Source organism: Pleurodeles waltl, chromosome 6 (genome assembly GCF_031143425.1).
Source record: "Pleurodeles waltl isolate 20211129_DDA chromosome 6, aPleWal1.hap1.20221129, whole genome shotgun sequence".
NCBI lineage: Eukaryota > Metazoa > Chordata > Amphibia > Caudata > Salamandridae > Pleurodeles > Pleurodeles waltl.
This window is the reverse complement of record NC_090445.1, coordinates 61,978,220-62,050,308: the sequence shown is the minus strand read 5'-3', so window position 1 is coordinate 62,050,308 and position 72,089 is coordinate 61,978,220. Positions and strand designations below refer to the sequence as shown.

Genomic DNA, 72,089 nt, shown 5'->3' with positions numbered 1-72,089 from the left:
GTTTTTTGAGCTACCCGTTTTTCAAAGAGGTCAGTTCAGTGTACCAAAGCATTCAACTTATCTCCCAAGGCCTGGCAGACCCCCGAATTCATTTTTGATTCAACCCTGAGGTGTTGAATTTCTGATTCATGTTTGCTTTTAGGGACAACAGCAATTTCATTAACGGGGGACCGTTGGGCTGCTTGGGATATTCCTGTGGACCCCCACCAGCTTCCTAGTGACAGCTACCTGAATCACCTTCTTTCTCTGTTTCCCCTATAGTCAAACCCATTAGGGCCTGAAACCTTTTTGCCAGGGGAATAGATGCAGGTGGCCCAGTTTCAAACTGGACGTCTCTGTAGTCCGAGTGGGATATCACTACTCCTCCCGTTGGGGGAGAAAATCCCCCATCTTTTGCCTTTGCTGTTTCATAACCCAGTCCTGTGAGCACATGCTGTCCCTCCTGAAGTCTCATCTCAAGGGCTTTATCTGTTTTGCCCATGATCTCAAAGAAGAAGTCCGGAGAAAGGGAAATCCTGATCTGTCTGGTCAGAATGGACTCTTTCCTAATAATCCTTGATCCTGTACTACTCACCACATTATCTAAGGCTGAGCTTACTGCTCTGTTCTCGCTTGAAGACCTAAGGGAGTATTTATTCCTCTCTTTCTCATGTTCGGCACTTGGCCTGGTAATGGCTTTCTGGCCCGCAAACAATGGGACTAAACAGTGGACCTGGAGGCGTGCTTCCTGGAATCCTTGGGTAAGTGCTCCCCACCCTTTGAAACTCCTAAGAGCTTGCCCTACTTTTATTGCCCCCTTGTCATTTTGTGCCCCTACCTCAACAGGTGCACATGCAGCAAAATTTCCAGTTTCTCCAAACTATATGTCATCTGCCTTCTACCTCTGTGGCGGTGCTCTTCGCACTGAAGAGGTGCTCCAAAAAATGCCACTCTAGCTGATAAAGGCACTTCCTCTCTCGACCCGGAAGTCGACCCACGAATAGCAGGGCTGTGCTCCACCACCAGAGTGAGGCCTGGCCCAGCGCCCACGCTCACAGGCAACCAAAGTGTAGAGGTAATGGGGGGAGACAGGGAAGTGTAAACCGCAGAAGGGGGCTGGTGGAAAGCTAATCCTAAAACACAATCAGTAAATCTGCATGTTCACTGTGGAAGGACAGCAGGCCCTCTGGGAGACACCAAGAGTATCCCTGTGGCCATTGTCAGCTTGCTGAAATGTTCCTCCCCCACACAGTTCACAATTCCATTATAACAGTGGCAGAGGGGAGGCTTGGCAGATTTAATGATAAGATAAATCTTGAACAGTGTGCGAGACAGGATAGGAATTGAGGGGTAGAAACTAAGAAATTAAGAACAGTTTCAAATGTTGTTGCTGGTTTATACAGTTATAGATTTCACAAGGTGGGAGTGTTCCCTTTTACTTTTCTTTCTGAGTAAGGGGAGAACCAGTGGGCCCCTGGGGTTCTTTACACTGGGGTAGGCCCTATAGGTGTGATGACAGCGGCAGATGTAGTTGGGTGGGTTCCTCAGAGTGTGTGCACCTGGGTGGGGAGCATGGGGAAAGAAAGCAAGAACAAAATTGTCCTCAATAGATTAAAAGATAGGTTCCTTGAGATATTAGGGGTGAGGATGTGGAAGGAAACTGGCTGATTAGGGTAGATGCAGAGACCTAAGGTACGAATTATCAGTTGGAACGTAAATGACTTAAGAACTAAAAAAAAATTAAGACTGGTACAGGAGATATTGAAAGGTGCTATGGCCCAGGTCTTTATACTTTAGGAGACTCACGTAAGCAAATCAGAGTGCCAGCAAGTCTTCACAAGATGCTCATGGTTACAGGAGGTGTTACTATCGGTTCAGTCCTGCAACACAAAGGGGGTGGTCATCTTGGTTAAAAAGAACAGTGGAATCAAAGTTGGACAGTATAGGACAGATGCCTCCGGCAGATGGGTATTGGCCACTTTAGAAACAGAAGGGTATGTATGGTCAAGGGTGAGGTAATATGGACCTAACTGTGATGATTCTGGCTATCTGAATGTTTTATAATACAACCTGGTATAATCTCCTTCCCGTTGTGTTATACGGGGTGATTTTAAGATTGTTCTAGACAAGGAGCGGGATAGAACATCTAAGACCAAACATATGAGTATGCATAGGATAAAGGTCAGACTTAAGGACTTGATGCAGGGCCTGTGCCTGATGGATATATGGCAGGAGCGGGCCAGTCAAGATACTAGACATTCTATGGTAAAAATAAATATGGACACCACTCCCTGATAGTTTATTTTCTCCTGGATAGGGCCCTGGCCCTGGCATGTCACATCGGTAATGCATGCGCCTGCCATGAACTCTGACCATGCTGACGTGCACTTGGAAATTGAGTTTCCAGTGACGAAGCCCAGGGAGAGATGGACCTTGGCTAGAAGACTCTTGCAAGATGATGAAATAATCACAGGACTAGTGCAGGAATCCAGGATTTTCTTTCAGAACAATAGCGGGACGTCTAGTGACCTGGTATAGAACACTCATAAAGCATTCTTGAGGGTGTATATAATTAGGGCTGCCTACATAAAACAGTTAGGTCTGAAAAGGCAATTGGGGAGGTGTTGGACAAAATTGTCCAGAAGGAAAGAGAAAGTCAGCTTAGTCCCCTTTTGAGCACAGTACAATGCTCAGAGATGAGCTGGAGAAGCTACAAGATGAACTTAAAGCTATTCTTGAGCAAAGGGTGAGAGACTGGTGGAGTACAAGTTGGCTACAATAGTTTGAATATGAGGAAAATAGTGTAGCCCTTCTAGCATGGAAAACAAGTTGGTTAGGAATCGGATAGATGTGTTGATTAAGCCAGACACAGGAAGAAAATTGAGGGCTGAGCAACACCTTAGAGTTGAGCTGTTGTGAATCCAGTCAGCAGAGATATTGAGGACTGGTTGTTAAATTAAGAGCTGCCTACCGTTTCCCAGGAAAACAGAGATTATTTGAAGGCAGTGATAAGCGCGGCTGAAATCAGTCGTCAAGTGGCTGGGATGAAGAAGGGCAAAGTAGCAGGTCCTGATGGGATTCCTATAGAACTATATAAAAGCCTTAGTAAATGTTTGATTCCATTCTGAAAATCACTATTTAATCATATCTATTTATATAACAAGGAGGTCCCCCCTTCCTGGTATGAGGCAACAGAGGTTTTAATCAAAAAGCCTGGAAAAGACCCCAAAACATCTGAATCGTCTGGACCGATATCACGACTGAATTGTGACTATAAGATCTTTGCTGGAATTGTCGCCCATAGAGTGTCCAAGGTAATTCATACAGTGGTGAACACCAATCAAAAGTGTTTTGTCCCAGGGAGACACCTCCACAAGCTAATAAATTTACTAATTGGAGCTATTGATTTAGCAGAAACTTTTAATTCCTTGCTGCCTGTAGTCATAGTAGACTCGTGAAAGCGTTGGATCGTGTAAACTGGATGTATTGATGCGAGGTGTAGGACATTTTTGAGTTAACCTCAAATGTGGTTAAGACTATCCAGATGTTATATAAGGCCCCTGTAGCTAGAGTGTTGGTCATTGGGGAACCCACGTTTCATTTTCCACTAATGAGGGAAACCAGACAAAGGTGTTTGCTCTCATCACTACTTTTTAACCTATACATTGGACCATTAGCACAGGCAATCGGACAGGACAGGTCTATACTCCCGTTTTTGTTCCAGGAGTTTTCACTTAAGGTTGCCCTGTATGCTGATGATTTAATTCTGTATTCAGTTAATCCAGACAGCTCAGTACCAAGGTTGGTGCAGAATTTTGAAAGATTTGGGTAGCTATCTGGGTATTTGATTAATGAAGATAGGACAGAGGTGATGGCACGGTCAGGTGTGAGAAGGAATGTTCAATTGAAAAATCAGATTAGATATTTAGGGGTTCAAATCACACATAGCCTAGATGAGTTGCAGGAGCATAACTTAGCCATTGTGTGCAAGGAAATTGATAAATCACTGTGAAGGTGAGAAATACTGCCACTAGGTATATATGGCAGGGTAAACCTCAATAAAATGATGATTCTTCCAAACGTGTTCTTGTTTAACCCCAAACCATTGCAAATACCAGAAAAAACAGATAGGGAAGCTGCAAGGCAAGATATCTAGTTTCATATGGGCATGTAAGGGGGCAAGAATTGCCTGGAAGAAGGTAAGAAGGCAGCTAAAATGGGGGGGGAGGGTTGCTCTGCCTGACTTTCAAATATATTGTTATGTATTGCAGCTCAGAAATGTCTGCATCTTAATGAGAACCTCAGATGCTAGCTCTCTGGGCCAACTGTACACTGCAGTGCTCCCAACGTCTGGTCAGGAAAGTTTCTTTTATAAATTTGGTGACCCCAAATACTCGGGTTCTGCTGAAGGTTCTGCTGAAGGTTCTTCTGTCAGGATTTGGGTTACCGTAAGGAAAATGATGGGCGGGGAATACTATTCAGATTGGGCTCCCATTTGGAATTCTCCAGGAACTCCAGATTGGTTAAAATACAGTCTTTGCTGACCATTGCAGAAGGCAAACTTTAAGAACTGGGGAGACTTTAGAGTTGGAGAAGCCCTGATAACGTGGCAAGATCTACTGATGTGGACAGATGGGGAGGTGGCGAAGTTCAAATATTTAAAGATGAGCTCATGATGGTCCTCGCAGGGCCTAACATGGGAGAATAAATGGGAGCACTAATCCCTACTAGGCGACGACTAAGGGAACCCAAAACTATATACGAAGAAGTATCATTACGGTACTGGGATATGGTTGCTGCAGAAAATTTGAAAAGTACGGAACCTCATCAGATCTGGATGAAAGACCTACTGGGATTAGCATCCCAAGATGTGTGATAAGTATCCTTTGAGTTACTTTATAAAACAAAATCAAATGTTTACACTTTATAGGGTATAGTTGACTCCAGTAAAGATAGCCAAACTCCAACAAAGAACATCAGGGTGCAAGAAATGTGATGTGTAAGATGTGGACAATAAACATATGTTTGTGGAATGTCAAGGTTTGTTCGACTTCTGGAGTTAGGTCAGTCAGACACTAAGTGAAATCCTGGGTGCTGAAAATAAGGTAAGCCATTTCCTCAGAGCAAAGAAGTTTCAACAAGTGGCAAAAGGGCCTACTGTTGTTTTTAATGCTGTTAGCAAGAAGAGAAATTTGTAAGAATTGGGTATTGTGGCAACCCCTCTTCCTATCAAGACTGGGTGAGGGCAATCAGCCTCTACTGCTAATGGTATTTAGCCTGAGATGAGAGAAATGCTGAGAGCAGATGTCTTTCTTTTATAACTTGGTGCAATAGAGCCAGATCGGTCCAATGATTATCCTACCACTTTTCTGAGAGAAATATAGGTATTGAATACATAATAGTCAGCATTTTTTATAAGCCAGTTACGAACTTGGAACAATACTGAGCTTTTCCCCCTCCTAATAGAGGATAAAGCTACTGGCTTTGGAATGGGGACCAAAAAAAAAAAAAACACAGCTTTCAGCAAGTGGGAGCATTTTTAAGGCTTCTCGCTGAAACCGGAGTGTTTGCTTTTGCTTGCCAGGAGCTGTCAGCTAATGCCAAGCAAATGCAAACAGCTACCTCCCAAGGGTGGGTACCTCGGGAGGTAGCAGGAGCCAGTCCTAGGGGGTGGTGGTCTGCAGGGACATGTATGGCTCCATGAGGTGGGCCCGCGGCTCCCTCTTTCTTTTGCATTTGGCCAAAGGGAGGTGGTGGTTACTGGGACATGGCAAGGGTGAGAGTTATAGTTACCTTAGGGCACATGTTTTAGTTACTTGATATACCTCTAACAGCTGAATTTCTCTGTGGGTGTAATTTCTGATCCTATCTATAATGTCCCTGTAACATTTTTTGTTTTTTAGTCTCTGTAACCTTTGTTTTTTTCAGTGAATTTCTCTGATTTTTTACATCCATTGGAGGGTTGGCCAGCCTGTCACGTGCTTCCAGCCGCACACCATATGGGGGAAAACAAGAAGGCACTTAGAAAATAGGGGCAAAAGCAAGGAGAAAGCAGTGTGAATGAGGGAAAAGCAAAGAGAGGCCATAAAAAACAGGTGAAAAGGCAAGGTGGAAGTAGTGAGAACACGGGAAAAACAAGGAGAGGGCACTTAAAAAAATAGGTGAAGAAACAAGGAAAAAGCTTTGAGAATGAGGGAAATGCAAGGAAGGGGCACACAAAATACAGGGGAAAAAGCAAGGAGGAAGTAGTGAAAATGAAAGGAGAGCAAGAAGAAGGCACACAACATATGGGAAAAAGGCAAGGGGAAAGCAGTGAGAACCAGGGAAAAGCAAGGAGAAGGCACTCAAAAAAGGAGGAACGCAATGAAAAAGCAGTGAGAACAGGGGAAAAGCAAGAAGCAGGCACACAAAATACAAGTAAAAAAGCAAGGAGAAAGCAGTGAGAATGAGGTAAAAGCAAGCCGAGGACACTCAAAGTAAAAAAGCAAGGAGAAAGCAGTGAGAATGAGGGAAAAGCAAGGAGAGGACACTCAAGCAAAGTTAAAAAGCAAGAAGAAAGCAATGGAAACGAGGGAAAAGCAAGTTGGGGCACACAAAATATGGGGATAAAAAGCCAGGAGGAAGCAGCGAAAACGAGGTGAAAGCAAAGAGAAGGCGTACAAAAGACAGGGGGGAAAAGCACAGAGAAAAGATTGAAAACTTTGGGAAAGCAAGAAGAGGGCACAAAAAATACGGGGGAAATGCAAAGAAAAGGCATTGAAAACAAGGGTAAAACACAGGGAGGACACAAAAAATGGGTGAAAAAGCAATGTGATAGACGGACAGCAAGGAGCAGGCACTCAACAATGGGTGAAAAGCAAGGAAAAAGCATTGAGAATGAGGGGAAAAGTGAAGGGGTGCACACAAAATATGGGGGAAAATCAAGAGAAAGCAGTGGAAATGAGGGAAAAGCAAGGAGAAGGCACTCAAAAAAAGGGGGAAAAGCAAAGAGAAAAACATGCGAATAAGGTGAAAGTAAGGGTAAAGGCACACAAAATACAGATGAAAAAGCAAGAAGAAAATATTTTTAATAAAGCCCTGGGGAGGTGGTGGGCCCTGGGGCTCCTAAGAGCCTTAGGAGGCACAGGCCCCCTCCAATTAAAAATTGTACCATCCTGTTTTGGGGAGGTGGAGGTCCCTTGGGATCTGGCTGAGTTGTGACTATAACATATTTGTTGGAATTTGTTGGAATTGTCACCCATAGAGTGTCCAAGGCTGAGTTTTAAAGAAGTGTTTCTTTTTTTAAAAAAATGTCCCACTAATTTGCAGAGTTCCTTGAATTTGCTGCACAAATTAACAAAACAAATCCTTTTTTACCCTGATGCTCTAGGCCTGGTGCTGGGGTCCAGTGGGGACCCCAGCACCAGGGAAAGGGTGTCAGGATATTCCTACACTGTCCCCTTTTCTTTATTTGTATGTTTTTTTTGGGACTTGGCTGAGACTGAGTTCCAAAATGGCTGCCAACATTTCTTGTTGAAGTGTTGGCAGCCAGTCAGATTGCAGCATGGGCACTGACGCGTCCCTAGATATACAAATTTGTTTTTTGCTTAATAACTCAAAAACTACTGAACAAATTTACACCAAATCACAAAAAGCATATTCTGCATACCAAGATCTACCTTCTTGACAAATTTAGTGTCAATCTGTTCAGACGTTCAGGTTGTAGTCATGTCTTAAGGCCCTTTGGGAAAATGCATGGAGAAAAATTGTTTTGGTTCTCTCTTTTTCTTGGCCCCTCTTGATGAATCAACCCAAAACTTTCAAGGCAGCTGCTGATTTGAGTGGCAAACTAGTTTTGAAAATGCTGTGATGATTTGTCTAAAGGCACCAAAGTTATGGGCAAAAGAAAAAAAGCTTTTCGTTTGGAAACTAGGTCTTAACTATAACTACCTACCTATATTCATTAATAATATTCAGATTGTTGAATAAATGTCTGTAGTTTATGTAAATATTTATTTTAATTATTGGTGTTATGTATTTAGTTATATTTTTATTTTAGGTCATTTATAATTATTTTTGTGATTTTCTTTTGTATAAACATGTCTATTTGTTGTTTAATATACAATATTTTTAACAGTGATATTTGTATCTTTTATTTGTGGTTTTATTAGTTATGTACAGGAAGCCGTTATTTTTGCTAACAATATTTAATTTCTGATATTGTTGTATATCGATATTGTGCATTGCTATTGTGCCATTGAGCCAATACTTGATACTGGTATGCTATGGGTAATACTTGGTATTGGGATACTGGAGGTAATACCTGAGACTGGCATTCTGAAGGTAATACTCGGTACTGTTATGCTATGGCTGATACTCAGGACTGGAATGCTAGAGGTAATACATAGCATTGGCACACTGGAGGTAATATTTGTTACTGGTGTACTAGTGATAATATTTGGACTATGCGACACCCTTGGTAAAATGCTGGTGCTGGCATATTGGAGGTAATTTTTGGCGTAACATGTACCTGTGTCAAAATACTGACACAAGCTTACTAGAGAAAATTCCTGGCATATGGGGCAGCTATGGCAAAAAGCTAGTGCTGTCACATTGGAGATTTGTCTTGGAAAATGGACAGTCAACCATTGACAAAATGCTGGCACTGACATGCTAGCTTTACGTTTTGACCTAAGGCTCGCCCATGGTATATAGATGGCATAAATGGCAAAGTTCTGGCTCTTGCATATTGTATGTAATTGTTTGCATAAGAGACACCCATGGTGTATTATAGAATACATGACAAAAGCCTGTCCCTGGTACAGTGGTCATTTTGACATATTGGTCATATTGGTGTAACATAAGGTGTTTTTCCAACTTTATTTTAATATTTGGTACAAAAGTTGGTACATCGCAGTTCTGACTCACATATAGAAATTTGTGACATCAGTTAACATTTGTTCAACAAAACACATGCTACATACCTTTGAATGCACAGGTTACCCAGACATTAATATTACACTATTATATCAATGTGCCCACTTTGCGCACCCCCCAGACACTGGTATTACAGAAGATGCCACAGACTCTTCTGCAGCCCCTTTTGTCATATCAATAGTGCTGGCTCACATATAGCACCAGCACTATACTCTTTGCCTCTGCGTCTGCACTGTATTATAGACGCAGGGACAGAGGCAAAGATTTCTGTCAGGAGGTGCACTGACACTGACACCTAAAAGGTGGCAGCCCTCTGGAGGGGTAAAAATGGGGTCTTATGGATCCCCCAGACATCCACTTGCAGGGGTGTGCAGTCCAGTGGCAGTGCCACCATGAGGGCAAAAGAGAGTTGCCCTGCTGCTGAAAGTGAAGGGAATCATGAAAAATAATATGGAAATAAAACAAATGTATTACCATTTTATTTTTCATTCTGGCAAAGCAGCCAAGTCTGAGAGGGCAGGGCCGGCAGCAGGGAAGAACAGTGGGCACAGTGCACTTCAGTTTAAAGTGTGCATGTCTCTTTGGCCGGCTGTCTGTCGACAGCCAGCCTGATATGCGCACTCTAAACCTCTCCACCCAAGCTGTATTAGACAGCTGGGTGGACAGAATGCACAGGCCCCCAGGACCTGAAGGAGCGTCGGACAAGGGTGCTCCATCCAATCTGGGCGCTGCTTTAATACTGCCTGAGCAACATGAGAGCAGCACCAAGATTGATAAAGTGGACTTGGACAAGCCTTTTGGAGCTCGCTGCCTCTGCTGAGGGAGCCACTGAGCACCGAGAAAGGTAAGTAAATCTTGATTTTCATATTTTAATTTAAATGAACTCCATGACAGGCACTGTGAGAAACTCGCAGTGCCTTCAGCCTCAACTTCAGAGCTCTCAATGGTGGCCCGTTATAAACACTGTTTAAATTGGACCACGATTGAGCGTGTTGGCTCTGAGCCTAAAGGCACTGCTGTTTTTTTTTTGTTTTTTTTTTAACCAGTGCCTGTCAGTGGGTTACATATTCGCCCCACTTGTTTTGTTTGCAGCTTGCCGCCACTGTAAGAAAATACATGCATTCTGGATTTAAAATTAATCATATCAAGTTAGTGGTGTAACAAAACTTGAGGGGGGACCTCTTCAAGTAGCTTATTGGGGAGGGGGCACTCCTACCTGGACTCAGTCACGGGCCTGCTGCCCGTGCACAGTGTACTGTGCTGAGGGGGCCCCCTGGAACCCCCTGGAGCTCAGTGCCCAGCCCGTGCACCTCAGGGGTTGCGGGGTCTTTGTTATGTTACTGTATCAAGTCCCAAGATCTCCCAGTCGCTAAACCGCACAATACAATTAGAGGAATAACAGCATGGGAGGGTTTGAAAGAAGTAGGAGAGCCGCTTAAATATTTGGGAATAAACCTTTCCTCACCAATAAACAAATTATACAAATCTGAAATCCCACCCTTTCCTAGACATACTCCATAAAGACTAATAAAGGGGGTGAAAATGGCTAGCATTACGAAGAACTTCCTTCCTTGATTACCACACGTAACTCAAACATTACCTTTAGAATTTAAGAACACAGCAAATGGAAGATAAGCTTTTAAAATTCATATGGTGAGGCCCACTCCAGGGGTTTCTAAACATAGAGTATATAAAAGAAACCTGGTGCGGGCACTGGGCTCCTCTGTATAATATCATATATTATAGTGGCACAGATCTGATCTGCTATAAACAAACTACGACTGATTCTGAAACAATACAAGCATTGTAATGGATACTTAGCACACGCAGACCTGCTCATGGGAATACACCTCTGACAACTGGAAAACTATTAGAATGTTAGGGTAACCTAAAACAGAAGAAATACCACCACATACCCTTCTGCCCTGGCAATGTGTACTTTTCTATCCAGGCATTAAAAACTCATTATAGATAAATTTTGGCTTACATGATTAATATAGTGGTAGGACAAGGTGGTAGTAAATAAGAAAGTGGGTATGGATAAGACACCACTGGTAAACATCTTTGCTCAATCAAGGAGAAAGAAGGGAATCTCTGATTATACTCAACGACCGCACATATATCCCACATCAAAATACATACATATATGGGGAAAAGACTTGGGGTTTGACATATCCGAGGAATAGTGGCTACAATCTGGGCCAGAGCAACTAAATCCTCCATTTACAACATAAAGTAAATATATAAAGACACTACATGCTAGTAACTTACTGCAATTAGACTGGACATGTTTGGTGATTACAAAGACTGTTGAAAATATTGTGAGGAGGAAGGGTCCTATATGTGGTGGGCATGCACACACATTGTAAATTACTGGAAGGAAACAATGAAAGTAATTAAGTCAATAACTAACATTGAGCTACCATAAGATCCAGTAATAATCCTCTTAGGAGATGCAAGTGAGGAAAGCATACATATTCTATATACAGTGACACCCAAATTAATAACACAGCTATTATTAGCAGCCAGGTTGTTCAGAACCACACCACTGCCGGCTACAAGATCATCAGACAAGACCGCCAACTCAGACTAGAGGAGGAATCATCACCCGCTGTAGCACCAACTCAGAAACTGGAACCAACCTCAATTTCAAACTTAAAATCATAGCCAATGTCGCCCTTAGTGGAACCCTGATCTGCCAGTCCCTGGGACTCCTAGCCAACTTTACCAGCAACATATCTGATGTTCAGTCGCCCCACTAGACATCAACTCCAGTGCCTACATCCTCCTAGGAGACCTTAACTATCCTTACACCTAGAAGCCCTGACTGACCCAAACTCATTCGATCTCCTCATAAGCCTCAGAAACCTAAGATTCACCGAGCACACCAAGCTTGAACCTTACAAAAAGTCTTCCAATATCAGACAAAAGTGACAACCTGAGAACATAGAACCCCATCACCGACAGAGGAAACCACTGCTATCATGATGACCATCCACTCTGAGGCATTGTCTAACTCTCGTCCCCACCACGTCTTTGCCAAGGTTCAACCCAAAACATCAAAGCTCTCACCTTCATCCTCAACACCTCCATGAACACAGCCACCTTCCCAGAAGCCTGAAGGCACACAGCAGTCAGTGCCCTCCTGAAGATGCCATCAGCAGACCCAGCCAAACTTAAGAACGACTGAACGAGCTCCCTCCTGCCATACCCGGTCAAAGTCCTAGAGGAAGCCATCAGTAGATGGCTCTCGAACCACGTCCCGAACCACCAGCTCCTCTACTCCACACAATCAGGTTTCAGACCTAACCACACTACAGAGACAGCCATCATAGCAGCAACAGGTGACATCTGAATTATCCTTGACAAAGGAGAAACTGCAGACTTCATCCTACTCAACTTCTCTGCATCTTTCGACAGTCTCCAATGCCGTCATGATCAGACGACTTCACAACACTGGCATTCAACATGCCATGTTATTCCTCAGAAGTGAGGATACTAATTTGCAGAGTCTTTCAAGGTTCCTCGCTCTGCCCAAACCTTTTCAACCTCTGCATGAAGCCACACGAAACATCAGCATACTCACCCATGCTGACAACACAGAACCCACACTGTCTCTCTTACACAAAACACACAACAATTTTAACTATTGCATGAATGAAGTGGCCAACTGGATAAAGTCCAATTGCCTTGAACCTAGCACTGACAAGACAGGAGTGGTAATCTTCGGAACGGATGCCTCACCGTGGGACTCCTCCTGCGGCCGTATTAAGAAATAAGACGCATTCTTGCACTGGGTTCACCTTTCAAAAGGTGCACCGGCGCAAACAAGGAGGATGTGCAATATTATATTGAATGCGCTGCCCAAGGCAGCAGCAGCGAACTCCTGCTGCCCTAAGAGCGACACATTCAAGTGAAAAACAGAGCAGCTGTTTTAAAGCCGCTCAGTGTTTCACTTTGCAGGATGCAACCCGCCTGCGCTTTTAAAGCGGCTTAGAGATCCACTTGCAGGTGGGTTCAGTGAGTGACTGCACCAGGGGCGGCTAGTAACCTTTGAAAGTGATGGGACATAATACTTGACTCGAACTCCAGTGAGTGAAGTGAGCGATCCTGATTTATACTCCCATCTAGATTTTTTTTTAAAGTAATTAAATAATGCATCTTTAAACACAGTTTTAACAGAAATCTGCTCAAAAGCCCGTATGATTACGACCAGCCAGAAGAACTTGGATAGAAGCGAGCGCCTGCTACCCTCCAGCGAAGCTCAAAATCAATGGTGAACTATCAAGTCAATTAAGACGGATGGGTGCACCAGACAGGTTGCCACCTGTCTCCACTTGTTTTCTCTTTGGCTATGAAACCGAAGGGAGCAAATTTATGATTTAAGGTATTCAGAACCGGAACAAGCATTATAAAGTGATTTTATTTACGAATGGCATGTTATGCTTTGTGATAGTTCTGGAACAATCCGAACCCGCTCTCCTTAAGTAGTTAAGGGCACCACGTAAATTCAAATATACTTATTACAAATAAAACCATCTGATCTTAAATGGGTAAAACCTTTATTTTCTTCTCCTGCGGCATTATGACTAGACAACTAGGACAGTTCTATAGACTCAAAATACTAGATTTCTACATCAGAAGTTATAGACTACTGAAATGATAAATCACAATTTGTGTTCATCGGCATTCTATCTTGTATAGTTTTCCGATGTAATACATGTATTTGTTGGGTTTTTCAGCAGTAATTTATCATAGCACTAAAGCAAACATCTTATCATGTTCCTTCCACTGAAGATGGCACTAGAGATCAGCCCCGATCCGATCAACAAGGCAGTTATTATCATCTGCGACCGTCATAGCTTCTACGGTGTTTCTGTCTCCACCATACCAAATTCTGCACAGAAACATCCCATTGAATGCTTGAAAAAACAATTTATCGTTCTTATATTTAATTTCAAATTCAGAGTTTGGTGCTTTGGTTCCTTTGATTAAATGGACCGCTTTACGTTCGCCGGCTATGCCCAGACTAAGGTGGTAGCCTTGATAGTCAGTAATTTTCACTTTACCGCCACCCAGCAGGCACACCTGAAACCAGCAGGTGTGGTCTCTGACGAATTTTCCTCGCATCCCTTGGGTCGTTGAGCTCCAGTACATGCCGTTGGTCGTCCGGAGTGAGATTTGGCTCGGCGAGCAAATTAACCCCTGGCGGGAACAGCTGTTCTCGTCTAAAAATGAAAACAATGAGAGGAAAGGCATGAAATGCTTCTTATCATCAGGGGCATGATTTCTTAACACTTAATGAAACGTTCCTCCCTCAGCTCCATGGCTTGTAAAATAAGTACAACCTCCAGTTCTTAATTTGTAAATAAAAACGTCCCCTCCTCTTAAGTACGCGGCTGCTGCAACTAAATGTGCGAACGCGGAATACTGAGGCAGGAAAATCTTGAAGCCATCTCGGGCCTCTTCAAACCATTACAGCCACTCCCTGTCCCTTCAGGTCACTCTTGCAGCTGTCTGTTTTATCCCATTGAGACGCTTTTTCGTTTTTCTCTTCCTCCGTCTTTCACATAGGGGTCTTTTGCTCGCAGTAAATGCTTGAGGCAGAAAGATAAGTGTCGGCCCTCAAAAATAAGTGCCGGTGCCCAGCACCGGAAACAAGCACAATTTAAGCACTGATAGCTTCTAACCTAGGTTTAAAGTGTTAACATTTTCTCAAATCTTGTCACCGTGCCCAAAGGTCTAATAAACTTGAAATTAGCCCATTCTTTAGAGTATTCGAGCGGGAGAGCAAAGCTTGTCCCTCAGATTGCGGGTGCAGGCCACCAGCTGGAGCGGTCACCACAGCTAGCACACTTTGTAGATTGGACAAAGGCGGAAGGGCATCCGAGTGCACATTCATGTGCTACTGGCATTGCAGCGTTGAGAACCAGACACTAATACAAGTTAATGTTCCTTATCCCCTTATGCACCTTCAAGGTACGGGTCAAAACCTAGCTTTAAGGGCTGTCCTATGGTCAGTGATCTAACACCAAGCCGAGAAGCTCACCCTACACTCATTCCAGGAAGCAGTATTGTGGAGATGGTTAGCACAACTTACCCAAAGTACCCCACTACAAGCACTCAGACTAGAGACAGGCTTCACAAGCATTTTATGGACAATGTATACAGCATTATTGCATATCTGGTTACTCACTGCAAGGGCATCTTTCTTTTCTCAAAAGAAAACCTTTGTAAATGTTGCGGAAGGGGAACGATCGAGTGTCCCCATTGTTATTGCTACAAAATTAAAATTTTGTCTAAAGAATGTTAGGACTTGAAAATCCTGTTTATGTTAAAGAGATATCTGAGCAAATAAACGCTGTCCATTCATTCTGGAGAATACCTGGGATATTATATATAAAAAAACCTGTTATTGGAGTAACCATCACCGCTGAGCACTATAGGACAGCAGTGACCTTGAAGAGAGCGAAAAGATTCAAACTCGAATTTGCAACTGGTGGCCTAGCGATCATGACTGCTGCAGGAGCTAGGGTGATTATCTGACAAAACATATAAATATGATAAATTGTAAAAGTCATAGCCTGGCAGTGGAAAATGAAAACACTTTTAAATTCTGCCAGAGTGTTATCCACAAATTCTAGACTAGCATTCACCTTGTACAGCTTTATAAGGACCTTCTTAAGAAGAAGCTGTGTGTGTTGTCTGGATGGCCATTGTGGCGGCTGTCGGAGATACCACCATTTGGCAGCTGGTGTGGCATGGTGCTTGACTAAGGAGTTGGTGGTGAAGGTGCTTCCTTGATCTCCTCACTTTCACCCTTCAATTGGTATTTGTTTGAAATGGGGTTTCTGGATGGCTAGGGTTTCCACCTAAGCCAGGCACAACCCACCCACTCTAGTCAGGGCAAGGGAGTTACACGTCCAAGATAACTCCTGCTCACCCCCTTGGTAGCTTGGCACGAGCAGTCACGCCTATCCCAGAGGCAATGTGTGAAGCGTTTGCCCAACACACACAGCACACATGACGCACTATCCCAACCACAAAGAGAACACAACACCAAGTTATATAAAAGTATACTGTATTGTACACAATGTAATCATTAGACCAAATGCAACATGTCAGTAATACCCTGCTACTAAAGGAGTTGTCAGAACGTTACACAATACTGTTACTCTGAAAAGATCAGCAGTAATCACACATAATATACAGGTTACTTATTATTCTGCAACATAACCAGTAGTCAGGAATCACATTACTAAATAAATGCACTTTTCATAGAAATATCATAAATGCCCATATCAGGAACATTATAAAACATATGGCAAGTCATGAAAACATATCAGTGTAGAATGCCCATATCAGGAACATTAGCAAACATACATGAAACATCATCAGAAGAGACAGGAAAACATATTAATCTATAATGTCCATAGCAGGATCATTCAGAAATTATATGTCCCCAAGAAGAGGAACTGTTTACTGATGTGAAGGGACCACATTTGCGGAAGTGATTTGCCGCAAAGAGAACAAAGGTGACCCCCGGTGCTCTATTGAGCAAAACTGAGGCCTCGCAATAATTTGGGGGGATGGGCAACATGCACATCTTCCTGCTTTTATATTGGGCCTGTCCTGGGGCCCCCAATCTCTGGGGGCCCCCTGGGCCACAACTAGCCCTCCAGAGGGGGTGGCTAAAGCCTGCGCAACAATATGGGTCTCAAATCGGCAGGGGCCTGACCCAATTCTTGCAGGGGCCCGACCGGGGAGAATTTGCGGTGCAAGGGTCCTCCGGCCAGGCTTCTGCCCTGCCTGTGGTCTGAAAAGAGCTATCAGGGCTCCAGTGGGGCAGGGAGAGCCTTTGATGAGGCTTCCTTACCCTCACCCGTCCCCACAGCAGCAAAGGGGGCCTGGTGGGGCGGGGAGCCTCCGATGAGGATTCCTTCCCACCCAGCCTTGAACAGCTTCTGAAAGGCCCGCCCGGGCCGCAGCGTTGAGCAGGCACCAAAGAAGATGCCTGCTTGTGACCCGGGGGCGCTCCTCGGAGCATGCTTTGCCCCGGGGACACAGTAGGAGCGCGCTCACTCCTTTCTTGATTCCAGTACTTCCTGGAGGTCCCAGGGGCAGCAAGACTCCGGCGCACTGGAAAAACAAAGCCGGGTCGCAGGGGTGAATCCTTTGGCAACAACACGCTCATGAGCGCTGGAGGCAACCCAATGAGCTCGGGTCGCAGCAGTGATTTTTAATGGCAGCAGAGTGCTTCACGAGCGCAGGGGGAAGGGGCAGCACTTTCGAAAGAGCTTAGGATATCAAACGGGAGCGCTCTTCAAAGCGCCATGGAGGCAGGCAGAGCGCTTTTCCAGGTGCTATGCCCATAACCATAAAAAGCACAAACAGCACTCATCCAGGGCCACCTCAGGCAGTTGCAGGGGTTAGGGGCCACAGCACCCAGCCCCTGGGGGACAACAGTACAAAGGAAGCACAGGGCGGCAGGGCCCAGCAGCAGGCCAGCACAAGGTGAAGTCAAACAGTTGGCAGTTCCTCCACGTGACCAAGCAGGTCACAGGTCAGCATAGCAGCAGCAGTCCATGGCGGTTCCTGGTGAGTCCCTCCAGCAGCATTCTGTGTCCAGTTCCAAAATGTCAATAGATTGTGGGGAAAGCTCCCCTGTACTAATGCTCAGTTTCAGCTGTGTTTCACTGAAGAAGGGGAGAGAAGGTTCCAACCAGTTACAACTGGTTCTGGCAGTGTCCCCTCTCTCCTCCAGCACAGGCTCTAAACATCAGTTGTGGTTAAACAACATTTTTGGGTGAAGCCAGTGCACAGCCTTTACAGATGCAAGTGTGCTCCCTCCTTTTCTCAGCCCAGGAAGACTATTCAAAATGCAGATGCACCTCTGTGACACCTCCACCCTCTCTGTGTACAGGCTGATTGAAAAGTATGCACAAAGCCCAACTGTCACTCTGCCCAGACATGGATTGGAGTCAAGCTGCAAAACACGAGTCATAAGCATAGAGAAATGCTCACTTTCCAGAAGTGGGATTTCTGTAATAGTAATAAAAAGTCCACTTACACCAGTAAGCAGCATTTCTCACTACCATTACAACCATACCAAACATGCCTTCGCTACCTTTCATAAATCAGAAAATACTCCCTAGACATAATGCAGGGTCTTTCCAATGCAATCCTATGAGAAGGCAGCACCCACAGCAGTGAGGAACCAAATAGGGTGTTTGTCACTACCAGGACAGGCCACGCTTCTAGGCACATGTCCTTCTACATACATGGCACCATGCACATAGGGCTAACTAGGTCCTACCTTAGGGATGACTTGCATGTAGTAGAAGGGGAGTCCTGGGCCTGGCAAGTACATTTAGATGCCATGTCCCTGTGGCAGAAAACTGCACATGCAGGCCCTGGGATAGAAGGCCTGAGACAGGTTTGAAAGGTTACTTCAGTGGGTGGCGCAAGCAGCACAGCAGGCCCACTAGTAGCATTTAATTTACAGGCCCTCGGTATAGAGATACCACTTTACAAGGGACTTACAGGTAAATTAAATGAGCTAATTAGGTACAGGCCAATCATACCAACTTTAGAAGGGAGAGCACCTGCACTTTAGCACTGATCAGCAGTGATAAAGTGCTCACAGTCCTAGAGTCAACAGCGAGAGGTCAGAAAAAATTGGAGGAAGGAGGCAAAAAGTCATGGGATGAACCTGCCAAAAGGGCCAGGTCCAACATTATTAGTCAATAGCAATGGTTGCAACAAAGTCAAGGCACAACTTCCTTACCATTGTCTGCCCCTTGTGGCCTTTAGTCCCTGCCCTCTAGGAAAGTTTTAATCGTTGAGCTGCAAACAGTACATGCTTGTGAACTAAGGAAAATCGGCACACACACCCTCACCACTATTTCATCATTCCACAATTACTACTTTGTACCTTCTTTAGACTTTAGGTCTAACCTACTTCTGTCATTGAAAATATTTCTTGGGTCCTGGATGGATTATGGCGTGTCACTTCTAAACGTTTACAGTTGCAGTAATTGTTACAATTTGGAGTGAGGGGCAGTCCTGATGTGTATGCACAATGTTGTTTTGGCAAAGAGATTCTGTTACTAGGACAGTATGCAGCACTTTTCATAGAATTGAATTTAGTGACCAAAGCACAGTTGAGCAAATGCACTGGGGGTGTACCTGGATGACCTCATCATGAATCTAGAATGCCATAACGCTTTAGAAGATGATTGACCGACTCACTGGTAGGAATGCCGGAGCAAAACAGATGTTGGCTGCAAAATAACATGCATCCTAGTTAAAGGTAAGTTCAGAAGCATTCAATGTAATAAGTGGTTCTTTAGTCGACATTAAAGTGAGGTATGTTGATTCACTTAATCTAATACTATGTAAGCTTCACATAATTCTACCAATGCTCATTTTTGAGCAAGAGTACCATTTATATCCTCGCTGTGGAGGTTGTGCAACAACAACTACAGAAACTGCAGACGCAACATTTGGCTACACTGACAGCAGCAGGATCACACTGCTGCTCAGAGCAGTTACTCAGTCTCAACAGACCAGATACTAGACCCCATTGAGGAAGGGTTCCACAATCAAAACCCAAGTACACAAGTGTAATCCTAATACTGTAGCCTAGAAAACAGTCTACACTGGTTCATCAATCACAAGATGCCTGACAAGATTTTGAGAATCGGATCATGGCAGCAGCTCATTTCTACCATTGTCCAGGATGGGCTTGTAGAAATCCAAATGACCCATCAAGAAATTTAGATTAACCTTTAGCTCTTCACTGCAATGAGGAACATTCAAAGAATATCAGCAACACTGTCACAGCAAAAAATTAGGGGGCATATCTATACTCTGTTGTGCTGAAATAGCGTATTTTTGTTTAACAATATTTCAGTGAAAACGTAACTCCATATTTATATTTTGAATCTAGACCCGTCTACTGTCAAAATATTGGAGTTAAATTCATTTTTTGCCTTTGGAAAACTATCTTGTATCAATGAGTTGCAAGGTAGGCGTTCCCTGGCAAAAAATTACTCTAAGGCAAAAATGGTGCACGAGAGGGAGGGGGACCTAAATATTGGTGCTAACCTTGCTTAGTGCCAATATTTAACGCCTGGGTCAGGGCAGACATTAGGGGACCTGTGGGCCTATTTCCATGGTGGATCACCATAGAATAAGTCCACAGGTGCCCTCCCCAAGCCCCAAGGACAGCGCCACGCATACCAGAGGGAGATCGGAGGATGGGGGACCCCATCCCAGGTAAGTATAGGGAAGAAGAGGTAAGTATTTTTGGATTTTTTAAAAAGTGCCATTGGGGACCCTGAAATGGGACCCATACATGGCACTGGGTGCAATGGCCATGCCCATGGGACCCTTGTCCCCTGTGCTGGCCATTGGGGTGGTGGGTATGACTCCTGTCTTTTATAAGACAAGAGTCATGTGGAATGGTAGGTTTAGCAACAAGAAATGACTCTAGGCTGGTTAGAGTCATCTTTTTTTTACTCTAACCAGCCTAACGTCATTTTTTGGTGCAAAACCCCCGTCTCCCATACCGCCACTACCACCCGGCTAACGTCAGTTTTTTTTACGCTAACCCACGCTTTGCACCAGATTGCACCATTCCATTAATATGGTGCCAGACTGACGTCCTGAAATGGCGAAGCCGCCGCTATACTTTTTAGCACAGGCTTACCTCAAAAAGTATAAATCAAGGTCTAGATACTCTTGGATATTTATAAGGCCCAATAGGAGAAAGTGCCAGTAAGGCGATGTAATGCTATCTGTATTTAACCACTGGCTCCTCCTTGTCCACTACTCATTTTGTGGTTGGCTTAGCTTTATAAACCGTCACATTGGTGGTGCAGATATTTTTCCGTGCACAGCTTGTGCAGCGCATGTTTTCACTTTTTCTCACGAAGGATGGACACATACTGTGGTGGAATATCAGTGATAAAATGTACTAAGCTGATAATGTTTATGGTAAGGCAGGGAACAGCTGTCTTGGATAAACAACGTGAGAGTTGGCTAGTCTCTAGCGTGTTTCTTTTCAACACTGACCTGGTGTGGACAGCGTTTAAACAACAACTTACTGGATGGGAGGGGGAGTTTCTAGAATTTTTTTCTACAGTTTGGTTAAAGGATATTAGGAGAGGAAGCTTGACTCCTTGCTCAGAATCCCACTGTGGGTAAATATCTCTTTCTGGTCGTCCGGGTTCCATGACTTGAAGCTGGCAGACAAAGAGATGATGTCGAGGTAAAGCCCCATGGTGATGCATTTTAATTATAAATATATACACATATACATATAATAACCATTGTTGAGTTTGTGATCATTATTATTTCACTGCTTAGATTATTTTCAGAATTGTACTTCTGTTACTGCCTTTCAAATAATAGTCCACGTTATTGTCTCTGTGCATGATTTGAGAAGTGCCTTACTCAGACTAAGAGTGTTGCATTCTTGGTATTCTTTTCCTTTCATCTCCTCTTATTCTGAGGTAGAGCAGAACAGGCACTTAGAGCAAGCTATATTGGATATAGTTGCTGAGCAGCCAGTTAATAGCCAGGAATCATTAGTGAATGTGTTTAGAGTCATCTGCGTATATCTGGATACATTGGGGGACAACGTGGATGTGTGAGACTGGTTGAATTAAAATCATTGGAACCTCACATGTCAGGAAATCACAAGTGCATATTACTTCTATCCTACATCACATCGCAGATGCAGTTAAGGCAGCCACCCATACCCACTTTCGGTCAAAGGCAACATTAATCTCAATCATGTAATGGAACAGACCCATTGGGGACACTAAAGAGGAAGCAGCACACCACAGTCTGTGGCAGTTATTATTATTTTTTTTAATTTGACTATTTGAGTCATCATGGTCATGTCCGTACATTAATGTATTTTGCTCCATGAATGCACAGTGCCACATCATTGTAATGTATCACAATAATCTACCAACCTCTGGTCAAAATTTTTTAAAAACAATTCTGTTTCCCCCCTGCATCCATTTCAGGGTCTGGGTCTGTGTAAATTAGAGGGTGGTGTTGTTTGCTTCCCACGCTTCACGCAAAACTCAAGTAGCATTCCATTGCCCACATCCAGTCTGAATAATCCAAAACACATAAGAATTTCCTCACCTACTATATTGAGATAGTAAAACCATCTAACACCAAAAAGGTTGAGGCCTCAAAATCTGATTTTCATTGTAGAATGATTCCTTGGTTTATCCTGTGTGCCAAGTTGTACACTTCCTTGGCTAGAGTTGTATAAATACTATTGCCTGGTTTCAGTGATGGTGTCAAGGGATAACCCTGGCCACATATGGTGGAGAAATGAGAATGGATAAAAGTAAACATAGGGTGTGAGCGATGGTGTAAAGGATCATTCAAGAAGAGGTTTCAAAAGAAGGGAGTCACGGAGGTGTTGCAACTCCATTTTTTTATCAGAGTTTATAAAATGTCACAGATTGAGCCACAACACAGGTTCCAATGGCAAATTTGTGTACAGTGATGGTGAATAGATAACAATTGTTAAGGGCCAGCTGTAAGATAAACATAACTACGAAGATTTCCCTTTTTTATTGTGAAAATTGCCCAATTCAGATCCATCTTAATCCAATTAACAAATCAAATCACCTACAAAAATCTGTGATTTTTCTGATGCCAAAGATTTGTTTTAAAATAAACCCAAAAAGCTGATGTTTGAGTCAGATTTCACTGCATATTTTTATCATCTTACATTGAATTGTTATAATGTGGCTAACGGATATTTACCAGTAATCCTCATTACTGCAAGGCATATGTGGTCATTGTGACCTTGGCAGTCCTACCCCGGCACACCTGCAGTTGTGGTCAGACTGCTGAAGCGTGGTAGTGCCAAATTATGACCACAGCAGTGAACTGGCTGCATCACAGCCAGTTCACCGCCTGCACCGGCAGGGCAGTTAAACCGGCTGGCTGAAGGTTGACCACCTTCAACCAGGTGGTCCACCTGACACCGCCCAAGGTATAATGAGTGTCCTTACTACCAGGGATTCCTTGTCGGCAGTCCAGCCACGAAATACCTGGCGGTAAGGATACTGGCAAGAGGAATACTAATTCCTGTTGCCACAACAGGACTCCCCAAACCCCACCTCTATGTAGGAGGCCCCCCCACCCTGACCCCATCAGAAGCCTCCCCACCCCCCCAAGCAGCAACACCCCCCACCCACCGCGTCTCCATACTGATCCCCCTCCCCGATCCCCATACTGACCTCCCGCCCCCGATCTCCGTACTTAAGATCCCCGATCCACTCACACACATGCCACACTTACAAACATACATGCACACATCCACGCTCACTCATTCACACACACAAGCACCCTAGGCCACGACACCCCTTCCACTCCCGCATACAGGCATTCACACAAGCACACAGACACTTGCCACATGTACACAAACACACAACATCCCCCACCCCACTCCATTCACTCACACACATCCCCATTCATGCACACAACACTCAGCACCCTCCTGTCTGACGATCACCTTATCTGGTGGTCGCGCTGGTCGTCCGTGATGGAATGGGGTCCATGGCGCTTGCTCCGCCGCCAGCACCTCGTCAACACAACACCGCCACACTGTTTACAATGTTGTAATATGCCGGGCGGTGTTGTGGTGATGTGGCGGTGGTGGCGGGAGCAAGCTCCACTAGACCACCGACCGCCAATATTGCTGCTGGCGGCTTCCCCACAAAATAGTGGTGGAGAGCAGCCAGCAGTCATAAGACAGCAGTCTTCAGACAACCAACACTGGCAGTCATATGACGGCAGTGACTTTGGCAGTCTATGGTATAGACCGTCAAAGTCATAATGAGGACCATACTCTTCTTTGTCACAGTTCAATCCAATGAGCATTTTGTGTCTTCCTACAGAATTGACTCAAACAAGGAAAAACAAGTTCATGCCCCATCCAGTATAGCCTCAATAAGAAGTGGATAACCCATGACACATAAAGGAGGAGCTCAAATGACGTATCTTCCTGTTTTTTCTTCTGTGTCTTTAACAATATTCAACCGAGATACAAGATTTCAGTTATGTTTTGTTGTTCATTTTTATATTGATTTTAATGCTCAGCAGTAAGGATGGACACCTGCTGGACCAGCCGATTGTCAGTTGTTTACATGATTGTATTTGGCCTCCTTATTATTCTGCACGTGTGCTACCTCCTCCGCAGAGTGATTAGGAAATTGCTGCTACCATTTCACTAATTTCAGTCTTTGCTAACACTTGAATGTGAGCCGGTGGACCTCAACTGGTTTCATTATGGTGGCAGCACCAAGATTGATAGAGGGGATAAGCCTTTTGGAGCTTGCTGCCTCTGCTGAGGGAGCCACTGAGTGCTGAGAAAGGTAAGTAAATCTTGATTTCCATATTTTAACTTAAATTAACTCACTGACAGGCACTGTGAGAAACTCGCAGTGTTTCAGCCACAACTCCAGAGCTCTCAACCGTGGACCGTTAGAAACACTGTTTAAATTGGACCACGATTGAGCATTTTGGCTCTGAGCCTAAGTGCCCTGCTGTTTTTTTTTTTTTTTGTAATTTTTTTTTTTTTGTTTTTTTAACCAGTGCCTGTCAGTGGGTTACATATTCGCCCCACTTGTGTTGTTTGCAGCTTGGCGTCACTGTAACAAAATACAGGCATTCTGGATTTAAAATTAATCATAACAAGTTAGTGGCATAACAAAATTTGAGGGGGGATCCCCGCAAGTAGATTGTTGTGGAGGGGCCCTCCTGCCTGGACTCCGTCTCAGGCCTGCTACCCATGAACAGTGTACTGTGCTGAGGTGGCACCCTGGAGCTCAGCACCCACCCCGTGCACCTTTGGGGTTGCGGGATCTTTGTTACGCCACTGTATCAAGTCCCAAGATCTTACAGTCGCTGAACCGCACAATACAATTAGAAGAATAACAGCATGGGAGGGTTTGAAAGAAGTAGGAGAGCTGCGTAAATATTTGGGAATAAACCTTTCCTCACCAATAAACAAATTATATTTTCAATCTGACATCCCACCCTCTTCTAGACATACTCCATAAAGACTAATTAAGAGGGTGAAAATGGCTATCATTACAAAGAACTTCCTTCCTTGATTACCACAAGTAACTCAAGCCTAACCTTTAGAACTTAAGAACACAGCAAATGCAAGATAAGCTTTTAAAATTCATATGATTAGGCCCACTCCAGGGGTTTCTAAACATAGAGTATATAAAAGAAACCTGGTACAGACACTGGGCTCCTCTGTATAGTATCATATATTATAGTGGCACAGATCTGATCTGCTATAAACAAACTACGACTGATTCTGAAACAGTACATGCATTGTAATGGATACTTAGCACACGCAGACCTGCTCATGGGAATACACCTCTGACAATTAGAAAAATATTACAATGCTAGGGTAGCCTAAAACAGAAGGAATACCACCACATACCCTTCTGCCCTGGCCATGTGTACTTTTATCTCCAGGCATTAAGGACTCATTATAGATAAATTTTGGTTTACATAATTAATATAGTGGTAGGACAAGATGGTAGTAAATAAGAAAGTCGGTATGGATAAGACACCACTGGTAAACATCTTTGCTCAATCAAGGGGAAAGAAGGAAATTTCTGATTATACTCAACAACCGCACATATATCCCACATCAAAATACATACATGTAAGGGGAAAAGGCTTGGGGTTTGACATATCCGAGGAATAGTGGCTACAGTCTGGGCCAGAGCAACTAAATCCTCCATTTACAACATAAAGCAAATATATAAAGAAACTACTTGCTCATGCTGGTAACTTACTCCAACTAGACTGGACATGTTTGATGATTACAAAGACTGTTGAGAATATTGTGAGGAGGAAGAGTCCTATATGTGGTGGGCATGCACACACATTGTAACTTACCGGAAGGAAACAATGAAAGTAATTAAGTCAATAACTAACATTGAGCTACCATAAGATCCAGTAATAATCCTCTTAGGAGATGCAGGTGAGGAAAGAATACATATTCTGTATACAGTGACACCCAAATTAATAACACAGCTATTATTAGCAGCCAGGTTGTTCAGAACCACACCACTGCCGGCTACAAGATCATCAGACAAGACCGCCAACTCAGACTAGAGGAGGAATCATCACACGCTGTAGCACCAACTCAGAAACTGGAACCAACCTCAACTTCAAACTTAAAATCACAGCCAATGTCGCCCTTAGTGGAACCCTGATCTGACAGTCCCTGGGACTCCTAGCCAACTTCACCAGCAACATATCTGATGTTCAGTCGCCCCACTAGACATCAGCTCCAGTGCCTACATCCTCCTAGGAAACCTTAACTATCCTTACACCTAGAAGACCTGACTGACCCAAGCTCATTTGATCTCCTCAAAAGCCTCAGAAACCTAAGATTCACCGAACACACCAAGCTTGAACCTTACAAAAAGTCTTCAATATTAGACAAAAGTGACATCCTGAGAACATAGAACCCCATCACCGACAGAGGAAACCACCACTATCATGATGAACATCCACTCTAAGGCATTGTCTAACTCTCGTCGACACCACGTCTTTGCCAAAGGTTCAACCCCAATCATCAAAGCTCTCACCTTCATTCTCAACACCTCCATCAACACAGCCACCTTCCCAGAAGCCTGCAGGCACACAGCAGTCAGTGCCCTCCTGAAGATGCCATCAGCAGACCCAGCCAAACTTAAGAACGAGCTCCCTCCTGCCATACCCGGTCAAAGTCCTAGAGGAAGCCATCAGTAGATGGCTCTCGAACCACGTCCCCAACCACCAACTCCTCTACTCCACACAATCAGGTTTCAGATGTAACCACACTACAGAGACAGCAAAGGTGACATCTGAATTATCCTTGACAAAGGAGAAACTGCAGACCTCATCCTTCTTAAGTTCTCTGCATCTTTCAACATTCTCCAATGCCGTCATGATCAGACGACTTCACAACACTGGCATTCAACATGCCATCTTATTCCTCAGAAGTGAGGATACTAATTTGCAGAGTCTTGCAAGTTTCCTCGCTCAGCCCAAACCTTTTCAACCTCTGCATGAAGCCACACAAAACATCAGCATACTCACTCATGCTGACAACACACAACCCACACTGTCTCTCTTACACAAAACACAAACAATTTCAACTATTGCATGGAGTGGTAATCTTCGGAAAGGATGCCTCACTGTTGGACTCCTCCTGCGGCCTTTTTAAGAAATATGACGCATTCTTGCGCTGGGTTCACCTTTCAAAAGGTACACCCAGTGCAAACAAGGAGGATGTGCAATATTATATTGAATGTGCTGACCCAAGGCAGCCGCCAACTCGTGCTGCCCCAAGGGCGACACATTCAAGAGAAAAACAGAGCGGCTGTTTTAAAGCCGTTCAGTGTTTCACTCTGCAGGATGCAACCCGTCTGCGCTTTTAAAGCGGATTAGAGATCCACTTGCAGGTGGGTTCAGTGAGTGACTGCACCAGGGGCGGCTAGTAACGTTTGAAAGTGATGGGACATAATACTTGACTCGAACTCCAGTGAGTGAAGTGAGCAAGCCTGATTTATACTCCCATCTAGATTTATTTTTAAAGTAATGAAATAATGCATCTTTAAACACAGTTTTAACAGAAATCTGCTCAAAACCCCGTATGATTACGACAAGCCAGAAAAACTCGGATAGAAGCGAGCGCCTGCTACCCTCCAGCCAAGCTCAAAATCAATGGTGAACTATCCATCAATTAAGACGGATGGGTGCGCCATTGTTTTCTCTTTGGCTATGAAACCGACGAGAGCAAATTTATCATTTAAGGTATTCAGAACCGGAACAAGCATTATAAAGCGATTTTATTTACGGATGGCATGTTATGCTTTGTGATAGTTCTGGAACAATCCAAACCCGCTTTCTTTAAGGAATTAAGGGCACCACGTAAATTCAAATATACTTATTACAAATAAAACCATCTGATCTTAAATGGGCAAAACCTTTATTTTCTTCTCCTGTTGCATTATGACTAGACAATTAGGACAGTTCTGTAGATTCAAAATACTAGATTTCTACACCAGAAGTTATAGACTACTGAAATGATAAATCACAATTTGTGTTCATTTGCAATCTACCTTGTATAGTTTTCCGATGTAATACATGTATTTATTAGTTTTCTTTTAGCAGTAATTTATCATAGCACTAAAGCAAACATCTTATCATGTTCCTTCCACTGAAGATGGCACTAGACATCAGCCCCGATCCGATCAAAAAGGCAGTGATAATCATCTGAGACTGTCATAGCTTCTATGGTGTTGTGGTCTCCACCATACCAAATTCTGCACAGAAGCATCCCATTGAATGCTTGAAAAAACAATTTATCGTTCTTATATTTAAGTTCAAATTCAGAGTGAGGTGATTTGGTTCCACTGATTAGTTTGATCGCTTTACGTTCGCCGGCTTCGTCCATACTAAGGTGGTCGCCTTTATAGTCAGTAATTTTCACTTTACCGCCACCCAGCAGGCACACCTGAAACCAGCAGGTGTTGTCTCTGACGGATTTTCCACGCATCCCTTCGGTCGTTGAGCTCCAGTACATGCCGTTGGTCATCCGGAGTGAGATTTGGTTCGGCGAGCAAATGAACCTCTGGCGGGAACAGCTGTTCTCGTCTAAAAATTAAAACAATGAGAGGAAAGGCATAAAATGCTTATCATTAGGGGCATGATGTCTTTTTTTTAAAGATTTTTATTGTAAACATTGTAAAATGATACATAAACCAAAAAGGGAACAAGGTCCCCACATTTTTGCAAACAGTAATGCATAATGGGTCAAGGAATAGTAGGGACAGAGAAAGCCTTGGGATACTGCCAATCGTATTTTGAAAAACCTGTCCCGTCGACCGGTAAAAAAAAAGGGAAAAAAAAGAAAAAAGAAAAAGGAAAAATGTAAGCGAGGATAAGAAGTTCGCGCCTCGCTATGTCGGGGTACGGGTTGGGAGCAGGCCATGGCGTGTATACGTAGGGGGACGTTACTTTTAGACCGGGCATGTTTACTTTGGGGGTCATAGCACCAGGAACCTGATATATGTCAGGCTAATGTATTAGCAGAGTAACAGGTCTATCGGGACATTAAGGCCTGGGTCTTTTGTCCTTGTTCAACATAGGTAAAGCTTAGTACTCAGTGTCCTTCCATTACCTCCAAGAAATGGTTCTATGAGGAGGAGTATGCTAGAGGAAATAGGCGAGACCGGAGCCAGTGTCCTGATAAAGTAGTAAGGAGAGAAAAACGAAGGAGAGAGATAAAAAAAAAAAAAGAGACTAATAATTAAAGAAAGAAGGAGGAGAGGGAAGGGGGGAGGGGAAAGGAAAGGGGGAGGAGGGAACGGTGGGGAGGGAGAAAAGAGAAGGAAAGTGGGTGGAAGGAATGGAGGGGGGCAGGAGAGGGAAAAAAAGGGGGGAGGGGGTGGCAGGTGGTATCCTACAGGCTACGGTCTTCCCACAGTGAGGAAGGGAGCCCACACTTGACTGAATATTTGAGCTTGGTCTTGCAAGTTATAGATGATTCTTTCATGCATAGCGATACAGGTCATGGCTATGATCCATTCTTCCGGGGTTGGGGGGTCATCGACCTCCAGTGGCGGAGGATGCAGATTTTTGCGATGGCTATTGCTGTGTGCAGCAACCTTTTGCGTGGTCTAGAGAGATCCGGGAGGGAAGTTGTGTCTTGCAGAAGTATGAGAGAGGGAGGGAGTGGTGACGGAACGAGCAAGGAGCCGGCTAGAGTGGAGCTCATCGCTTCCCATATTGGTCGGATCGTTGGGCAGTCAATTAAGATATGTTTTAGGTCACAGCATCACAGCATATCTCCGGGCATCGCCAGCATTACACAAGTGGGAGCAGTCCTGTTCTGTGCAGTTTCGCTGGGGACCAATACCATTCGTGCAGGAACTTGAAGAGGCAAAACTTTAAACACGCCTCCCTGGTACCTCTGTCCAGGGCCTCTAAAATGTCCTCCCAGTCATCTGGATCAAATGTCTGTTGTAAGTTTGCCACTGTAAACGTAGCTTGTCTAGGAGAGGCTGGGAGTAGAATGTTCGGGTTAGTAGGTTGTAAAGTCCCACCATGACTCCCCTATGTTGTCCCCATTGTTGAAGGTAGGCCACCACGGGTGAAGACTGAGACCCCCGTCGGGCAACGTCGGTCCCCTGACTAATGCAATGTTTGAGTTGCACGTACCTCCACTCTTAGCTCGGCTGGAGATCGTATTCTTCCCGCAGTCTAAGAAAAGATTTGAGTGTATCATTTTCCAGGATCTGTGAGAGTGTGTGGATGCCAGCCCTCTTCCACTGTGGCCAGTGGAGCACTTCGCAACCTAGCCGAAGTCCACTGTTGGGCCGCATGGGTGCTTGGGCGTGGAGGAGAGGATGGACCCCCAACAGGTGGTGGGCCCTTTGCCAGGCTGCCCGGGATGCCTTCAGAGTAGGGTTTATCGGGTTGGCGGATGGGATGTCGTCACGGTAGGGCCCTCCGAGCCCCTCATTTGCGCTTAGCAACAACCTTTCCACGGCAACCCATTGGGGAAGGGTCCCGCTGTTTGGTCAGGACATGGGACAACTGGGCCAGGTGCAGTGCTAGTGAATAGTGCTCCACCGACGGGAGCCCCATACCCCGTGGGATCGACGGGCTATGAGTTTGGCAGGCGATAAGCGTGGCTGCATGGAGCCCCATACAAATGCTCTGATGAGTGTATCTATACTGCGTAGCGTGTGAAGAGGCACCTGCAGGTGGAGAAGTCCCAGAATGTAAGTGAAGCGGGGGATTATAACCATCCTGATCACCTGTACTCGGCCCCACATCGAGAGGCCTAATTGATTCCATTTTGCGAAGTCAGGTTTCGTTCGTGCGATGAGAGGCTCAATGTTGTCTGCCACCATGTGTACCAGTCCCGGATTGACTAGCACCCCTAAGTATTTGAGGTGGATCGGTGTCCAGCGAAATGGGAAGCCTAGGAGGGTTGCTCTCGTAGTCATCCGCGAGAGCGGGAGCGCCTCACTCTTGTCCCAGTTGATGCGGTAGCCGGAGAGCCTTGCAAACCCATCTATGACCTCCAGCAACGCTGGGATGGATCGTTTTAGATCCGTGAGAGTTAATAGGACGTCATCGGCATATAAGTAGATTTTAGAAGTGCCTTCTGGCAGTGGGAGGCCTATTATGGAGGGAGAAGATCGGATAGCTGAAGCAAGGGGTTCCATGGCTAGCAGGAACAATAGGGGCGAAAGGGGGAAACCCTGTTGTGTGCCTCTACAGATAGGAAAAGGGTCTGAGAGGAAGCCACCACAATTAACTCTTGCCGCCGGTTGGTCATACAATAGCCGCACCATTGAGATGAATCCATCTCCCAGGCCAAATCTCTCCAGCGTCGCAAACAAATAAGGCCACTCTATGCGATCGAAGGCCTATTCAACGTCCAAGGACAGAGCAAGCTTCATTCCATGCCACAAGAAGAATGTCGGTCGCCTCAATCCCTACCCATTTATAAAATTCAGCCGGAAATCCGTCCTCCCTGGGTGATTTATGGTATGGGAGGTCTGAGATAACCCTTTCTATTTCCTGACTGCTTATTTCCCCTTCTAAAAGGCCGCGTCCCTCTTCTGACAAGGAGGGTAGGTCAAGGCCCTCCAAGAAGGCTGTGATCTGGGCGGGACTGGACGTTGTCTCAGGAGTATAGAGGTGTCTATAGAAGTTGCGAATTCATTTGCGATTGCATGTGGGTGTGTTATTATTTCTCCAGAGGAGGCGCGGATGGCCGGGATGGCAAGAGCGGCTGTCCTCTGGTGAAGCTGGGCTGCCAGCAGGCGCCCTACCTTCTCGCCCTGTTCGTAGTGTCTGCCTTGTAGCCTCTGAAGGGCATAATCAGCCTGGGAAGTGTGTAGCTCATTGAGGGCCATTTGGGCATGCTCTAGGTTGCGGTGTCCTGAAAAAGATAGTTGCTCAGTGTATTGTCTAGTGAGTCAACGAATGTCAAGTTCTAGTGTCGCTTGTTGTTTCTTTCTGTCCTTGTTTGCCAGCGCGGCGTCTTTCATTAACTGTCCCCGTATCGCTGCCTTGGCTGTGGCCCACATGATTCGATTAGAGTCAACGGTGCCTAGGTTATCTTGGCGTAATTTGCTCGCGTGGTCCTGTAACTAACTTTCTTTGGGGAGAACGATAGTGGTGGACTGCGAGTCTCCAGGGTTTACAGACCGGGCATACGAGACCCAATCGGATGTCTACGCTGACTGGGGAGTGGTCCAAGAGGCCACCTTCTAGTATACAGTCATCTTGAGTGTGAGCCACTAGGTTATAGGATAGGAGAAATAGTCAAGGCGGGATTGGGTACCGTGTTCCGGAGAAAGAAATGTAAATTCCCTGTCTGCCAGGTGTGTGAGCCTCCAGTGGTCCACTAGGCCGTTGTCCGATAGAATATCGGTGTGTAGGGCTCTGTCTGTGTTATTGCTTACGTCCAGGGGTCCCGTTCTGTCTAGTACTGCATCTCTGACTAGGTTCCAGTCACCCCCTATTGCATAGCGAGATGCTCCTATCTCAGTCAAAAGTCGGTTGAGTTGTAGGAAAAAGAGTCGTTTTGGGCCAGTTGGTGCGTAAACAGAGCCCACACATAGTGAGGCGCCGCCTATCTTTAATTTAGCAAATACGTAATGACCCTCAGGGTCCGTCCATGATTTAATAACTGTGTGGGGGAGGGTTTTTCGAAGCAGTAGAGCTACCCCGCATTTCCTTGGGGCGATTTCCGTATTGGGTGATGGTGGGTTACAGTTAGACAGGACTGTGCCCACCCAGTCGCGGCGCAATTTATCGGATTCTGGTTTACCTAAGTGCATCTCTTGCAATAGGGCAATGTCAGCGCGTTCAAAGTTGAGATAGGATAGGATTTTTTTCCCCTTTATGATGTGGGTAAGGCCATTTACGTTCCATGATATAATCCGTAGAGGCACTGTTGGTGCTGGGTTCGGGTTAGACATCTCTGCGCCTTACGGACACCTACCTAGATGGAGGGGGTAAGGGGTGGGAGAGAGAAGGGGAGTAGAGGCTTGACGCGGCTCTAAAGACGAGGAGGAAAGGTAGGTAAAGGGGAAGGTAGGGGTAGGTGAGGGGGAAAGATGGAGAGGGAGGGAAGAGGGGTAAGTGTGTGGACGAGAAACAAATGAGCAATACTAAGAGAAAGGAGAGAAATAAGAAATAAGAAAGAGGAATAAGGGATAAAAGAAGAAAAGAAAAAAGGAAATTGGGTCCTGGCGTTCACAAACTGTTACCTGTGGGTCTAGAACCCAGGCCTATTGAGCTCCGATGCCCGACCAGCGGGCCCCAGGCCGAGGGAGGCGACGCCACACAGCGCCCCAGCCTCCCCGCTCTGGTTCTCTCTGTTGCATGCGGATCTATGGGACTTAAGGGGTAGGCAGGGAGAGTGTGGGGGGAGGGCTGTATGCATATTATATGTGGCTCTTGTGGCGACCCATGTCGAAAAGTCCAGAGACCTGGAGTCAGGTGGCGCAGTACTGCGAGGAGAAGAGATGAGATGAGGGGGGAAGTGGGGAAAGGAAGGGAGAGGAGAAGAACAAAGGGCATGGGTGAGGTGTTGAGGTGTTGGGTGGACCTGCAATGATTTTGCAAGATTAGATCCGCGTCTGGGTCGCGCCTAAACAAAGATAGCAAAAGTTCCTGTGTGTAGTGGGGTTTCTGTTTTTGATTGTTGATTTCTGATTTTAGATATTTGAGTGGGAGGGGTGGGAGGGAGGGGCAGATAGAGCCCAGCGGCAGGGCGGGGGTGTGTTGTGCCGCTACTATGTGCTAGCCTGCTGTAATTATACGATACAGCCGATAAGGACAATCTGCAACCATCATGAAAAGAGATCCAAAATATGACAGAGTATATGGGGAACGGTGCAACAGTTCTGAGGAAGTGCCTAATTTTTTATTTTAGACAGATAAACAGATAGATTGAGCAGGGACTGTGTTGCTGGAGTCAACCAGATTTCTCGGCGTCTAGAAAGAGAAATTAGAAGTACGAGAGATGTACAGGCATACGTGATTATAGGTGGTTATAGCAGAGTTACAACGGGATTATAACAGGATTATAACCGGATTATAACAGGCAGGGGCAGGCAAAAGGAAGAAAAAATAAACAAGGGCAGCCAGGGGTGGAAGCCCCTCATAACAGTATATTTGTTAGTTCACAAAATCAAATACTCATCACTCCGGTTCGTTCTCTCCGCCACCGTGTCACTTTAGCGTATCCAGGGCAGCCCGCGGGCAGCAGCAGCGACCGCCCCCCCAGAGTCTATTGCTGTCTTTTACTCAGGTGGGGGCCGCCGTGGGCTTCAGAGGGGAGCGGGATTTGTCTCTGTCCGATGTCTGTGTGTATATCGCCACCGCCTGGAGCACTTGGCCCCTGTCGTCATAGGTTTTTGTGAGTCTGTCCAGGTCTCTTCCCCTGGTTTCCCCAGGTCTCAGTGGTGAATCTTCCTTCCGATTCGGGTGCCAGCTCCTGAGGGTAAGTCCCGGATGTCCAGGGGGGGTCTGGGGTGTCATTTCCATGGCGAGGGAATGGTCATGTAGCCCATCCAGAAACGCTTGCAGATCCTCCAGTTTGTAGAAGTTTTGTGATTCCCCGTTCTTGGGCATGAGCTCATGAGAGCTAGGGCAATTCAATGAGCCTGGGACGCAGCAGTGATTTTTAATGGCAGCAGAGTGCTTCACGAGCGCAGGGGGGCAGGGGCTGCACTTTTGAAAGAACTTAGGATATCAAACGGGAGCGCTCTTCAAAGCGCCATGGTAGCAGGCAGAGTGCTTTTCCAGGTGCTATGCCCATAACCATAAAAAGCACAAACAGCACTCCTCCAAGGCCACCTCAGGCAGTTGCAGGGGTTAGGGGCCACAGCACCCATCCCCTGGGGGACAACAGTACAAAGGAAGCACAGGGCGGCAGGGCCCAGCAGCAGGCCAGCACGAGGTGAATGCAAACAGTTGGCAGTTCCTCCACATGATCAAGCAGGTCACAACATAGCAGCAGCAGTCCATGGCACTTCCTGGGGAGTCCCTCCAGCAGCATTCCGTGTCCAGTTCCAAAATATCACCAAATTGTGGGGAAAGCTCCCCTGTACTTATGCTCAGTTTCAGCAGTGTTTCACTGAAGAAGGGGAGAGGAGGTTCCAACCAGTTACAACTGCTTCTGGCAGTGCCCCCTCTCTCCTCCAGCAGAGGCTCTAAACATCAGTTGGGGGTAAACAACACTTTTGTTTGAGGCCAGTGCACAGCCTTTACAGATGCAAGTGTGCCCCCCCTTGTCTCAGCCCAGGAAGACTATTCAAAATGCAGATGCCCCTCTGTGACGCCTCCACCCTCCCTGTGTACAGGCTGATTGAAAAGTATGCACAAAGCCCAACTGTCACTCTGCCCAGACATGGATTGGAGTCAAGCTGCAAAACACCAGTCATAGAGAAATGCTCACTTTCTAGAAGTGGGATTTCTGTAATAGTAATAAAAAGTCCACTTACACCAGCAAGCAGCATTTCTCACTACCATTACAACCATACCAAACATGCCTTCGCTACCCTTCATAAATCAGACAATACCCCCTAGACATAAGGCAGGGCATTTCCTGTGCAATCCTATGAGAAGGCAGCACTCACAGGAGTGAGGAACCAAATAGGCTGTTGGTCACTACCAGGACAGGCCACGCTTCTAGGCACATGTCCTTCTACATACGTAGCACCGTGCCCATAGGGCTAACTAGGGCCTACCTTAGGGATGACTTACATGTAGTAAAAGGGGAGTCCTGGCCTGGCAAGTACATTTAGATGCCAGGTCCCTGTGGCAGAATACTGCTCATGCAGGCCCTGGGTTAGAAGGCGTGAGACAGGTTTGAAAGGTTACTTCAGTGGGTGGCGCAAGCAGCTCTGCAGGCCCACTAGTAGCATTTAATTTACAGGCCCTGGGAATAGAGATACCACTGTACAAGGGACTTACAGGTAAATTAAGGCCCATATTTATACTTTTTGACGCTAAACTGCGCTAACGCAGTTTAGCGTAAAAAATTTTTGCGCCGTCTAACGCCATTCTGAAGCGCCATGCGGGCGCCGTATTTATGGAATGGCGTTAGCCGGCGCAAGCAGACCGGCGCTGCCTGGTTTGCGTGGAAAAAAACCACGTACACCAGACAGCGCCGGCGTAGGGGGAAAATGGCGTATGGGCGTCTTAAAATGGGGCAAGTCAGGTTACGTCGAAAAAATCGTCGTAACTCGACTTGCGCCATTTTTTTTCGCCGCCCATCCCCCATCAACATGACTCCTATCATTGTAAAGATAGGAGTCATGCCCCCTTGCCCAATGGCCATGCCCAGGGGACTTATGTCCCCTGGGCATGGTCATTGGGCATAGTGGCATGTAGGGGGGCACAAATAAGGCCCCCCTATGCCACAAAAAAAAATTGAAAAATAACAAAAATTATACTTACCTGAACTTACCTGTACTTCACTGGGATGGGTCCCTCCATCCTTGGGTGTCCTCCTGGGGTGGGCAGGGGTGGCAGGGGGGGTCCCTGGGGGCAGGGGAGGGCACTGTGGGCTCATTTTGAGCCCACTTGTCCCTTAACGCCATCCCTGACCCAGGCGTTAAAAAGCGGCGCAAATGCGCCGTTTTTGGCCACGCCCACTCCCGGGCGTCATTTTTGCCCGGGAGTATAAATACCACGTAAAGGCCTGGGAGTCATTTTTTAAGACGGGAACGCCTCCCTTGCATCTCATTAACGCAAGGAAGGGGTTCACGCTAAAAAATGACGCTCACTCCGGGCACTTTGGCGCCCGAAGCGTCTAACGCCATAGTATAAATATGGCGTTAGTTGGCGTTAGTTTAGCGTCGAATTTGCGTCGAAAAAAACGACGCAAATTCGGCGCAACCAGAGTATAAATACAGCCCTAAATGAGCCAATTAGGTACAGGCCAATCATACCAACTTTAGAAGTGAGAGCACCTGCACTTTAGCACTGATCAGCAGTGCTAAAGTGCTCACAGTCCTACAGCCAACAGCGAGAGGTCAGAAAAAATAGGATGAATGAGGCAAAATGTCAGGGTATGAACCTGCCAAAAGGGCCAGGTCCAACAGTATTAGTCAATAGCAATGGTGGCAAACAAAGTCAAGGCACAACTGCTTTACCATTGTCTGCCCCTTATGGCCTTTAGTCCCTGCCCTCCAGGAAAGTTTTGATCGATGCGCTGCAAACAGTACATGCTTGTGAACAAAGGAAAATGGGCACACACCCTCACCACTATTTCATAATTCCACAATTACTACTTTGTACCTTCTTTAGACTTTAGGCCTAACCTACTTCTGTCAATGAAAATATGTCTTGGGTCCTGGATAGATTATGGTGTGTCACTTCTAAACATTTACAGTTGCAGTAATTGTTACCATTGGAGTGAGGGGCTGTCCTGATGTGTGTGCACACTGTTATTTTGGCAAAGAGATTCTGTTACTGGGACAGTATGCAGCACTTTTCATAGAATTGAATTTGGTGACCAAAGCACAGTTGAGCAAATGCATTGGGGTGTACCTGGACGACCTCATCATGAATCTAGAATGCCATTACTGCTTTAGAAGATGATTGACCGATTCATTGGTAGGAATGCCGGAGCAAAACAGATGCTGACTGCAAAATAACATGCATCCTAGTTAAAGGTAAGTTCAAAAGTATTTAATGTAATAAGTGGTTCTTTAGTCAACATTAAAGAGATGTATGTTGATTCACTTAATCTGACAACTATGTAAGCTTCACATAATTCTCCCAATGTTCATTTCTGAGCAAGAGTACCATTTATAGACTCGCTGTGGAGGTTGTGTAACAACACCTACAGAAACTGCAGACGCAACATTTGGCTACACTGACAGCAGCAGGATCACGCTGCTGCTCAGAACAGTTAATCAGTCTCAACAGACCAGATACTAGACCCCATTGAGGAAGGGTTCCACAATCAAAACCCAAGTACACCTTTGTAATCCTAATACCGCAGACTAGAAAACTGTCTACACTGGCTCATCAATCACAAGATGCCTGACAACATTTTGAGAATTGGATCATGGCAGCAGTTCATTTCTACCATCGTCCAGGAAGGGCTTGTAGAAATCCAAAAGACCCGTCAAGAAATTTAGATTAACCTTTAGCTCCTCACTGTAATGAGGAACATTCAAAGAATATGAGCAACACTGTCACAGCAAAAAATTAGGGGGCATATTTATACTCTGTTTGCGTTGAAATAGCGTCATTTTTTTTGACGATATTTCAGCACAAACTTAACTCTATATTCTTTGAAGCTAGACCTGTCTAGTGTCAAAATATTGGAGTTAAATTCATTTTTTGCCTGGGGAAAACGACCTTGTATCAATGAGTTACAAGGTAGGTATTTCCGGTCAAAAAATTACTTTAAGGCAAAAATGGTGCACGAGAGGGAGGCGGACCTAAATAATGGCGCTAACCTTGCTTAGCGCTAATATTTAATGCCTGGGTCAGGGCAGGCGTTAGGGGACCCGTGGGCCTATTTCCATGGTGGAACACCATGGAATAAGTCCACAGGTGTTCTCCCCAAGCCCCAAGGACACCGCCACGCACACCAGAGGGGGATCAGAGGATGGGGGACCCCATCCCAGGTAAGTATAGGGAAGTAGAGGTAAGTACTTTTTTTTTTCTTCGAGTGCCACTGGGGACCCTGAAATGGGCCCCATACATGGCACTGGGTGCAATGGCCATGCCCATGGGACCCTTGTCCCCTGTGCTGGCCATTGGGATGGTGGGTATGACTCCTGTCTTTTATAAGACAAGAGCCATGTGGAATGGTAGGTTTAGCATCAAGAAATGACGCTACGCTGGTTAGTGTCATCTTTTTTTACTCTAACCAGCCTAACGTCATTTTTTGGTGCAAAACCCCCTTCTCCCATACCGCCACCCCCACCCGGCTAGCGTCACTTTTTTTTATGCTAACCCACCCTTTGCTCCATTTTGCGCCATTCCATTAATATGGCGTCAGACTGGCATCCTGAAATGGTGCAAGCCGCCGATATACTTTGTGATGCTAAACTGCATTAACTGATGTTTACATCAAAAAGTATAAATCAGGGCCTAGATGCTCTTGGATATTTAAAAGGCCCAGTAGGAGAAAGTGCCACTAAGGTGCTGTAATTCCATCTGTATTTAACCACTGGCTCCTCCTTGTCCACTACTCAATTTGTGGTTGGCTTAGCTTTATACACAGTCACATTGGTGGTGCAGATATTTTTCCGCACACAGCTTGTGCAGCGTGTTTTCACTTTTTCTCACCAAGGAAGGGCACATACCATGGGGGAATATCAGTGATAAAATGTACCAAGCTGACAATGTTTATAGTAAGGCAGGGAACAGCTGTCTTGGATAAACACCGTGAGAGTTGGCTAGTCTCTAGCCTGTTTCTTTTCAACACTGACCTGGTGTGGACAGCGTGTAAACAACAACTTACTGTATGGGAGGAGGAGTTTCTAGAATTCTCCTCTACAGTTTGGTTAACGGATATAAGGAGAGGAAGCTTAACAGCTGGCACTAGAAGGAACTCATTCTGAAGAGGGACTCTTTGTTCATAATCCCATTGTGGGTAATCCTCTCTTTCTGGTCGTCCGGGTTCCATGACTTGAAGCTGGCAGACAAAGAGATGATGTCGAGGTAAAGCCCCATGGTGATGCATTTTAATTATAAATATATACACATATACATATAATAACCATTGTTGAGTTTGTGATCATTATTATTTCACTGCTGTGATTATTTTCAGAATTGTACTTCTGTTACTGCCTTTGAAATAAAAGTCCACGTTATTGTCTCTGTGCATGAACTTGAGAAGTGCCTTAATAAATGAATTACTCAGACTAAGAGTGCTGCATTCTTGTATTCTTTTCCTTTCATCTCCTCTTATTCTGAAATAGAGCAGAACAGGCGCTTAGAGCAAGCTATATTAGATATATTTCCTGAGCAGCCAGTTAATAGCCAGGAATCATTAGTGAATGTGTTTAGAGTCATCTGCATATATCTGGATTCATTCGGGGAACAACGTGGATGTGTGAGACTGGTTAATTAAAATGATTGGAACCTCACATGTCAGGAAGTCACAAGTGCATATTACTTATATCTGGGGAAGCGCGTTCTGGCCTTGGAGGAGGTGCCGCCGGGAGATCAAAGGGCAGGAGCCCTTTAAATTTCACTTTGCGCTCCCGCCACCGCGGGAAGCGCGTTCTGGCCTTGGAGGAGGTGCCTCCGGGAGATCAAAGGGCAGGAGCCCTTTAAATTTCACTTTGCGCTCCCGCAACTGCGGGAAGCGCATTCTGGCCTTGGAGGAGGTGCCGCCGGGAGATCAAAGGGCAGGAGCCCTTTAAATTTCACTTTGCGCTCCTGCAACCGTGGGAAGCGCATTCTGGCCTTGGAGGAGGTGCCGCCGGGAGATCAAAGGGCAGGAGCCCTTTAAATTTCACTTTGCGCTCCCGCAACTGCGGGAAGCGCGTTCTGGCCTTGGAGGAGGTGCCGCCGGGAGATCACAGGGCAAGAGCCCTTTAAATTTCACTTTGTGCTCCCGCTACCGCGGGACGCGCGTGGGCGGAGCCCGGGCAAAGCCCGGGCCAAGGGCGGGCCCGTCCTGCGCCCATCTGCGCCTGACAGAGGCTGGGCTGGGCCACCCCCCTGACGCCCCACTTACAAAGGGCTGCAAGGAGAGGCTCTTTTTTCTGCTGCTGAGCCGGTTCTGTGGACAGAGGATCCTGCTGACTTTTGCGAGGTAAGGGCAGGAACCAGCCCCCCTCGCTTACTGGTCCTTGGTGTCTGGGGCGGGGATAGCCCCTTTAAGACTCTTTCCGCGCACGCTGCCGGGGGTTGTGCTTTTTGGACTCTGTTGACTTGTTGTGAGGTAGGGGCAGGAATTAGGCCCCCCTGCCCACTGGTCCTTGTGCTCTTGGGCGGGGACAGCCCCATTAAGACTTTTCTGCAGCGACTATCGGTGTCCGGGCCGGGCCATCCCCCTTTCTTCCCGCTCTTGGGGGTTCTTCTGTTTGCCCGCCATCTGCAGCAGGGGTTGTAGAGTGTATAAACCATTGTATGGTGTGGGGTTCCTAACAGTACTAAGAGGGTCTCGTTTCTTTCCCTATAGTTTGGGTTTCTCCTCAAGGCTCTTAGACTTTAGCAAGAGAGATGGGTCGTCGGCGGGGGGGGTGAAGAGAAGCCTGGATCTAATAAAACCTTAGACGGCTTCTTATAAAAGGCTGTCATGGCTCTAGAGAAAGAAATAGAGCTGGTGCAGCGCCGTTTAGCAGTTCCACCTTCCCCAGCTATTTCTGTAGCCCATGACGACCTCTCTATACAGTCAACCTTGCACTCAGGATTTCTACCTACAGTGTCCCCCCCTTCCCCTTCCCCAGTAGGTACTTTCCTAAAGTTTCAGGGTGAAGTGCCAAATGACCCTATTCAACCCGCATTGCTGATTTCGCCAACTAGGTGCCCTCCAAAGAGTGAGCTCCCCACTACCATCGCTCCAAATCCCAAGGGCAAAAGGAAACGTAGGGAGCCTGCCATTTTAAATAAACGTACCTGGATTCTGAGTCCTCTCCATCCGACACAGCTCCCCATTAAGGTCACGGATCTATCCCCCTCGCTTCTTACCAGCGACTGACAGTCTAATGAGTTCATTAGAATTCTCATAAGAGAAGAGATCTCTAAGTTGCTTCTTCCAATTGCAACCCGCCTTCAAGCAATAGAGGAGAAACTTGAAGTTTTTATTAAGACCCAGAAGCCTGTACCCCTACTACTACAGACACCCAACCTTCCCCGCTCCATTCTTACCCCACCTATGAGCAGGTCAGCGTTAATAGACGACCTGCCCCAACAAGCTAGAGCTTTTCTTTTTTGAACCAACCAACCAGTTCTGCCAGAGTATTAAATACCCCGACTATTGCTCCGCTGATGGCTCCAGCCCATCCCCCAGAAAGGATATCCCCTCCGCTAAACCCAGCTCCTAGCACTGGCACTTTTACTCCTACTTGTGATCATGTTCTTTCGGGCTCCTTGCAGAGGACCCAGACCACAGGCCCAGCTGAAACAAGAGCATTGCAACTCCCCCCGGAGTCATGCCGATACGTTTTGGTTATTTCTAATGTGCCTGTACTTAAAACTAAATCCCCGGAATCTTTCACTGAGCTTAAAAATAAGGTTACTCATTGGTTGCATCTTAATGCAGGGTTCGCATTTTCCATGTCATCCTCAATCCTAATGGTGAGAATGGTTGGGTGGGTGGGTTTTCTAGAAAAGATTGGTACAGGGGATTGTATTGTCATCAATTTTGATTCCCCTGCTCTTGTACGGCAGCTTGTGCTAAATGCAGATAGACCGTATCCAGAATCTGGTAGGGTCTCTCTGTGCAGACTTCAAGCATTTTATCCATTAGCACGGCCACCCATGAATAGGCAACCATCATTGTTTCAGAAAGTTCCCTGTGACACGGTCCTCCCCTGCTCCTGGTTTTAGACACCCATCACTTTCACTCTCGGAGATAGACTGACTATGCAATGGTACGTGGGTAGAGGATTCTAACTCTCTAGTCTCTGAGCACACTAATTCTACTGTTTTTAATGTTCCTACTCTAGCAATTTCATTGCCTTTGATGGACCCTGATAATCAGGGAACCCCTGACAATATTTTCCATTCAGCCAATAAGGAGGGGGTTCCCCGTCCCTCCCCCACCTCTAGGGAACAAGGGCTCTATTGTTCAGATACTCCATTAGATACGATTCTATCGGGCCCTGCTCCCTGTGAAGTGTACATTACACAAGACAATACAGATACAGGCAACTATATTCCTTCAAAGGAAGCTAGACATACTAATTCTAGTGATTTTGCCAAAGTTCTTAGTTGGAATATAGCAGGGCTGGAAAGCAAAATGCAAAATTTGGGATGGGGTCAACTCATCGACGATCATCTACTATGTCTATTTCAAGAAACTTGGGCGACCGGTCCCAAACACAGATTAGGTTTTAGAAGTTATTGGGTTCCAGCTCGAAAGTCATCCTCTGGGAGACCTTCAGGAGGGCTACTTATATGGTTAAGTAGTTCCCTCAGAAGCAAAGCTGTAGTAATAGACACAGGTTGCCTCGATCTACAGGCCCTATTGCTAACGATTCCCGAGGAGAAATCCTTACTAATAATCAATGTTTATAACAGGAGTGTGGGTTCCCTCGCAGCTCGTAACACTCTATTTTCATTGGATAGCTTACTTAAAAACAATATTTCTCACTTTATTCTGATTGGAGGAGACTTCAACGTCACATTTGAGCCCAATCCCTTGGTGCAAGAGATATACCAGGAAGAGGACGCCTATTGGGGGATTCCTCAGTTAGTCTCCAACAAACGGCCGAGACTGAGCAAAACAGCCCGTTTAGTGGCTGACATTACAATAACCTATGGCCTTCGAGCCTGCCATGGTCACTCCGGCTCTGATGGAAATTTGCATCCCACTTTCAAACGAGGAAGGACTAGAAGCCAAATTGATTATATACTCCTCAACATTAGACTGTGGGGCCATATGGTTGATATGAAAGTGCAAGAGCATGAAGAGAGTGACCATGACCCATTGATTCTATCGACTAGAGGCTTATTTCCCTTACTTGAGACACCCCATTCTAAGCTTTATGCCCATCAGCTAGTTTTATCAAACAATAGACGGAATTAAAAATGGGAGTTTGTTACTACATCCCCTGAGCACCTTTCATCAATCTACAATCTGCTTGCCAATCAAATGGAGTGCATGTTGCATTTCAAAGATGATGATGAGGGTGATAGCCTTTTGGCAGCCCATAGTAAATTGTTTGACTCCCTAAAACACCTCCTCACAAAAGAGATCTCCAACAACACCAAGCAAAAGTGCCGGGCACGGTGGTTTAACAATTTATGTAGGGAAGCACAGCTCACTCTTCTGAAAGTTTTAAAAACAGGCCAAGTTGAATCTATAAGAACAGCTAGAAAAGATTATAAGAACAAATGTATCAAGGCACGTAGAAGCTGGGAAGAGGCTAGATGGGTAGCTATCTTGGAAACCGCTAAATCAAAAGATACCTCCAGGTTTTGGAAATTAATAGCAGAAAACTGTGGAGACTCTGCCTCTATACCTGACACATCAATTCTTCCTGCAACCTGGGTTGAGCATTTTGGCCAATTATACGCAGGTTCTCTCGAGGTATCTTTTAGGTCCCTCGATGTTCTAATATCCCAAGCCGCTACCCCGATCTCATTCACTGTAGCTGAAACTAGCGCCGCCATAGATTCACTAAATTGGGGAAAGGCTTCAGGTCCTGATAAGATTCCGGGCGATCTATACAAGACAAGACCTGACATATGGGCTCCTTATCTCAACCGAATTTGCAATGCAATCGCAGCTGGAGCCCCCATCCCTCACTCATGGAAAGGGGCCGAGATAGTCCCCATTTTTAAAAAAGGCTGCCCTAATATTCCAGCCAATTATCGTCCGATCAGTCTCCTGGATAATTTTCAAAAAATCTATGCCAAACATCTTTTGTGCCACCTTGATGAATGGATCATGGAATCTAATGCCCTATCGAATCTACAAGCAGGGTTTAGACCCGCTGCGAGCACTATTGACCAAGTCTTAAGATTCCTGGCAATTAAGTGGAAGAATGTGGACTTAGGGGGAAGAAATCTGTATGTGGTCTTCATAGACCTAAAAGCTGCATTTGATCTGATCCCCAGGAACACGCTATGGTCAACACTCTCCAATATGGGGGTTCCTGCTGGTCTCTTGAGTCTTATCACCCGGCTTCACGATAATACCTATGCCCGAATTAGATGTGGCAAGGAGGGCGAGTTGACAGATCCTGTGGCCATCAACAGAGGAGTCCGGCAGGAGTGCGTTCTGGGGCCCTAGTCCGTAGGTCCAGAAGGTCCTGAGTTCCACTTTGATTATAATCGCCGAGATCTATAATGCCCTAATCCGTGCGGCGGCCTTATATGGAGCAGAACTCTGGGGACTACATAAAAGACTGGACATTTTACAAACAAAAGAAATCAACTTCCTTAGACAGGTTTCCCGGTTAGGGATAGGTACCCCAATGATTCCTCTCAGGCTCGACTTAGGGTTAAACAGTATTATAACCATAGCAGCCCTGAGACCACTTTCTTACTGGATCCGCCTTTGGACATCTCCCGAACTTGACCCATATAGGGTGGCGGTAAGGGAACTTATAGCTACTCCACAGGGCCCGATTAGAATTCGATGGCTGCAGGAGATGAAATCTGCTTGGGCTAATATAGGTCTCTCCCATTACTGGGGACACCCAGAATTGATCCCCAATAACGCACAACATCTTGTTAAAAAAAGATATTGGGAAAAAGTCAACGAAGATATACTGCGCCAAAACAGGCTGGTAGGCTAACATCAGAATTTCTCCAAATTAAACATGAACCATGGCCCGAGATTTTCATGAACCTCCCTATGCCATCGCATGCTTGTGCCCTCTTTTTACAGCTTAGATATGGTTCCCTGCCTACTAATATCCATACGGCCCACTGGCCATCCAGCGTCCCTTCGACCGATAGATGTATATCTTGTCCTCTTCAGAAAGAAACAATCGAGCATATCCTGTTTTTCTGTCCCTCATACAAGATCCCTAGAGGAAAGTGGATTATCCCCCTCTGTAAAAATCTGTCACTGTCGGATAGAGTTAACGCCATCAGAATATGCATATATGAAACATCCACGCTGGTTGCCTCCTAAGTTACCAAATTTTTATCGGCGGCTTGGCGTATCCGTCGTAGGCTCATTCCTGTAGAGAGGCCCCAAGAGCTTTAGGCTGTGTTTCTGTTTGTTTACAGAGGGAGATTTCAATCAGATCTATATTTTTGCGTTCCTTTTTTATCTCTTAATATATGCTTTGTACCCTGTTATTTCTTTGATTTTACTAATTTATATGTGACATCTTTTCCTGTCAGAATTCTGGACCTTTTTAGGAGTAAATTGAGACCGCATAACCTAATTTTAATTTTTAGTTGTAAGGATTTTATTGAAACATTTAATACGCTAGCTAATTAACAGATTTTTATAGTATCTTGAATGATTGCCATTATGAATTATGATGAGTTATTGCGATTCCAATGGATTTATACAATCATGTAAAACTGTGCTTTTCTTTTAAATCTAAATGGTCCAAATTTGTTGGACCGAATGTATTTAAATAAAAATAAAATATTACTTCTATCCTACATCACATCGCAGATGCAGTTCAGGCAGCCACCTATACTCACTTTTGGTCAAAGGAAACATTATTCTCAATCATGTAATGGAACAGACCAATAGGGGATGCTAAAGAGGAAGAAGCACACCACAGTCTGTGGCAGATGATTTTTTTTGAATTTTTTATTTGACTATTTGAGTCATCATGGTCATGTCCGTACATTAATGTATTTTGCTCCATGACTGCATAGTGCCACATCATTGTAATGTATCACAATAAACTACCAATCTCTGGTCAAAAATGAAAAAAAAAAATCTGTCTCCCTCCTGCATCCATTTCAGGGTCTGTGTAAATTAGAGGGTGGTATTGTTTGCTTCCCACGCTTCACGCAAAACTCAAGTAGCATTCCATTGCCCACATCCAGTCTGAATAATCCGAAACACATAAGAATTTCCTCACCTACTATATTGAGATAGTAAAACCATCTAACGCCAAAAAGGTTGAGGGCCTCAAAATCTGATTCCTTGGTTTATCCTGTGTGTCAAGTTCTAAGCTTCCTTGGCTGGAGATGCATAAATACTATTGCCTGGTTTCAGTGATGGTGTCAAGGGATAACCCTGGCCACATATGGTGGAGAAATGAGAATGGATAAAAGTAAACATAGGGTGTTAGCGATGGTGTAATGGATCATTAAAGAAGAGGTTTCAAAAGAAGGGAGTCCCGGAGGTGTTCCAACTTTTTTATCAGAGTTTATAAAATGTCACAGACTGAGCCACAACACAGGTTCCAATGGAAAATGTGTGTACAGTGATAGTGAGGAGGTAACAATTGTTAAGGGCCAGCTGTAAGATAAACATGACTATGAAGATTTCCTTTATTTTAAATTGCCCAATTCAGAACCATCTTAATCCAACTAACAAATCAAATCACCTACAAAAATCTGTGATTTTTCTGATGCCAAAGATTTGTTTTAAAATAAACCCCCTAAGCTGCTGTTTGAGTCACACTTCACTGCATATTTTTATCATCTTACATTGAATTGTTACAATGTGACTAATGGATATTTACCAGTAATCCTCATTACTGCAAGGCATTGGGGGTCATTATGACCTTGGCATTCCTGCCCCAGCACACCTGCGGTCAGACTGCTGACAGCGTGGTAGTGCAGGACTGCCAAATTATGACCACAGCAGTGAACTGGCTGTATCGCAGCCAGTTCACCGCCTGTATCGGCAGGGCAGTGAGACCGCCTGGCTTAAGGTTGACCACCTTCGACCAGGTGGTCCACCTAACACCACCCACGGTATTTTGAGTGTCCTTACTACCAGGGATTCTTTGTGGGCAGTGCAGCCACGAAATTCCAGGCAGTAAGGATACTGGCGATGGGAATACTAATTCCTGTCGCCACAACAGGACTCCCTAACCCTCACCTCCATGTAGGAGCCCTCCCCACCCCTGACCCCATCAGGAGCCTCCCCACCCCCCCAAGCAGCAACGCCCCCTTGCCCCCATCTCCATACTGACCCCATCCCCGATCCCCGTACTGACCTCCCTCCCCCGATCTCCGTACTTAAGATCCCCGATCCACTCACACACACACCACACTTACAAACATACATGCACACATCCACACTCACTCATTCACACACACATGCACCCTGTAGGTCAAGAATCTTAAGTAATCTACTCGACCTAACTCCTAACTGTCATGTATTTGACTAGTAAACAGGTCTCAAATTGTGTGATCCTAGGCAAATAGTTTACAGAGTCGCCTTTTTCTTAATTCTCACATATGATTGCACCTTCAAATATGTGAGCTCAGCATTTCTTCAGTACAAAAACAACTCTTTCGTTTGATTAAGTAGACTTAAGTCTATCACATCCATCACACGAATCTAGCCCATATACCCATGAGGTCTAGCCCACATAACCTAGGACTTCTTTGAGTTTACTAACAACATTGCCATCAGGGCAGGAGTGTTTCTCAGTTTGTTTAAACAGTCAGTTTTAATAAATATATTACTAAACTATGATGTGGTAACATATTGTCATCTACACAAAGTAACTTTCCAAGAAATGTCTAAAAACCTCTCCACTAACTTGCAGCTTTACTGATAAAACTATATAGTGTATTAACAATCTGTGAAAATTGGCTTTCAGAAAACCTATCCTTTGCACATCAACATGTAAAATATTCTGATTTGTTTTCATCCTATTAAAATAATTATTTTTTCATCACAAACAAATAAAAAAAGGGCTTTCACAACTACTGAAATATATTTTGAAATGTTTGCACAGTTCACTTAAATGCTGTGTTAGGAAAAACCTGACACCTTATATCCTTGTATTTTACATTCCAAGCAGCAGGTTACACAGTTCACCTTACAAAGTCCTGGAACTCTGCAGTCAGAAGGAAAATTAATTGTAAGACAAACTGACTTTTGACCTCTGTCTGTGAACACAGAGCAAATGTGACATAAGAACAAGATTTAAACACATCTTGTATTGCCCCGCCACTTTTCAACTGAACAGAACACCTGTTCAGTGTTAGCTCACCAGAAGAGACCAATAAGTATTAAAAATAGCTTGACCTGATTAAATAAGACTTGCCAATGCGAGTGGTCTAGTGGATTTTTCGAGCCCTGCTAAGCTGAAACATACTCGTGAGTCCAGCTCAGACGAAGAGGTTCCTGTACCTGTGCCTTCTTTTTAGGGAATGTATCACATAATGACATGCCCAGTCAGCGCCTCTATGTGTGTGTGTGTATTAGGAGGCGATTTCTCAGTGTAGCCATGTGCTAAAATCTTTAAACAAACTCAGAAACAAATTGCACTGTACAACTTAATGCAGTAATCTATCTGTAATATTCAGGTGACCTTCTTAAAATGCTACCTCCCCCAAAGCTTTCATCCTTCTAACAGCAATAAAATTAGAGCTTTCATGTTGACCTGGCTCCCATTGTCTGAACTTTGTCCAGTTACAACCCTCCTGCATTCCATCCGCCTTGAAGCAAACTTTAGAGTTGGTGGTGTCAGCAAGAGTGAGTGGGGGGCCTTGCTACACGACTTTCCAGACTTTAAGACCCTCCCGCTTGAAAGAGACCCTTACCTTGGCAGCACTCTATTACTTACCGTAGATGCATGTGGACACACAAACATGCACCACTAATACTTACACTTGCACATGCTTTTGCATACAACATTTTACCACACACTTACAGGTTAATGATTTAGGTGGCAGCCCTACCGCTACGATATTGTTGAGAGACAGAATACATTTTTTTACAATACACAAGAGATAGATGCTTGTAAGCAGCCTGCGAATGTGGTAGCATGCGCCTACACCAAGCTTTGCTTAAAGGACAAAATGAGATCCTCCCTGCAGTAAGACTAGAGGGCCTTAATTCTTAAATTTAGGCCTGGAAGAAGTGAGGATGGGGGACTGTAAATGGATGGAAGACTGCAGAACTTCCAACTCATATGGTGCCACTGTGTGCCACACCGTAGTAGCTCCCATCACACGATCACCTCACCCTGTCAACCAGTGAGGAGCCGATATTACATGGTACGCAGACAATTATCTGGAAACCCTTGCAGAGATGTTTGGATGCTCTGAGCAGCCAAAGTCCATTACGGGGTATGAAATCTCACCAAGATGCCAGCAGCAGTCTCCACGACATTGCTTTTTTTTGGTGTTGGAGGTGGGAGGCGATCACCTAAGAGTTTCTCGGGCTACAATCATCACTAAGCCATGCCCCCTTTGAAGGCTTTGAGGCCTCGCCCCTTCAGCGCCTCACACGGTAACAAATGTTCAGAAGTTGACAGCTCTTAGGTTGTCTGGCAGAGGTGAGGGGGTCAAGGCTAGGATGTCTCTAGCTTTACGTTACGTACATTAAATGTTTGGCATGTAAATCATGGATCAAATGTCCTATAAAAATGAGAATTAAACTCTTAACAAGTGAAAAAGTGCATTTGTGTAACATTTGGAAGTTTTTCACTTTAGTAAGTTATAGTGTATCATTACAGTGAGTAACATTTTTAGCAGGGTAATTTCTAACCCTCAATTTAGAAACTTCATAGACCTCAACCCTTGCGATGATGCCAATAGAGTAGCACAAGACAGTTTTCTTGGGCCTCCTGCATATGACTTATATATATACTTTTTTATATATGATGCAGTATTATTATCTATGAAACCCTACACCAGAGGTTTTTTAAGGTGCACATGATGACCTGAATAACATCAACATGCTCTAAATTTGTGATGATTAAGGTAAGGGAGGAACAGTGCAGTAAAGCATTTTCCTAGGATCACACTATTTGAACCCAGGCTCACATTTACAAGGTCCTTGTGCCACCACTGCATCACTTTTTGTGACACAAAGGTGATGCAAACCACTAAATAATATTTATGAAGTCACACAAATCCACTTTGTGTGGCTTTGAATGGCCTCATAAATATGGAGAATGGCAAATTGCTGCATTGCTTTACTTTGCACTAGTGAGGGATTCCATGGGCGTTGCGGTGGGTGTTTCCATGCAACACTCATGGATTTTGACGCATCCCCAGAGTTACAAAACCTTGTAAACCTGGGCATGCGTCAAAAGCTCATGCATCCCCGGGGGTGGTGCAACAAGGAGAAATATTATTCTGCAGTCACATAGAAAGAGGAAAACGCCTCCCAAGATTGTTTCGGTGCGGGAAGGTGCCCTGTACTGCACAACACCAATCCTGCATTCAATGCAAAATATAGGGCCATATTTATACTTTTTGACGCACAACTGCGCCAACGCAGTTGTGCGTCAAAAATTTTAACGCCGGCTAACGCCATTCCAAAGCGCCATGCGGGTGCCTTATTTATTGAATGACGTTAGCCGGCGGACCTGACTGGTGTGCGTAAAAAAAAATGACTCACACCAGGCAGCGCCGGCGTAGGGGAAAATGGAGCTTGGGCATCAAAAAATGGGGCAAGTCAGGTCTGAGGCGAAATTTTCGCCTCAACCCGATTTGCGCCATTTTCTTTGACTCCCAACCCCCATTGAAATGCCTCCTGTCTTAGCACAGACAGGAGTCATGCTCCCTTGCCCAATGGCCATGCCCAGGGGACTTATGTCCCCTGGGCATGGTCATTGGGCATAGTGGCATGTAGGGGGGCACATATCAGGCCCCCCTATGCCACAAAATAAAACCAAAAAAAATACTTACCTGAACTTACCTTAAGTTCCCTGGGATGGGTCCCTCCATCCTTGGGCGTCCTCCTGGGGTGGGCAAGGGTGGCAGGGGGTGTCCCTGGGGGCATGGGAGGGCACCTCTGGGCTCCTTCCGAGCCCACAGGTCCCTTAACGCCTGCCCTTACCAGGCGTTAAAAAATGACGCAAAAGCAGCTGGACGTAATTTTTTTTGACCCGCCCACTCCTGTACGTCATTTTTGCATGGGAGTTTAAATAAGGCGCACATGCCTTAGAGTAATTTTTTAGAAGGGAACGCCTACCTTGCATATCATTAATGCAAGGTAGGTGTCCACGCTAAAAAATGACGCAAACTCCAAGATCTTTGGCGCTAGACGGGTCTAACGCCAAAGTATAAATATGGAGTTAGCTTTGCGTCGGATTTGCGTAAAAAAAAACGACCCAAATCCGGCGCAAACAGAGTATAAATATGCCCCATAAAATGTACAATGCTTTTTAAAAACACTATGGGATTTTTTTAGCTTTCATGAATATATTCTGGGACTGGAGGTAGAATATTAAGGAAGCCGTGTGGACTATTTTAAGAAAACTTACACCCAACTTTTCAATAGTATAATTGCCTTCCCAGTGTCCGCCTCCTACAACCCCAAGGACCGAACTGAAGCAAGAAACTCAGGGGCTTATTTACATGTCCCCTGCGTCGCAGGTGCATCGCTTTTCATGTGTGGAAAAAGTGAGGGACCGGTGGCGCACGGGGCATGTAAATAAGCCCCACAGATGTTCCATCAAGGTCTGTCACGACTGATTGTTAATCACAGGTCCTTAATTATTAAAGTGTTTATCAACTGCTGGTTAATTTATTGTTGTTATGCGTTTGCTGAACTACTAGCAAAATGGATGTGACTGATCTGAAATTGTACGGAAAGGACAGTGAGTTCCTTGGCAAGCTTACTAACTGTTGTAAAGCACAAATAAATAGAGCAATAGTCACCTGCCTTGATCTATGCCAGATTACTTGCTCTGGTGGAAGAATTGTACAAGCTAGGGAAAGGCAAATATAAAAGGTGGAAATATGTGAATAATTAAGGGAAGCAACTTGAGGGTGTTGCACATCTCACCTTGAGCGACAGTGGCAGCAAAAAGCATAGCGGAGATGGCAAGGAATGTCCTCATGACGCTGAAGCAACAGATGAGCTGGACTTGAAGAGTTATCAGGATAAGACTTCCACTCATGGCTTAGGATTCAGTATTTATCCACTGAAAGGGAAGGTGGACACTATCCTTTCCACTCCCACAGGGAGTATCCAGGACTGATGTGGCACATAACCTATGGCTGCAACTTGCCAGCCGCTGTCATCAGACACTAACACGGCCATTTTACCCTTTCCGAGAAGGAATGCAGACTACCAATCTTACTAAACACTAGAAATATCTAGTAAACAGTAAATGGAAATCAGGTAATTTGTTACTTAACACATCAAAACAGATAGGTTTGGCCCAGATGGTGACAAGAAAGAAGAACACCTTTGGTCCTCTGAGGTAAAAAAAAAATGCAGGTTTGAACCCACCGTTGGAGACAGGCATAACTGAAGTAAAGTGCTATTATGGGTCATAGTGGCTTGCACTGGGATGTGGGATGCAGAAGAAATCAGTAAGGCTTTTGACAGTTTGTCTTCATGGCCCCAGAAGCAGCTTGTAGGAGGCTGGCCTGGCTCATAGTGGGTACTTAGTGGTACTTCCACCTTGTGCCAGGTCCAGTTATCCCTTATTAGTAGATTAGAAGTGTTCTAGCAGCTTAGGCTGATAGAGGTAGCTATAGCAGAGCAGCTTAGGCTGAACTAGGAAACATGCAAAGCTCCTACTATACCAATTATATCATATAGCACTATATCATAAGAAAACACAATACTCAGAGTTACTAAAAATAAAGGTACTTTATTTTAGTGACAATATGCCAAAAGTATCTCAGAGGATATAATCCCTTAGGAGGTAAGTAATATACACAAAATATACACACAAACCAAAATCAGGTAAGTAAAACACTTAGAAAAGTAGTGCACAATAGAATGCAATAGGAGAAAAGAGGCCTAGGTGCAACACAAACCATATACTCCAAAAGTGGAATGTGAACCATGAATGGACCCCAGGCCTAGTGTAGTGTGTAGAGGGTCACTGGGGTGTACAAGATACCCCACCCCAAGACCCTGAAAATTAGGAGTAAAGTTACCCTACTACCCCAGGAAGACAGCAAAGTCGAGATAGGGGATTCTGCAAAGACAACAACTGACTGCAAAGCACTGAAGACAGATTCCTGGACCTGAGGACCTGCAAAGGAAGGGGACCAAGTCCAAGAGACACGCAAGTGCCCAGGAGGGGCAGGAGCCCACTAAATCCCGGAGGAAGGTGCAAAAGTGCTGCCTCTGGATGGAAGAAACTGAAGATTCCGCAACAACGGTAGGTGCCAGGAACTTCTCCTTTGCTCAGAAGATGCCTCACGGTGTGGTGGAGGATGCAAAGTTGTTTCCTCACAGAAAGACCACAAACAAGCCTTGCTAGCTGCAAGAGATGTGGTTGGAGATTTTGGGTGCTGCCAGGGCCCAGGAAGGACCAGGAGGTTGTCTCTTGGAGGAGGAGACAGAGGGGACACTCAGCAACAGAGAGAGCCCATGCAGAAGCAGGCAGCACCCACAGAAGCACCTGTACAGGCATTCAGAGTATCTGAGCATGACAGTCGTCTCAGCACAACAAAAGAGGGTCCCACGAAGTTGGAGGCCAACTCAGTGAGTTGGGCAATGCAGGACGGAGTGCTGGCAACCTGGGCTGTGCTGTGCATGAAGGAAGTCTTGCAAAAGTGCACAGAAGCTCTAGCAGCTGCAGATCACCCAGTACACAGGATTCATGTCTGGCGTGGGGGGGCAAGGACTTTCCTCCACCTAATGTGGACAGACGGACCACTGGACTGTCGGGGTCACTTGGATCCAGCTCCTGTATTACAGGGAACACGCTCGTCAAGATGAGGGGGGACCCAGAGGACCGGTGATGCAGAAGTTTGGTGCCTGCATTGGCAGGGGGAAGATTCCATCGACCCACTGGAGATTTCTTCTTGACTTCCAGTGCAGGGTGAAGGCAGACACCCTCAGAGCATGCACCACCAGGAAACAGTCGAGAAAGCTGGCAGGATTAGGCGTTACAATCTTGCTGGTAGTCTTCTTGCTACTTTGTTGCAGTTTTGCAGGTGTCCTGGAGCAGTCAGCGGTCGATCCTTGGCAGAAGTCGAAGAGAAAAGTGCAGAGGAACTCTGGTGAGCTCTTGCATTCGTTATCTGAAGAGAAACCCACAGGAGAGACCAAATATTAGCTCTCAGAGGAGGATTGGCTACCTAACGTCACCTGCTGGCAGTGGCCACTTAGAGCTCTCCATTGTGCCCCCACACCTCTGCATTCAAGATGGCAGAGGTCTGGGACACACTGGAAGAGCTCTGGGCACCACCCCTGGGGTGGTGGTGGACAGGGGAGTGGTCACTCCCGTTTCCTTTGTCTAGTTTTGCACCAGAGCAGGGGCTGGGGGATCCCTGAACCAGTGTAGACTAGTTTATGCAAGGAGGGCACCATTTGTGCCCTTCAAAGCATTTCCAGAGGCCAGGAGAGGCTACTCCTCTCAGGCTCTTAACACCTATTTCCAAAGGGAGAGGGTATAACACCCTCTCTCAGAGGAAATTCTTTGTTCTGCCTTCCTGGGACTGGGCTGCCCAGGCCCCAGGGGGGCAGAAACCAGTCTGAGGGTTGGCAGCAGCAGTAGCTGCAGAGAAAACCCCAGAGAGCTAGTTTGGCAGTACCCGGGGTCCATGCTGGAGCCCTAGGGATGCATTGGATTGGCACCCCAATACCAGATTTGGCTTGGGGGAAAAATTCCATGATCTTAGACATGTTACATGGCCATGTTCAAAGTTACCATTGTGAAGCTACACATAGGTATTCACTTATATGTAGTTCACGCATGTAATGGTGTCCCCGCACTCACATATTCCGGGGAAATTCCCCTGAGCAGTGTGGGGGCACCTTGGCTAGTGCCAGGGTGACCTCACACTTAGTAACTTTGCACCTAATCTTCACTAAGTGAGGGTTAGACATATAGGTGACTTATAAGTTACTTAAGTGCAGTGTAAAATGGCTGTGAAATAACGTGGACGTTACTTCACTCAGGCTGCAGTGGCAGTCCTGTGTAAGAATTGTCTGAGCTCCCTATGGGTGAAAAAAGAAATGCTGCAGCCCATAGGGATCTCCTGGAACCCCAATACCCTGGGTACCTAGGTACCATATACTATGGAATTATAAGGGTATTCCGGTGTGCCAATCAGAATTGATAAAATTAGTCACTAGCCTGCAGTGACAATTTTAAAAGCAGAGAGAGCATAAACACTGGGGTTCTGGTTAGCAGAGCCTCAGTGATACAGTTAGGCCCCACATAGGGAACACATACAGGGCACAACTTATGAGCACTGGGGTCCTGACTAGCAGGAACCCAGTGACACAGGCAAAAACAAACATACACACAAGTAAAAATGGGGGTAACATGCCAGGGAAGATGGTACTTTCCACCACAACCCTCCCCCCCAAACGAGGGACAAGAAGGCTAACCTTGCCCAGATGAGTCTTCATTGTCTAAGTGGAAATACCTGGAGAGTCCATCTGCATTGGAGTGGGTACTCCCAGGTCTATGTTACACTGTATAGTCCATTCTCTGTAGGGAGATAGACAACGTCAACAATTTAGGGTTTTCACCATTCATTTGTTTTAGCCAAAGTAGAGGTTTGTGGTCTGTCTGAACAACACAGTGAGTACCAAACAGGTATGGCCTCAACTTTTTCAGTGCCCAGACTACAGCAAAGGCCTCCCTCGCTATGGCAGACCAACGCTTTTCTCTAGGGGTAAACCTCCTGCGGATAAAAGCAACAGGTTGATCCTGGCCCTCAGTATTAAGCTGTGATAGCACTGCCCCAACCCCCAGTTCAGAAGCATCAGTCTGGACTATGAACTTTTTGGAGTAGCAAGGGCTTTGTAGGACAGGTGCAGAGCACATAGCCAGTTTGAGCTCATCAAAAGCATTTTGACAGCTAGCTGTCTGCAATACCATTTTGGGCATCTTCTTACTAGTGAGGTCATTAAGAGGAGCTGCAATGGAGTCATAATTCCCGATGACCCCCCTATAGTACCCTGTGAGACCTAAAAAGGCTCTCACCTGGCTTTGATTTGTAGGGGGAGCCCATTCCATAAGGGTCTGGATCTTCCCCTGCAGTGGTTAATCTGTTCCCCACCTACCAAGTGGCCCAGATAAACCACTTTCCCCTGCCCTATCTGGCACTTTGAGGCCTTGATAGAGAGGCATGCCTTTTGCAGGGCCTCCAAAATTTTCCATAGGTGGACCAGGTGATCACCCCAGGTGGAGCTAAAGACAGCTATATCATCCAGATATGCTGCACTATAAGCTTACTACTCTTGCAGGACTGTGTTCACCAACCTTTGAAAAGTGGCAGGTGCATTCTTCAGACCTAAGGGCATTACAGTGAATTGATAGTGCCCTCCAATGGTTGAAAATGCAGTTTTGGGTTTAGCATCTTCTGATAGTTTAATCTGCCAATACCCTGCAGTTAAATCAAAAGTGCTTAGATACTTGGCAGAAGCCAGTGTATCTATCAGCTCATCTGCCCTGGGTATAGGGTGAGCATCTGTCTTGGTTGAGCCCTCTATAGTCAACACAAAACCTCATCTCTCTTTTTCCGTCCTTACTGTGAGATTTTGGAACATGCACAACTGGGCTAGCCCATGAGCTTTCTGAAGGCTCAATCACTCCTAAGTCTAACATTTTCTGAACCTCTTGTTTAATGCAGTCCGTGACATGGTCAGGCTGCCTATAAATCTTACTTTTGACAGGTACACTGTCTCCAGTATTGATTGTATGCTCACACCAAGTAGTGGTACCTGGTATCAGTGAGAAGAGTTCAGAAAACTGACTTAAAAGATTTACACAGTTGTCTTTCTGTTCAGCAGTAAGACAATCTGCAAGTACTACTCCCTCCACTAAGTCATCAGCTTCAGTGGTGGAGAAGAGATCAGAGATAGGGTCACTCTCTTCTTTTTGTCCCTCCTCAGTTGCCAGGAGCAGGGTGAAATCAGCCCTATCATAGTAAGGTTTTAGGCGGTTGACATGGAGCATCCTAAGGGGACTCCTGGCAGTGCCCAGGTCTACCAAGTAGGTAACCTCACCGTTTTTCTCAACAATTAGATGGGGTCCACTCCATTTGTCCTGGAGTGCTCTTGAGGCCACAGGCTCCAATACCCACACCTTCTGTCCTGGGTGGTACTGGGTCAGGACAGCCTTCTGGTAATGCCATTGCTTTTCAGCTCCTGGCTGTCCTGAAGGTTTTTACTGGCCCTTTTCATGTATTCAGCCATTCTTGATCTTAGGCTAAACACATAGTCCACAATGTCCTGTTTAGAAGCTTTTGAAGGTTGTTCCCAACCCTCCTTAACAAGTGCAAGGGGACCTCTCACAGGATGCCCAAAGAGGAGTTTGAGGGGCTAAAGCCCACTCCTTTTTGGGGTACCTCCCTGTAAGCAAAAAGGAGTCAAGGTAACAGGACATCCCATCTCCTTCTGAGTTTTTCAGGGAGTCCCATTATCATACATTTGAGAGTTTTATTAAACCTCTCAACCAGACCATTTGTTTGTGGATGATAAGGAGTAGTGAACTTGTATGTTACATCACACTCCTTGCACATTGCTTTGAGGTATGCAGACATAAAGTTTATACCTATGTCTGACACCACTTCCTTAGGGAAGCCCACTCTGGAAAAGATTCCCAGGAGGGCCTTTGTCACTGTAGGAGCTGTATTGGTCCTTAAGGGGATTGCTTCAGGATACCTAGTGACGTGGTCCACTACCACCAGGATAAATCTATTGCCTGAAGCTGTTGGAGGGCCAAGGGGGCCAACTATGTCAACCCCTACCCTTTCAAAGGGCACTCCAACCACAGGAAGTGGAATTAAGGGGGACTTTGGAGTGCCACCAGTCTTGCTACTGGCTTGGCAGGTCACACAAGACCGACAAAACTCTTCGGTGTCCTCTGACATATGGGGCCAGTGAAACAGGGGAACAAGCCTGTCCCAAGTTTTACTCTGGCCCAAATGCCCAGCCAAAGGAATGTCACGTGCCAAGGTAAGAAGAAACTCCCTGTACTGCAAAGGGATGACCAATCTCCTGGCAGCTCCAGGTTTAGGGTCCCTTGATTCAGTATACAGGAGGTTGTCTTCCCAATACACATTATGGCTATCACTGACATCCCCATTCTGCTGTTTGACAGCTTGCTGTCTTATACCCTCTAGTGTAGGGCAGGTCTGCTGTGCCACACTTCGCTCTTCCCTAGCAGGCCCCCCTGCACCCAAAAGCTCAGCAGTGTTTGCTGCCAGCTCATCTAGTGTAGGTTCTGCACAGGGAGAGGAGTCATCTTCCTCAAAAGGGGAATCTTCTGGTGAGGGAGGGATAGTGGGCAAGGATTTACCCTTCCTACCCCTAGCTTTTGGGAGCACTTGGTCCATTGTTCCAGGATCCAAGTTTCCCTGTCCTTTTTGCTTCTTGATCTGAGCCCTTGTCAAAGCAAAAGTATGCCCAGGAATGCCCAGCATTGCTGCATGAGCCTCCACCTCCACTTCAGCCCAAGCTGATGTCTCCAAATCATTGCCTAGTAAACAATCTACCGGTAATTCAGTGGCCACCACAACTTTCTTTGGAACAGTAATCCCCCCCCCGCCAGTTGAGATTCACAACAGCCATGGGGTGGCTAAGTGTGTTATTGTGAGCATCAGTCACTTGTTACTTCTGACCAAGTAGGTGTTGATCAGGGTGAACCAGTTTCTCTACAACCATAGTTACACTGGCTCCTGTGTCCCTGTAGGCCTCAACCTCAACACCATTAATTAGAGGTAGTTGCTTGTACTTATCCATACAAAGAGGACAAGCAACCAAGGTGGCAAAGTCAATGCCACCATCAGAGACTAAAACAGCCTCTTTGGTCTCCCTAACAAGACCAAGCCCTACTACACTGCCAATAGTGAGCCCAGCTACACCCTTGGATTGGCTATTCGTAGTAGCCTTCCCATCACCACTGCTCTTACTAGGGGCACTAGAGGTTGCAGTTGGGGTTGTGGTAGTGGGAGCCTTGGTGTTTTTCTTAGGACAAGTGGCATCACTTGCCCCATGGCCTTTTACTTTACATAAATAACACCATGGCTTTTTCTGATTGTTAGAAGAGGATTTGGGCCCACCACCCCCAGAGGATTTTTGTGGGCCTGATGAAGACTCAGAATGGTTTTTATCTTTGTCTCCACCCTTGTAAAGAATACTTACCATCCTTCTTCTTGCCATCCTTGTCATCCCATGTATGAACCTTTCTGTTCACTCTTGTCCTAACCCATATGTCTCCCTTCTTTCCCAATTCTTGGGGAGAGGTCAGATCTGAGTCTACCAAGTACTGGTGCAACAAATAAGACACACAATTGTTCAAACTATGCTCTCTCAGGATTAGATTATACACACTTTCATAGTCAGTCACCTTACTGCCATGTAACCAACCCTCCAAGGCCTTCACTCAACAGTCTACAAAGTCTGCCCAGTCTTGAGAGGACTCCTTTCTGGTGTCGCTGAACTTAATCCTGTATTGTTCAGTGGTTAAACCAAATCCATCCAAGAATGCATCCTTCAAAACTTTGTAATTGTTAGCATCACTTTCTCTGACAGTAAGTAGCCTATTCCTACCCTTAGCAGTGAAAGATAGCCAGAAGACAGCAGCCCACTGCCTTTGAGGGACCAACTGTACCATACAGGCCCTCTCAAGTACAGCAAATCACTTGTTAATGTCATCCCCCTCCTTGTAAGGGGGGACTATCTTATGCAGGTTTCTGGAATCTTGCTCTCTAACAGGATTGCTATCAAACACACTGCTGGCGCCACCATGGGGAACTAACCCCAACCTCTGCCTTTCCCTTTCCACATCCAGAGATTCCCTGTCTAAGGCCAGCTGCTGCTGTTTAAGCTTCAGCCTGGCCTCTTCCAACCTCAGCTTTCTGAGTTCCCTTTCCATTAATTTATCCTCAGGGTGGGAGGCTTGGTAATTGTGAGACAGAGAAGAAATGTGGGAATTGGCAGAGTTGGACCTGACCCTAACTGGCTGGACCCTAGTAACCTGGCCTTTAGGAGTGAAAGGTGCCCTACTAATGTGTGACCCCCTCCCACTACCAGTGTCACTAGGTGGCCTGTAAGCTGGCAGGTCCTTGGAAGAACCCTCCCCAGAATCCTTAGGGGACTCCTCTGAGTCTGGCTGGGTACCCCCCTCCTCTACCTCCTGATCCTGGGATGAGCCAGACTGGTTCTGGTCACTTTCTAGGAGAAGGCTAAGGAGAAGATCTTTTGTAGGATTCTTACCAATTGCTAAACCTCTTTCAATGCAGAGACCCCTCAAACTTTTAAAGTTTAGATTCCCACATGTTGCCTGAACAACTGTGGGAGTAAGCTCTACTGCACACACGATAGAAAAGGTTTAGGACAGAGAGAGAAAAAAGTTTTGGGAACTTTTTAAAGAACAGAGAAACACTTTTGAAAACTTTTGAAAACTTTTAAAAGTTTTCAGAAACTTTTCAGAACGTTTTTAGAAAGTTTTAGAGAAGAAAGGTTAAACTGTTTAGGTTACTGTGTATATTCTGAAGTGTTTGGTATATGTTTTTCTTATGAAAAGCACCAATGACAAATTGGTGAAGCAGTTACAAGTACTTATCCCACCGCTGCCACCAATGTAAGAGGCTGGCCTGGCTTATAGTGGGTACCTTGTGGCACTTACACCTTGTGCCAGGTCCAGTTCTCCCTTATTATTAGTAGATTAGTAGTGTTCCAGCAGCTTAGGCTGATAGAGGTAGCTATAGGAGAGCAGCTTAGGCTGAACTAGGAGACATGCAAAGATCCCACTATACCACTTATATCATATAGCACTACATCACAAGAAAACACTCCCTTAAGAGGTAAGTAAAATACACAAAATATACACACAAACCAAAATCAGGTAAGTAAAACACTTAGAAAAGTAGTGCAAACTCTGTAGAACACAATAGAATGCAATGGGAGAAAAGAGGCCTAGGGGCAACTCAAATCATATACTCCAAAAGAGGAATGCGAACCAAGAATGGACCCCAGGTCTAGTGTAGTGTGTAGAGGGTTGCTGATGCAAGACAACACTAAAGGTGTCTAAGATACCCCACCCCAAGACCCTAAAAAGTAGGAATAAAGTTAACCTACTACCCCAGAAAGACAGTACAGTCGAGATAGGGGATTCTGCATAGTCAACAACTGACTGCAAAGCACTGAAGACGGATTCCTGGACCTGAGGACCTGCAAAGGAAGGGGACCAAGTCCAAGAGTCACGCAAGTGTCCAGGAGGGGCAGGAGCCCACTAAACCCAGGATGAAGGTACAAAAGGGCTGCCTCTGGGTGGAAGAAGCTGAAGATTCTGCAACAAGAGAAGGTACCAGGAACTTCTCCTTTGGTCAGAAGATGTCCCACGGCATGGTGGAGGATGCAGAGTTGTTTCCACGCAGAAAGACCACAAACAAACCTTGCTAGCTGCAAGAGTCGTGGTTAAAGATTTGGGTGCCCCTTGGAGGAGGAGACAGAGGAGATGCTCAGCAACAGAGAGAGCCCATGCAGAAGCAGGCAGCACCCACAAAATCATCTGAACAGGCATTCAGAAGATCTGAGCATGACAGTCATCTCAGCACTATATCATCACTAAAAGGTGTGGGGTAGTGGGAACTGGGGGTGGGCCTAGGTCGATTAACCCAGTGCACCGTGTTGGAGTCGCTTAAGACTCTGAAGTGGGGAAGTCATGGTGGGAAAGTATCCACGTAGGGGGGTGCTGTGTAGTTCTACAAGTGGAAGGGGGAGTTCCCTTACGGACTAGGTGGTCTCACACACATAATAGTGTCTTGCTAACTCAGCGAGTTGGGCAATGCAGGACGGAGTGCTTGGCACCTGGGCTGTGCTGTGCACAGAGGAAGTGTTTCAAAAGTGCACAGAAGCTCTAGCAGCTGCAGATCACGCAGTACACAGGATTACTGTCTGGCATGGGTAGGCAAGGACTTTCCTCCACTAAATTTGTACAGAAGGACCACTGGTCTGTTGGGGTCACTTGGATCCAGCTCCTGTGTTCCAGGGACCACACTCATCAAGATGAGAGGGGACCCAGAGGACCGGTGATGCAGAAGTTTGGATCATGCTTTGGCAGGGGGAAGATTACGTTGACCCACGGGAGATTTCTTCTTGGCTTCCAGTGCAAGATGAAGGCAGACAGCCTTCAGAGCATGCACCACCAGGAAACAGTCGAGAAAACTGGCAGGATTAGGCGCTACAATGTTGCTGGTAGTCTTCTTGCTACTTTGTTGTGGTATTGCAGGCGTCCTGGAGCAGTCAGAGGTCCATCCTTGGCAGAAGTCAAAGAAAGAAGTGCAGAGGAACTCTGGTGAGCTCTTGCATTCGTTATCTGACAAGAAAACCACAGGAGAGACCCAATATTAGCCCTCAGAGGAGGATTGAGACTATCAGGAGGGGTCTCTTACGTCACCCTCTGGCACTGGCCACTCAGAGCTCTCCATTGTGCCCTCACACCTCTGCATTCAGGATGGCAGAGGTCTGGGACACACTGGAGGAGCTCTGGGCACCACCCCTGGGGTGGTGATGGACAGGGGATGGGGTCACTCCCCTTTCCTTTGTCCAGTTTCTCACCAGAGCAGGGGCTGGGGGATCCCTGAACTGGTGTAGACTGGTTTATGCAAGGAGGGCACCATCTGTGACCTTCAAAGCATTTCCAGAGGGCAGGAGAGGCTACTCCTCTCAGGCCCTTAACCTCTATTTCCAAAGGGAGAGGGTGAAACACCCTCTCTCAGAGGAAATCCTTTGTTCTGCCTTCCTGGGACTGGGCTGCTCAGGCCCCAGGGGGGCAGATACTTGTCTGAGGGTTGGCAGCAGCGGTAGCTGCAGAGAAAACCCCAGAGAGCTAGTTTGGCAGTACCCGGGGTCCATGCTGGAGCCCCGGGGATGCATGGGATTGGCACCCCAATTCCACATTTGGCCTGGGGGGACAATTCCATGATCTTAGACATGTTACATGGCCATGTTCGGAGTTACAATTGTGAAGCTACACATAGGTATTGACCTATATGTAGTTCATGCGTGTAACGGTGCCCCTGCACTCACAAAGTCCGGGGAAATTGCCCTGAACAATGTGGGGCCACATTGGCTAGTTTCAGGGTGCCCTCGCACTTAATAACTTTGCACCTAACCTTCACTAAGTGAGGGTTAGACATATAGGTGACTTATAAGTTACTTAAGTGCGGTATAAAATGGCTGTGAAATAACGTGGACGTTATTTCACTCACGTTGCAGTGGCAGTCCTGTGTAAGAATTGTCTGAGCTCCCTTTGGATGGCAAAAGAAATGCTGTAGCCCATAGGGATCTCCTGGAACCCCAATACCCTTGATACCTAAGTACCATATACTATGGAATTATCAGGGTGTCCCAGTGCTCCAATCAGAATTGGTAAAATTAGTCACTAGCCTGCAATGACAATTTTAAAAGCAGAGAGAGCATATACACTGAGGTTCTGGTTAGCAGAGCCTCAGTGATACAGTTAGGCACCACACAGGGAACACATACAGGGCACAACTTATGAGCACTGGGGTCCTGGCTAGAAGGATCCCAGTGACTCAGGCAAAAACAAACATACTCACAAGTAAAAATGGGGGTAACATGCCAGGCAAGATTGTACTTTCTTACAAACATCCTCAGTAGCATGAATTCTCCACGAGGACTATCTTCTAAGCTTAAAAGGTTTTATGACCAGATCATTGTAGTGTAAATCTCAACGCATTTAATTTGAGACACTGCGCCTGCAGTTGTCTCTTGTGTTGCATTAAACATCGAATACAAATAAAGTAATTAAAAAGAGACCAAATTTCGTATAAAAACATGAAAGCAGCAACCAGAAAGCAAGTCAACATTTCAACATCCTACAGAGAAAATGTATCTACAGTATAATTTTCCTTCCATTTGCTGACGTTTAGCCACTGACCACTGCATTCTGGGCTTATGGTAAATATTTTGTCTGTTATAAGCATATGATTCAAAATACTACAGGATCATATCCGGATGTCCAAAACACATGGCTGAATGGTGATCTTACTCTTGACACTGGGTCTTTGGTACCGATGCAGGTGTGCATGTGAGCCTTTATGAAAGATGTACATGCCTCTAGGTGCGTTCCTTTGTGTTCTCTGTGTAAACTGCTGTTTGTCCAAACAAGTAAATGTGTGACCTCAAATATTCCCGACTTTCTGAACTAAACACTTACATTCATTGAAAAGGACGGCTTGAAATGCTGTTACTAGTTTATTCGGCGCCAATATTTTACATTTAGTATTCCTATACTTGTAGTTCTGCATTTATATTTAAAAAACACATCTCAAATTGCAAGGTATATAAATAGGATTCGGCCCGACAGACCAGATTTTTGTGTATGCAAATTTGTCTCGATTTACATATTTTTGACCATTGTTTTATGTCAACATAAGCAACCGTACAACCCAGCTACTAGAGTTGATACACCTCCCTGTATTAAACCTAAAACAAAGCAAAAACCAAACTTAGAGTTTGGGGTAACTTTTGTTTCCTTGGACTGCTTCTGTTTAATTGTTGATTATTATAATCCCATTGTTTCTACAATGGTGATGTGTCTCTTTAGGAAAAGAACATCTTGGCAACCTCAACCACCTCATCACGAATCCCCACATGCCAAGCAGGATGACCCTAGATGTTGAGAGAGATTATCATTGTTACCCCTCCCTACAGCTATTATACTATTAGCCAAACACCAGGAGATACCAGTGTTGCCGTCCACTGGCCCAGCGGAAAAGCTCCATCAACATTGCAGCCGGCTTGTAATAGAGCTGGCGGCAATGTTGATGTGCAGCCGGTGCAGTGGCACCCATCACACATTTCACTGCCCGAAATTCGGGCAGTGAAATGCACGATGGGGCTGTGCCTGGGGGCCCCTGCACTGCCCATGCCAAGTGCATGGGCAGTGCAGGTTCCCCCAGGGGCACCCCGAGTCCCCTTACCGCCAGCCTTTCCATGGCGTGTTTACCGCCACGGACAGGCTGGAGGTAAGAGGATTACGACCGCCGGGACTGCCATGGCGGTATACCACCGGCCCCGGCAGTGTTACCACGGCGGAACCGCCAAGGTCAAAATAAGGGGGTGAGTACCCCCAGCCTGTTGGCGGTACTATCGCCACTTTTGCCCTGGCGCTCACCGACCACCGGGGTTGAAATGAGAGCCTATGTGTGCGGGTATGGCACCATCGCTCCTTGATCAGGAAAATCACTACCACTGAAGCTGCCACTCCCCAAGCCTCTGTGAGGAACCAGGAACCACCCTCTCTGAGATCTTCTTCTCTGATTTCAGGGTTTGCAGATAGTCCATGTGAGCCATGATACTGTAGACCTGGAGACCTACCTAGTGCTACCCTTACCACATTGAAGGGTACATTAATGCACTCCCTTCAGCTCTGATGTCAACACCCTTCCTGCCCATGATGTACAAGTATGCTGCTCTGCACATGCAGCCTACATCATGCTTTAGGTGGTGAGAGCATGAACGTCATTTAGGGGTCGCCAGTGGTCGCAATAGTGAACTCTAGCTTGCCCCTTGCGACCCCTAGCACTGCATTAACTAATCTCAGAGGTGGCAATTTCAGTGGCAGAAACACAGCGGCACCTTGTCCTTGTGGACATCGGTTGGGGATCCAATCTCTTTCTTTGTTGTCATTTTTTATTACACTAATAGTTAATAACAGTAAATTATTCTTTACTAGTGTAATAAAAACGGAGTATAATTAGCTACAATACAACCCTCCCTGGCAGCTGATGTAAGTAAAAAATGCTTTTAAATGTATGTTGTGTGACTGAGTGCAGGTGGAAGTGTGTTTATGTGAGCTAGAGACTGTGTATGTGTGATTCTGTGTTAATGTGTTAGCTAGTATGCATGAGTGAATGTATAGGTCGGCGTGTGTATTACACAATTTTGTACTGACTAAAATATTTCGAGTTAGCAGGCTTGAAAACCCATTTGAAGATAATTTTGGTATTGTAGCCTAATCTAACCATAGTAGCATAGAATGGGATTCAGATGAGAAGAAAGGCAAAACATTCCTTCCAAGCGAAGCAGTAGAAAACTGGTATTCAGAACCAAATATTTTTGCTGGTTAAGGATAATTTCTCATCAAAGATAATGCATGTGATTTGACTTTACGTGCAGATTGCACTCCTGTGAATCTTATTGCTGCCCAAATAAAATAACTCAATTGCATGGCTACTAAGCCATGTCTGAAGTTAGCCGCAGAGCTCAAGGTATCTTTATCCGCATTAGTATCATCCACTTACGAAAAAGCCTCACAGCCGAATAATCCATTCTGATTGGTCCGGCCTCTTTACTGCTGCTCTTTCAGCAACCTCGGATATGTTTTATTTTAATATTTTCCTTTTTTATGACACAGTTCAGCTAATTTGTTTGTCCTCTTGTTAGGGGTGTATGGCCGCCAGTGGTCCTCCTAGAACAGCCCTCTGCTGTCCCTGCATACATTTTCAATGCCAAGCACCATACCAGGCACCAAAAGAAAAAACTGATACTCAAAATGAGGGTTAAGAGAGAGAGAACGAGAATCAAAAGAGTAGCAAAGAAAAATAAAGAGATCAAGAGGAGAAGGCCACTCAAGGGGAGATTCTTCAGCGTTTTCATAGACATGTTTCTGTCTCCTATCCTGATCTATGGTCATGGCCGTAGCCACGGGGATGGGGGGACATTCGAGGGTCGAGTCAGCCCATATTAATCTTTGGCCCCAGCCCCATAGCCATAAGCATATTTTTAGGAGGGGTATGGCCCCCGGCTGTAATAGCGCATCCAGTCCTTATAAATTACTCATACTTGGACACGCCGGAGGTCAGTGAACCTTTTGACCGGGTTGAGCTCTCCTCATCCAAAGAATTGTCGGATCCCTCAAATCAATAATCAACAATCATTTATAATCAATAACCAATACTCAATTAGTGATCAATCAATAAATTAGTTAAAACAGAATCAGTAATTAGACACACCATGACCTTTCAGTCATGAATAACCACACCCGTTTATTAAAAGTTAATGAGTTTATTTCCCTATATTAACAAAGCTAACACAATGTAATTAAGTCTCAAAATCAAATGATACACATATACGAACATTACTGGCTGTCCGTAATGACGGAAGAAACACAATCTACGTACAACTTGGATTATAATGCACTCAGCTATAGCAATGCAAATCACTAATAAAAGTAACTGAATTTGACTAATTGCATACATCGGTCAGCATAACAAGATTTCAATTCAGCACGGTGCATCAAATCAATACCTCAACTAACCTCTTATTAGCATTGGCATGTGGGGCTTCATGCAAAAATGAATTTAATCAACATAAATTTAGAAAACTTTTAGCTTAGGCTCTGTCAAAATAAGCAGTTGGTACCTAAGAAGGAAAATACAATGAATAATACATTTATCCTTTCATAATTACCAAATACAATCAGCATTCAAGATAAGTCTTCGTCCTTCAGGTACCGGTTCGATCAGCATGGGGCAGACTTCAAAGGGGCAAAGTTTAAGGCAAGTTTTCCTTGCAGCAGCAAGGAAAATAGGGGGGACAAACGTTAATATATGGGCAAGGCAAAGTGAAGTTAAAGTTAAAGTCTCTAGGGTGAAAATTCTTTAAAGTCTCTCTCTCTGGGATAGAGAAAAAGCATCAGAGTGTCATCAAAGTGGCTTCTCAAATCTAGCTTAAAAATGGCATCAAAGAAAATGGCTGGCTTCTCTTCGTCCGGTGGGATTAAATAAGAAATGTTCCAAATTCTTCAGGTTCTTCCATTGGAGGGTCCATGGGGTGGTTTCTCTTTAACCAATGAATAGTGTCTTTTCTCTTAATGCTCATCTACGCATAAGGTGTCCATGGAGTTTTGGAACACAAGTAGCAACAAAGTTGCCAATTAATTTTACATCCGTTTCCTCATTGTCTGCACCTGCAGAAACTGACCTTGCTTCAAAGGGGATGCAAGATGCCTAGTACGCAACTTTAAGATAAGTGTATTAGTCATTCTACTGGAAAAATACAGCTTTTAAAAGTTACAAACACGTCTTTTTTAATACAAGTGAAAATTATGCAGTTAAAATTGAGACCAAAGCCTCTGCTAAATTTAAGCTAAGCATATAACAGTTTTAACGAGAAAATCATAGAATATAGCTAAATTATGACACTCATGCATTTGTCGATTTTTCATGATTAATTAAGCTTGTTTATACTAATGGAAAACTACTTTGTGGGCACATTTTTCTACATACATCATTTTTCTTTGCTAAAATCACATTGTCTTATACGGTTTTGTTATATGATATATGAATGTTTTTTAGTCTTTCTTTTTTCCTGCTTCATCAGCTGTGACCAGTCTTTAAAGCTGTGCAGTAACGTATTATTTACCAAATACTGATTGTACTACTGAAAATCGACCCCCTAAAATATCTTCTTGCACAGATATTCGACGACAGAATATCAAATGGTAAGTGCATATAGGATGATTTACATACCTTGCAGATATAGACATTCCGTAGGCACATACATGTAGAGTAAGGTACAGAAAATTATATTTACTGACCTGTCGAAAGTTTGGATTCAATATTTTACCCTACATATTCTGTACCATCGATATTGTGATTTTGATATTTAAGGTGTTGGAGTGTGACTTTTATAATCACTATTAACATGAAATGCTTGCAAAATAATGTATAAAGAAACTGCATAGAAAACGTGGTAGAATAATACTAATGCACATGTTTGAAATGTGCCCTCGGTGAGTGGCCACCAATGTATACGATGATTAATGAAATTGACTAATGATGAATTAATAATGTACCAATGTGTGATTTTCTATTAGCATTAAGAGTTATATGTTAAGGTTGTACTAAATTAATCACTAGGCCTTAGTTAGCAAGGGCCTGGGCCTAGCTGCGTGGTCTCATACTAAATGTGGTTTTCTAACGTGCAATGTGCTATCTTCCTGAAGGGCATGAAGCTGTACTTTTCCAGAAGCTAGAGGGACGTGTGTGTAACCGACTTGATCAAGGAGACATTCTTGCCGAACACAACAGTGTAATTTGCAACAGGTGCAAGGTCGCCTGTACTAGGGAAGGACAATGGAACTACTGACTGGAGCGACAAGTGTAACTTTTCTTACCTGACATACTACCCATTGAAGACGTCAATCACTGGAGCCAATAAACTACTTGAGAACTGTTTTAGGTGAAAATTCTAGTAGGGTGTGTGATGGATCATTGGACAGAGATAACGATGCACCAAATATTGTCCAATTGGAAATTCAAGACTAGTTCGACAAGATTCGATATAACAACGTGACACAAGGAGAAATCAGCCATTATTCACCTTTTCCTGAGCCATTCTATACCATTCTTCCTACTTAGCCACTACTGAGTCATTCTTAGCATTCTTCCTCGCCACTTTGATGCCATTACTTGCCATTATTCTTGCTACTCTGGGAGACTTTGGTGGTCATACAACCCTGGCGGACGGTGTTAAAGCTGCAGAAATACCGCAAACAGGCCGGCGGACAAAAAAAGGGAATTATGACCCTGGCGGAAACCGCCAACATAGACAGCCACTTTAACACACCGCCCGCCACGGCGGTACAGACAAGCAGCGCGGCGGTTACCGCCAACAGACAGGCGGGAGACAATGTACCGCCCACAGTATTACAACCCGCCAATCCGCCACCTTTTCCGGGGCGGATTCACTGTGCATAAAAACATGGCAGAAACAGCTTTTGCAATAGGAAAACGCTCACCTGAACACATCCCACGAGGAAGGAGGCCACCATGGAGCTGGAATTACAAATACTCCCTGCCCTTGTCTTTCTGCTCCTCTACGACCAACATCTACGTAGGCGCCGAAGACACCAGTGAGTACTGCACCTACGACACAGGGGAGGGGTGAGGCAAAAGTTAGGGGGACACCCACTAAACACCCCCACCCTCGCATATTACAACATACACACCAATGCATTCACAAAAATCACAAGAACAACCCACAATCCTCCCGGAAGAATGAAAAGACAATGCGAAATTCGGTCAAACATTATAATGTGCCAATATACATGTCATACAAAAATATACAGATATATATTTGAAAATCAGTCATAATTATATATACAATACGAGAAGTAGTGCAGATATGTACACAACAATGTAGGTGCACCAACAGTCCAAAAATGCATGGGCGAGGCCCACAAACGATACCTGACCACTATCGGAGAGAACACTGCCGGGGCATCAGATCGAAATACTACAGGCACCTCAGGGGGAAGGAAAGGGGGGGGCACCTCAACCGGATGAATGCAAAGCCAGATCCACGACAGTGCTCCATGCCCATTGATGTATCCTGGGAAGTGCAAAGCCACAGTCTCTCAAGTCTCTACAGTGGGTGGTTTGCCCACTGTGCCATCCTGGGGAGTGCAAAGCCACAGTCTCTCAAGTCTCTACAGTGGGTGGGTTGCCCACTGTGCCATCCTGGGGAGTGCAAAGCCACAGTCTCACAAGTCTCTACAGTGGCTGGATTGCCCACTGTGCCATCCTGGGGATAGCAAAGCCACAGTCCCTCAAGTAGATGCAGTTCTCTACTGGTACTGGGTGGGACTGGTGCCCAGACTGGATGAGTCTCCCCGTGAATGTTCCTGTCCTGTCACTGTCCCAGCTGCACATGGGATAAGGATGCCTGATGTGGCAGGCTATTCATTCCTACACGGTGCTTGCCCTGTTCAGTGGTGCTTTGACATGGCGGTCTTTGCCCTGTTCAGCGGTCTTCACCATGCCGGTTCAGGACTGATCAGCGGTGCTTTGACATGGTGGTTCTGGACTGTACAGCGGTGCTTTGCCATGGTGGTCTTTGCCCTGTTCAGCGGTGCTTTGCCATGGCGGTCTTTGCCCTGTTCAGCGGTGCTTTGCCATGGCGGTCCTTGCCCTGTTCAGCGGTGCTTTGACATGGCGGTTCTGGACTGTTCAGTGGTTCTTTGCCATGGCGGTCTTTGCCCTGTTCAGCGGTGCTTTGACATGGCGGTTCTGGACTGTTCAGCGGTGCTTTGACATGGCGGTCTTTGCCCTGTTCAGCGGTGCTTTGACATGGCGGTTCTGGACTATTCAGCGGTGCTTTGACATGGCGGTCTTTGCCCTGTTCAGCGGTGCTTTGCCATGGCGGTCTTTGCCCTGTTCAGCGGTGCTTTGCCATGGCGGTCTTTGCCCTGTTCAGCGGTGCTTTGACATGGCGGTTCTGGACTGTTCAGCGGTGCTTTGCCATGGCGGTCTTTGCCCTGTTCAGCGGTGCTTTGAGATGGCGGTTGTGGACTGTTCAGCGGTGCTTTGCCATGGCGGTCTTTGTCCTTTTCAGCGGTGCTTTGACATGGCGGTCTTTGCCCTGTTCAGCG

At 45.5% G+C, this 72,089-nt stretch overlaps 1 long non-coding RNA gene across 1 annotated transcript; it reads right to left on the bottom strand.

The window, feature by feature from the left end:
• Nucleotides 1-27,923: 27,923 nt before the first annotated feature.
• Nucleotides 27,924-52,645, bottom strand: LOC138301855 (uncharacterized). The gene is made up of 2 exons (XR_011205122.1): nucleotides 52,541-52,645; nucleotides 27,924-28,608 (listed from the first exon to the last, which is right to left on the bottom strand). It is a non-coding gene; the product is annotated as an uncharacterized lncRNA (long non-coding RNA).
• Nucleotides 52,646-72,089: the final 19,444 nt, after the last annotated feature.